The following is a 57,981-nucleotide window of genomic DNA, read 5'->3' on the forward strand; positions in this document are numbered from 1 at the left end:
ATTTCTCTAACAACTGTGGTGAATCTGCTTGTTTCTGAAAATGTAAAATTACTCATATGATAACCCTAGATGATAGCAAAAAGCTAGGAATATCAGATGACTGAAATGAAGAAAGGGACATATGATACTACAGGATATACAAAACCACTGGAAGACTCTCAGGGTATTCTTTTACAGATGGTTAAGTACAGATGGTTAAGTTTTCTCTTAGACAGAAATTTATAATACAGATCACATGGCATTTTTGAATAAATTCAGCACACTTGTTGGATGAACAGTAAGCAAACATACAATAAAAATCAGTAGAGTGGGAATACCCACTCTACTGATTTTTATCCAATTGCTCTGATGTCAGGGTAATTTCCCATAAAAGAGCTGACATTTTGCCAATATTTTACAGTTCTAGAAATGTTTTCTTTTCCTGTCTAAAAGATACTGATAGTAATTTCCTACTGGTGCGTGAAAACACTTAAAAATAAAGGTAACTGTTCAAATGCAACAGGAATCAGACATATGCAAAGCTCTGGGATGCCTAAGTAAGGACGTGTGCTGGGAGGGAAATTTCTGCAGCTGACATGTAGTGATACTGAAACTGCTTTGTAACTACAGTGGATTAGATATCAGACATGGACATAGGCACCTAGCAATGTTTAAAAGCCTCCTTGAGAAAGTTTTCAGTATGTCCTATGTAATATTTGCATGTTTTTAGTCCTGTGGGATATGTAAAATAATGCAAGCCTGATTCCTAGAGACACCAACAATTTGAGTAGAAGTACTGACAAAACAGCATACTAATGTAGAATGATGTATATGTGGGCTGGGGAGGGGGAGTGAAACAGCAAGCCTTTAACTTGCTTCCCTGTAAACATCTTCAAAGAATGCATATTGTTTTAAACAGAAAAAAAATTGAGAAATTTAGGATATGATATACATCTTCCATTACTCTATCTGGTTTTGTATGAAGTCACTGCAATGGTATCTATTTTGACTCATATAGTTTGTCCTGTTAAATCAAAAAAAGAGGGTGAAAAGTGTTTTGAACAAAGAAAAGTAAGCTTGTTTGGCACAACATTTTGGACTTTACAAAGCATATGCGTTATCCACTCTATTCTTGCTGGATTTAAACAAAGTCTAGACAGGAAGGCAAGGGGAAATAAACAGCAACATGATACTGAGTTTTATTTTGGTGCTTGTGATTTCATGGCACCTTACTCACTAAAAAATACCCTACAAAACATCTTAATAATTCACTCTCAGGAAAAGCATGAAGACGCAGCCATCTTTCTCCAAGTTTGAAAACCATGGCAAACCTGCAAAGACATTTAGCACACATAATTCAAAGGAATCTCTCAGGTTTCCCAGTTAAAGTCAGGGTTTGTGAGTTTTACAGGAGACACCAATCTGACTTAGAAAAGCTTATTTAAAATGAGTTTTTTTCTGCACAAGCAAGTCATTACTGCTCTCTAGTCAGCAGTCTTGGTAGGATGTTGCATCCCTCAACAACCAACCAGGTAGTAATACAATGCTACTTAGAGATATGAAAATAAAACAAATGATTGAAGTTGCTTATGAAGTTTTACATTCTCTGATGCTCACTTGTCACTTTGATCACTGAAGGCATTAGGACATTGAACTTCTAGGCAATTACAGCTCTGGAAGGCTTTGCAGAAACCTCCTTCTTAAAAATTTTAACATTAGTTTAGCTACTAGCAGAGTTCTGGGGGTTAATGCCTGAACATCCGCTGCTTTCCCTCCTCTAGCAGCCTGTGCACTGTTGGGGAGAGCAGCAGGGCACAGGCCGCACCAACAGAGAAATCGCATCCAACACCCCCAGTCAGCACCCAGGAGGCCCAAGCCCCCACAGCCTGGACGGCGCTAAAGGGAGCTGCCACTGATGGTCCCTCGCCGGAGGGGAGGGCAGGGCAGGGCAGGGCAGGGCAGGGCGCGGCGCCGCCATACAACCGCCCCACTCCCACACAGCGCCGTTCCCTTCCATAAGATGGCGGCCCCCTCCTCGTCCCCCCGCTCCTCTACCAACATGGAGGGCCGCGCGCTCATTGGCGCTCGCCGCCCGCCGCCGCCGCGCGATTGGCTGAGGCACCGGCTTCCCCCGGCCGTGCTTTGCACAGGCTCGCCCCGAGAGGGGAACTACATTACCCAGGATACCCCGCAACAGGGGCGTCGCCCGGAGCTGTTTCTTCACTTACGCATCTCGGCTCTGTCCCCTCCCAGGCGGGAGGGACGGGGCGTGGTCTCGCGAGAGTCCGCGCGGGCCAGCCGAGGGGGCGCCGGGCGCGCTGCGACCGTTGTCGTGGGCCCATGGCGGCCGCGGAGGCGGCGGCCCCGCCCGACCCCAGCGGGCTCTCCCCGAAGGAGGAAGGGGAGCTGGAGGATGGCGAGATCAGCGACGATGACAACAACGGCTTCGGGCCCTATGGCGGCGGCTCCGAGCATGCCGGCGGCCTCGGTAGCGGCGGTAGTAGCAGCAGCAGTAGCAGGCCGTACTCGAGGCGCCGGCCGCCCCCCGGGCTCCACGGGAGCGGCTCCATGTCCTCCCCCGGGCGGCCCTTCCCGCGCTCGCGGCACCAGCCTCCGCCCGACACGGGACACGTGCACGGCCACGGCGGGTACCGGCCTAAGGACTCGTTCCGCTCCCACCCGCCGGCGCCGCGGATGCCGCCGGGGTCGCACTCCGACACGGGCCCCCGGCTTTCCTTCTGGGAGCGCAGCCACAACGCCCTGGATCGGTTCCGCTTCCGAGGCCGTCCCTACCGGGGCGGTGGGCGCTGGGGCCGGAGCCGAGGCTGCAGCGATCGGCCGGGCAACCCTCCGGGGAGGCCGCCCGGAGGGGGAGGCGGCGCCGGGTTCGGTAGCAGCCAGGGCTGGAGGGAGCCCTCGCCTCGGAAATGTATCCTTGAGACGTGAGCGGGGTGGGGGGCCCGTGCTGCTGCGGTGGGCCTGGGTGTGGCCGTGCCGCGCTACGAGGCCGAAAGCCGTGGGAAGGGACGCGTTTCCCTCCGCGCTGGCAGTGGGATTCCCGCAGCGGTAACGGAGAGGAAGCTCCAGAGCTAATCCTGGGGGTTGGCCGGGGCAGCCGGCCCTGCTTAAGGAGAGGCTGCTGGGAAGTCGGATTACAGCCGTGGCCTGGCTGGCGGCTTGGCCGATCCGTCGGGTGTAGGGAAAAAGGAAAAGCATAGCCTGAAAGGAAGCTTTTGTCGGTTGGATTCCGCTTTTCTAGCCCCAAGTGCGAATATTGTGAAGTGGGGTCAGTCTTTGGTGCGGCAATTTTAATATGTATAATTAGTCTCGCAATTGTAAAGATAGAACCCTAAGCTTGTTAATTTACTGTATTGGGCAATGAAGGATCTACTGTTTTTTTCATTTTCACTTTCATCCCTTCAGAGGCTATTACACATAGGTTTAGCTTTAGTCAGTTTTAGCTAAGCTGGAGTGGATCTGCACACACAAATTGTATGGGCATTCAGATGAAAGCCATACCCACCATTTCTTGTAGGATGTTCTCCACTGATTGCCCTTAAGAGTTTAGGTGATTCATTGCGAGAATTCTGTTATTTTGTGCATTTTGGAGCAGGAATTACAAAAGTGGTGGGAAAAGCTTACCTAATTTTTCTTATCTGCTAGAGGAAGTAAAGTAAAGAACTGATGCTGAGTGTAGCTTGGGGCACCTCGGTTACTTGATGTGACTGCATTGTTGCCTGACTGAAAATTTAGATGAGTGTAAAAAATGGTGAGCAAGAGAGATGGTGGTTAAATCCTATTCTCCAGAATTTTACAGTGTTCTGTTGTCCTTCATGTCAATAGTCAAAGGATGTGTTTTTGCAAGAACCAACTGCATGGGTTGATTTCTTGGGTCTCTTGAATCTTGTTTTAGATACAGGATTATTATTTATGTCATTAATATTTATTTGTTTAAATGTAGATGGAATGTGTAAATTAGCAATAGAGATGATTTTATTTAGTCTCAAATTATGGCATTATTGAAGGCTTCATTGGAGCCCTTCATTGAAGGGTTTTATCTTGAGAGGCAAGTGAAGATGTGATTTGCCCAAGGTTTCACAGTGAGGCAATTCTAATACTGAAAATAGTTTTCAAGTCTCTTTGCAGTGTTGTTCTGAGTACCTGAAGGTTGTTACTTTCTGTATAAGGAGTTTAGCAGGACAAATGTGGAGATTGTCCAAAACAGAACTTGGAATGTTTCTTAATGAGACTGATGCAGTCTCCTTCTCTCTTTTAATTAAAAGAGATTCAGAAACGAATAATTCCATTTTCAAACCAAAAGTAGAAAATGAGGATGAAGTATTCTTATTCTTGGCACTTAAGGTTTACCCATCTGTTGAAACGTTGTAGATGCAGGATGTTCTGTTACTCTTGCTCTTTAATAAGTGACCATTCAGTTGTTTATGGATCATATAGTTAAGGAAGGTCTATGATTTTCCCTCAATATGAGTTACTTTCTGTTTTTTTAAACTTCCTTGCCACCTAATACAGTCAACTTTAGAGAATTAATAAATACTAAGGTACCTCCATGTTGGTAACATTAGTGGAGTACCACTGTAGTTCATTGGCATGTGACTTCAGAGGAGACTTTTCATATCAACTGGTACAAGGAGGCTTGTGGCCTGGAATGGTATCTGAAGTTCCCCCTGGAAAATAAAATGTTTTAAGTGTCTTGAGTCCTGATTTTGACTTCTTAGTAGCTGGTACAGTGCTGTGTTTTGGGTGTAATGTGAGAATAATGTTGATAATACACTGAGAAGTGTGTTAGGCTGAGAAGTGCCTACACTAAGCCATGGACTTCCAGTGTCCTATGCTGTGCCGGTGAGGAGGTGCACAAGAAGCTGGTAGTGTGCAAAACTGAGACCCAAACCTGGCCAGAGTGGTGTTGCATACCACAGAATGTCATGCCTAGTGTATAAACTCTGGGGAGCTAGCTGAGAGCCACTGATTGCTGCCTGGGGCTGGGCTGGGCATTCTCAGTGGGTAGTGAGCAATTGTATTGTGTATCACCCTCCTTCCTTGGGCATTATTCTACTCTTTTTGTTCTCTCCATTTTCATTATTATTACTATTTTACTTGATTTTTGTTATTAAACTGTTCTTTTTTCAGTCCATGTTCCCTCAACCCACATTTCCCTTTTCCAAGTTCTTTCCCCTTGATTTTTGATTTTTGTTATTAAACTGTTCTTTTTTCAGTCCATGTTCCCTCAACCCACATTTCCCTTTTCCAAGTTCTTTCCCCATTCCACCATGGAAGGGAGGGAGGAGTGAGAGTGTGGGGTAATAAGTTGCTGAGCGGGGGTAAACCATGACAGTCTGGTAAGACAGGGATTGTTTACTTGATTTATCCTTGGAACTTGTGCTTTGCACCATGTTTTGTAGGAATATATATCTAAGTGGAATAAGGGACATTCTTTAAGATGGAGCACTTAAAGAATTCCTGTTACTCTTATTGGATGCTAGCTTTTATTAGGCTTTTCTCTTTCAATTCTTGGCAACTTTAATGTTAAGCTGTTATATAGTAATTCTCCAGGAATTCTTGCGTAGAGAATTGTGGAATTTGAGTCTGAAATACAGAACCGTTATGGAACTTCCTGTTTCCATTAAATTCTGAACTCTTCGCAGTGTACATTTTTCTTCCCAGTTTCTTCTTTTTGGTTCTTGGATGAAGTTTCTCTTGAGTTGGTTGAAGCACAGTTGTTTCAATACGTACATGCTTGTCTACCTTACACAGCACTTAATGGAGTCTTGCATTCTATGTGTAGAAGCACTAAAAAAAATTTTCTACATATGTGAACCACAGAATTCCTGGTGGGAGCTTCTAGCAATTGTATTATCCTGAGCACCAAAAAACATCTCAAAACTGTCTTGTTATCCATCTCCAGATGACTTGGGAAGCTATTTAAGTATTCCAATAGCAAATAGCAGTTAGACTTATTAGCTTCAAAATTCCTTGTGACTTAGAAAGTTATGAACATAGCTGGCTCTTTGGAAGTAGATATGTGTTGGAAGGGAATTTAGCAGATATTCTTACTGCATAATTTGGTGTTATACTGCATACAGCTTTTAGCATTTTAAACATATTTATAGACTGTTTTGATTGCTTTTTGGATTTTATATAGTTTATCTTTGCTGGTTTCTGCTTTTTGTGCTGACACTTGAGAAAGCGCTGTAAAGCAAAACATTTCCTGGTATTATGGAAGTAGCTGTTGCAGGATACTTACAGAGATTCTTCATGCTAATGTTAGAACTTAACACAGTGAAACATCCAAGTAGTCAATGCTTGTTGTGAGCATAAGACACAGTTTTCCTTTGGATTCAGTATGTCTGCATTCAGAGGACACCTATTTTAGCCTCTGGTTTTACTCTGTTTATTGTTTTAAGAGATGATGATGTTCAAAAAGCGTTTTGTGTAACTGGGTGTGTGAGTCAGCTGTTATCACAGTGGGGTTGATACTGTGAGTCAAATGAGTAAAACCTGACTTGGTATCCTGAAAAATTTCCCCTTGAGCATGATTATTTTACATGATCATTTTCGAGGCTCAGGTTAAGGAGGAGTTGATAGTGACAAAATAGTGACAACTTTTGTTCTGGGTGGAGGTGCCTAAGAATATTTCCACTGCTTGCCTTGAACATTCATAGGTAAACTTTTCTGAGTAATTAGTAATTCTCAGTTGTCTTCAGCATTTCTGAATATTTTGGTTTCAAGTCTTTGTTACTTTTTTTTATTCCCTTCAGTTGTTCATTGTTTCTTCTGTGCCTTACTTGATTTGCTGAACTGTATTTACTGCAGTGTGTAATTGTGCTATGGCCAGACTTAGTATTGGCTAGATGTGGCATTTATGGAAGTCTAAAATGAGTAAGAAAGAATTTAACCTGTCTTTTTCAGAAATGTCAGATGGCAAGTCAGTACTATGAATTCTGGAAGTTTGACTTTCCATGATAGAGAACCATCTCAGCATTATAGCTGTTTCCAGGAGGGTGGTATGAGTAAGAGATGAGACTTCTCAGCAATTCATGAGCTTCTTGTCATAAGTAGGATATTTGAAATTGTTGGTTTGAGAAAATGTTTGTCAGTATGTAATAATGGCTACAGCTTTTGCATGCTGCTTGTATTTATTCAGGATATTTTTCAAACTAGCCTTAAGGTAAAATATATGAGAATGGTCATAAGTTACATTTGTCTTACTGGGTCTTCAGTGGTAATATTGATACTGTTTTAAGATTATACAAGTTCTTGTCTTGAATTTCTTGACCCGTATTTCAGCTAAAACTTTTGGAAGGTCCCCATCTAGAAAGCAGAACCACTCTTCTAAAAATGAAAGCTCTGTGGAAGAAAGTTTTGAGGATCTGCTCTTGAAGTATAAGCAGATACAATTAGAACTTGAACACATTAATAAAGATGAAAGACTGGCTTTGAGCAACAGGGAAGAAAATGAAAAACAAGATGGTGAAAAAACAGTGGACACTGAGGACCAAAAAACTGTAGAAAATGACAGTATTAAAACGGACTCTGTAAAAGAAGGACCTCCTGAGGAGAAAAATCCGGTTATGGGCTTTCAGGCATTTGAACTGAAACCTCTCAGACAAAAACTGCCTACTCCAGCTGAGAGGAGCAGATTGAAAAAAGGCAAAGAAGGAATGAAACAGTCCTTGCAAAAATCTGAAGCAACCGAATCTGGCCAAGGTAAAGAAATACTTGTCAAGTTATTTTAGCTTGTGAACTTCTGTTTGCTTGCTATTGATGCCTTGTGAGGCTACCTAGAACAGAGGCTAGACAGTATTAAAGGAATAAAGTAGATATTTATTAAAAAGGCCTTCAAAGGATACACTTTAGGCAGTACAAGAGCCTGGCTGTGGCTCCACCTAAGATGGACGCTTGGTCCTGAGTGTTAACAGTTTTATTTTTGGTCCATTTACGAATTGGGGTTAATTACCCAATTACAGGTTCAGGTTTTGAAGTCCCATCCTCCTAGATTGCTCTCCTCCATTTGCTGTTGTTTACACTTTTTGGGCCTGAAGCTGCAACAGTGTTCTTGGCTGGAAAAGGATTGTTTTGTCTAACTGAACTGTGAGGACAACTTGGTAACACTTTATATGAAGTTCACAGTTGCACACTAAGGCAGTACAGAATCTGAAAAATATGAAAGCTAGAAACTTAAGGCATCACTGTTACCTATTGTATTTAATAGGTGTTGGGGAAAACTTTACTGTAATTGAAATGTTAGAAGTTACAAGTTAAAGATTTAATGTACTTAAGTCTTGTGTTTTTTAATTCATTGAATTACATAAACATGTTTGGAAGCATGCTTTTGCTTTGGATTTGTAGTTTAAACAGTGTGTTTTCTTAGACTGATTGTTTGGCAGAAAACATAAGGACAAGACTTGAAGGTTTTAATTGCTGCTCACAGCAGAAATCATTGACTGTCTACTGAAAGTTTTACTTCTGCTTTTGCCTTGTTTCTTTTCTGCAGAAGCAAAATGTGGGGTTTTTTTTTATCTGAAAAGAACATTCAGAGACCCCCTTTTCTGCATTTCACCTTTTTGTGTTAGCTTAAGTGTAAGATGAGGATCATGGAGTATTCTGAGTTGGAAGGCAGGGATCATCAAGTCTGAGTCTTAAAAGTTAATGTCCCACACAGGGATCAAACCCACAACCTTGGTGTTATTAACACCATAAGGTGTTTTCACAAGAATTACTTTGATCATTGTTGGTATTCACGAGTAGTCAAGAAATCATAGGCCAGAAATGGAAAGGATTTGTAGACAAAATGAAGCCCAAGGGTAGAATATGAATGTCTTGTCTAAGATAGTTCTGGGCTGCTGACTAAAAAGGGTAATTGCTGAGATGCATTAGCCAGTTACTGAAAAACAAGTGATCATGTCCACCTGGCCTGTACTAAGAGCACTTGAGCTTACTTCTGTCTGCAGCAAAATAAGGCAGCTGACGTAAGCTTCCTACTCTAAAAGGCTGCATGTCGTTCTAGTAGGTGATTGCTGTGGTTGAGGGTGGTGCTTGAGGCTATCACTTGTCATCTGGTGTTCCCTAATTTGCCAGTGTGTGTAAACTGTCAATTTGAGTGGGAAGAGACAAAGTAGTTAATGGATTGAATAAGAATGCAGGTGAGTAATTGACAGGAATATGGAATATGAAGAAAGATAGGACTAGAGCACTAAAAGTCAGAATGATTTATGTATGACTTCAGAAAGAAGACAGGTCTTGTAAAGAAAACAAAAGAGAAAACTGATAATTATTAGTCAAAGCACCTCATTCTGGGTAATTTCTCCCCCTTGTGTGTTTCCCGTTAATAATATTTTTTTTGTCTTCTTTTAAGAGTCATACAGGTTTTATTGACACATATGAATAAAACTAATTTTGGTAATAAAAGAAAAACTAGTAGTCTGTGGGAAGAGTACATAGCAGGACAGGAGTAAAACAGCTGTTTAAAAAGCAAAATAGTCTCAAAAATCCAATTTCCAAACTTAAAAAGCACTGAAGTTGGTAATACAGTTGATACAATAGTGAAAAATAGATGCTGTAATATGCATATTAAAAGCATTTAATTTTTGCATGATATTCAAATCTATGATATATGAATGATCTGAAAGCAGACAGATTATGTATGAGTGAATGTTTATGACAACGTAAGGCAGGCTTCCACAGAAAAATTCAGCTAATTGTAGTTATTGCAGATTCATGTGTATTGAGTGAATCTATACTACATTAATCTCTTTACTGCCACAATACCTGCTACATGTGTTGGGAAATAGGCAAAATTTGATTTTCACATTTTATGTATTTTTAAATACTGTACTAGGTGTTTCTGCAGGCTTGTAAAAGTTGAGGAAATTGTCTGAAAACTTAGGAAAGTTTCAGTCTCTCATATTAATTCTCTGTGGTTCTCTGAACCTTGTGGTTCAGGTGCTCTGACAGGCTTGACAATATTCTCTACTTTACTTCCCACGTTGTGCATTAGCCTGTTGTGTCATGTTGTCCCCTTCTGGTTTGAAAGAGCATTTGTACTTGTATAGAATGTCCCTTCGTATGCTTGCAGAAAAAAAAACTACTGTACGATCTGTCTTCCTACTTTCATCCTGTGAAGTGGATGGTTAGGAACTTCACATAAGTATACTAACTTTTTAAAATCTTTTCTATAGTTCATATGGGTATTAGATATTACTATTTTTTTTTTGTAAGTGCATTTTTAAAAAATGCATGCTTGTGCAAAGAGGAAGACATTCAGCATTTTTAAAGTTTCTTTTTTGTTGGCGTTTAAGATGTTGGTGTACTTTAAACAGTGCCTTTCTGAATGTAATTTTTATGAAATGCTAGGAGGAGTTAAGGCTGTACAGAATCGGAATTTATTTTTCACCATTTTGAATAGTGGGAAGGAATCTTCCTTTGAAGAAAGAAAATTTAGAGAAGCTTGGAGTTCTTTTGCTATATTACTCTTTCTCTAAAGTTTTTCCTTTGTCTGATGCATATAAGCATGGATGGTTATATAAAAATGCATAATTTTTTCTCAGCCAATTATATTACTGATTATTTGCTATAATAAATTATGTAATACTGCAATATGTACAGCATTATGTATACATGTGTAAAATATAGTATGTTAAGATGTGTTTATATATACATTATGAAAATTGGCTATATTTTGTGACATCTAAGAAATTAATATTTTAGCACTTAAATGTTTATGGAGAAACAGTGCTGTACTATTCATTTCCACTATTCATTCCATGATAACTTTTTTCTGTTTGCCTTTGCTGTGAAATGGAGTAAGTGTGTTCTTACTGCAGCTTTGGACTTTCATATTTAATTCTGCAAAAGAATGACCAGTTACTCAAAATAGCTGCCAGGGAAATATGAGATGCTCAGGACAGCAGCTGATATGAGATGGTGGTATAAAACACATGACAATAAGTCTTCTTTTCCCCTTGTTTGCAAATCTGTTTTTCTCTGTTTCTTGACAAAGTACATGTGAACCTTAAGATTGAGTTACTAAGAAATGACAAGTCTTGCCTTAGGCTTATGGAGTCATGATTTTATCAGACATGCCAAATTTATATGAATGTTTGTTCATGTGATCTTGCATGTACCACTGCTATTGTTTTATACTGTGTATCAGTGATACTGATAAAATATGATTGTATGTAGATTAAAATTCATGTATCATTTTAATGTAGCTCTGTCTCAGGAGAAACAGCTTGTTCAAAAATATGGTATTTTTCTCTTGGAAGGTACAGAAGACAAAGAGCAAACATCAGTGCGAAAGCTTAGCAGTTCAGATGTTGCATCTGAAAAGGTAAGAAAATATTCCTCAATAGATGAGGCATGATTGCATTATCGTACTTGATAGCTTTTTCCAAATGGCAGTCCAGAAGCATTCCAGTAATAGGAACTGTCAATTTTTAATAAATGACACCAGTAAAGTAGGATTTTGAGCTTTCTTTTAGTAAGAATATTGGGGAAAGATTTCAAAAGACCTTGCAAAGAAAAAGTTGTTAAATTATGTTTCTTGACTTTTTGTCTTGTCCTTTCTTCTGTTTTCTTCTCAAGAAGCTGCTTGATGATGAGGAGGAGATGTCTGAATTGCAACTTAGGCTTCTTGCACTTCAGTCTGCTAGTAAAAAATGGCAGCAAAAAGAACAACAGGTGATGAAGGAAAGCAAGGAAAAATTAACAAAAACGAAAAGTGTTACACAGAAAATCAAAACCAGTACAAAAGCACATTCAACAAAAAAACCTAGTACTACAGGTAATAAGTTTGATGTTACTGAAATGGCTGTCAATGGCGTGGCCTAAAAAAAAAGCAAATATGAGCAATGATCCTTTAGTCTTTCTAAACTCTCTCACATTTACTCAAAGCTCTTGAAGAATCTAGGATTAGGTGAAACCAATTAGGTAAGATGGTGTTAATCACAAACTTTTTTATTTAAAGGCAAGCAAGCTTTGAGGAAGCAACAGACAAAGACATCAAAGAAGATGCAGCAGCAAAAGGAACTAGACAGGCGGCAGAAAGAGGAGGACCAGAGGAAACAAGAAGAAGAGGAGGAGAGAAGAAAGAGAGAAGAAGAAATAAGAAAAATTAGGGACCTCTCAAATCAAGAAGAGCAGTACAATCGATTTATGAAGCTTGTTGGAGGGAAGAGGAGATCAAGAAGCCGGGTAAGAAATTTCTTACATGGTGTTCTGGTGTTACATTTAGGATTCATGAATGATTTGTCTTGCTTCATCTGGTTTTGTGTCACCATCCTTTCTGAGTCCCCCTGTTCTCCTCCCTGCTTCCCCCACCCCTAGAATAATCAAAATATAGCAATGAAAGAAAAGCTCAGTGTACTGCAGTGTTTACAGTGCTTTAATCCCATGCTAGAGAAGCATTCCTCTTGGATTTGGAAAATCAGTTTTCTATGAGTTGTACCTTTGCAAGTCAATGATAAAGCATTTTTCTTCTAAAGACATTTTGAACATAGTGATCAAAGAGCAGCCTGTAATTTAACAATAGCCAATTAGTGAAACTTCTTTGGCTTTTTCTTTTAGATTTCAAGGTTTTCTTCTCCACATTTTCAGACTTTTTCTGTGTATACAACTTCAGTGAGTTGCTTCTTTCAAAATGTCAGTGTTGCTTTGTAGTATTTTTTCAATGTAGTATTTAATCTATTTTGTTGAGACACAAGATACGCCAAGACAAAAGATAATTAGTTTTACTTTACATAGTGTCAAATTGATGAGGTAATAGCATTAGTGCAGTAGTCATCATGCTATCCTTGTGGCTGTTCTTGTTCTCTCATATTGAGATTAGCAAAAGGCACTTGAGTAACTAATGCCTGTCTCTAAAACATTGGTACATTACAGAAAAAAATTACTGTTTCTATAGCAATCATTCTTTCAGCCTGGAAGCAATACAGCCACTGGAGCTGCATGCTTCAAGTGCTTGGAGCCACTAATGCTGTGAGAAGAAACAGCATCTAAGGGAATTGAGGCTCCTTGTTTGAGGTCATGTTGTAGAAGAATCATATTTATATTAATACTGAGTGGAAAATGGAGACTAAAAATGTTTGACTGCAAACAGTAGATATTCTAGAAGCTACCAAAATGTCTTCTGAAAGATACAAGTTAAGGAGACTGAGAAGTCATACTTAGGTGTTCTGCATGTTTTCAGTCCTGAGCATTGATTGGCATCCATACAGTGTTAGGAGATCTTTAAACAATCTGATTTATGAGTTGACAGTCTCTGGGTTTGTCTCAGTGTGGCATGTGGCTCCTTCTGGGACAATAAAAAGATTCTTCACCTGAGAGTTGTTTCTGGCAAGGGTAGTTCAAGCATTCTTGGTAGTCATCATGGCAGATTACCAGAAATAATAAAGCATTTAATTCACGTGCAATCTTCAGAAATATATAACTACGTCCATTTACCAGATAAATAATAACCTAAAAGGTATTTAAAAATTGTTTCCATGTATCATAACACCCCCCACCCCATCATCCTGGAAGAGATACAGTTTTAAAACTGACTGTGGATTTGTCTAGTTACTACTTGCAGTGGATTTGGTTAAAAAGTAGTATTCAGTTTCTTCTTCTTGTACATGGTAAGTAAATTGTATTTATAAATCAATTAGAAGAAAAAAATCTAAGGGCCTTCTTTCAGAATTTATTTCTTAGTAGTTTACTCTGAAATAATGATGTAAGACCAGGTAAATAAAATACATTTTTGTGTGTTTAGTCATCAGATACAGACTTGAGATGGTCTTTGGATAAGCAATCTACAGAGAGTGCAGGAGGAATATATCAGTATGACAATTACGATGAAGTTGCTATGGATACAGACAGTGAAACTAACTCACCAGGTAAGAACTTACAGTTCTCTTATATGGTGGTTGGTAAAAATAGGTAAAATGTAGGAAATAAGCCACTGTTCTAGAGAGAAAGTGTTTTGAGCTGTCTGAATTATAGAACTAACATTTTAAGGTGAGCTAATTGTGTTAACGCTGACTCTTTCTATCTCTGCTGTAGTGGGATTTTTAAGATCTTCGGGGTATATTTTTCTCATGGCAGTACTGTAGGTTTATGCTTGTATCTTCCCAATCAGCTGTGCAGGGTGTTGACTGGACAGACAGCAGCTTTGCAAAAAAAGGGCCTGGGGGTCCCATTGGACATTAAGTGACTAATGGGTTGGCAGTATGGCTTTGGGTGACAGGTGAGCCATAGTTTGGGTTGTGGCACTGTGACTGTTGTGGGTCACTGTCTGGAGGGGCCTGTTGATCACTGATGAGATTGCCAGTTTTCTGGTTTCACAGTGGGAGAGAGTGACATTCTACAATGAGCCTAGCAAAACACCTTTTTGACTAAGGAAAACTGTTTCAGGCTTGTTTTTGATAAAGTTCATCAAGACACTGGAGCACTTGGCTTACAGAAGGAGACTGAGAAAGCTGCATTTGTGTTGAGAAGGCTAAGGAAGGATTTTGCTCTTGTCTTCAACTACTTAGTGGGTAGTTGCAGACAAGACAGAGCCAAGCTCGTCTTTCAGATGGCAACAGATGGACAGGTAGCAACACTTGAATTGTAACAAAACAAATTCTGCTTAGATAGAAGATAGTCAAACACTAGCACAGGTTTAAATGTTGTGGAATCTCCATGATCAAATATAGCTGGAACATGACAACCTGACTTTGGGGGCAGCCCTGCTTTGGGCACTTGTGCTGGGTCATACACCTTCCATAAGTCTCTTCCAGCCTACGTGATTTATTGACTTTAGAGTCTGAGGTGCATTTAAGGTAGTTGGGTTTCTGTGTTCCATGTCAACATATGGAGAGTTGAGAAAACTTCATCAAGCATAGTACTTGATTGGATACTTTTTCTCTTGCTTTTCATCTTCCACCCTTTTTTTCTTGCTTCTTTTTTCTCCTTTCTTGTCCGCCTTCCTTATATATAACTTTGTTAAAATAGTACACCTGCTATTTTGTATGTGCAAGTTACACAAATCTCTCTTGATAAAGCATCTCAATTTCATGTTCAATGTTTCAGAATTTATCAGTAGTGCTTTGGGTCTGCTTCTGTCCTAGCTTGTGTTGTGTTATGTTTTTGGTAGCCTGTAATGAGGCTACTGAGATATCTTATTTGAGAAGGTAAATTCTTGCGATTTAAATTCAGTTTGAGGCCTGCATTACCTTAGCAGTACTGGTTGGCTGTACTTACATTTTGTATATAAAACAGGAAAAGAAAATGTAACTACGCTTTTTAAAAAATACACATACATGTGAAAAAAGGCACTGTGCTGTGCCTGGTGTTGCCTTTGAAATTAGTGCATTGTAAAAATGTTTCTGCTCCATTAGATCAGTTGAAGCATAAAGCATGAGTTGTTTAATAAATATCTGTCAGATATCTTACATTCAGTATTTTAATTACAGCTTCTTCCCCAGTTCAACCTCCTTTCTTTGAGTGTCCAATAGGATATTATCCACCTCCAGTACCACCAATTTCCTTGCCGCCACCTCCTCCAATTCCAGTAAGTAACCTTGATAATTCTCATTTTGTATCCAATTTCTAATGCTAAAGCTAGGATTAAATTTAGATTCTGTTTTGGGTACTATACTCTGTTTAATGATTCCCTTGAACTATCTGTTAGACTCGTGGTTGCTTTTTAAAAACTCTTTATTTCAGCTGCCTCTTGGCTGATGCAGTTGTTGGTTAATGGAGGTTTTCCCTATTGAATTGAAATTCACTTCATTGCTAGAGCTGTGCTTTCTCATACAAAAACAAAAAATTGTCTGAAGCACATAAGGAAAAAGAAAGAATTGGAACTATTAGCACAAGGCAACTTTGCCCTTTATCTCTAGGCCACGTAGGTAGGTAGATAGGCTTGATCTCTGACTTGTTACCTAGAGGGGGGAAAAGCCAAGACATACAGCTCATCAGTCATTCCAACTTTGTGCCTTTAGACTGTGCTTCTGTTTTCTCACCTAAGAGTCCACATGAAGTTCAATTAGTACAGAGTTTTTTTCAGTGAATGATTGTTACTCTTCTCAGAAAAGCGATAGAAAGGTACCATTTCTTCTCATGACAGCTTCTGAACTTTTGACTAAGGGAAATTGTAATTGTGTTAGCTAAGACACTTTCATAAAACTGCTTAAAGAGTGCTGGTCAACTATATTTCTCTGGCTAAATGACCTCTGGTTCAGAGTCTCACTTACATTTAGTTTATATTTCTCCACAGCTTCCACTATCTAAATCTAAGTTTATTGCTTCCATTAACCTCTGTGAGAAATAACTTACTGTTCAATCACAGCCTTTGACAGGGATGTAAGTGTAGTTTGAATGTTAATTAAAAGGACACAGTTTAAATTACTTCTAAACCATGGAATAATCTTGGTCTCAACCTCTGCTAGGTAATCACAAAGGGGTAGTAATTTCCACATTTCAAACCTTTGTTTTATTTTCTTTTCTCAGCCTGTACCATCTTTGAGCCATCTTTACATGGAGGGTATTCCTTGTGTTTCTCTTGAGCCACCTCCACCTCTTCCCCCTCTTCCCCCTGAAGAGCCTGAACAGCCACCAAAACCTCCCTTTGCTGATGAGGAAGAGGAGGAGGAGATGCTCTTAAGAGAAGAATTACTCAAGTCACTAGCCAACAAGCGTGCTTTCAGAGCTGAGGTACTCTATTGTTTTTTGAGTGTAAGCCTCTAGATGGCAGTCCTGACCAAAATTTCAATGTGACCTGCTGTAAGTGAGGCTTACTAGGGGTATTACGCTGCATTTCTAGAGACTTAACAATCAACAAGTACTATTCTGGAATTGTAAACTGCACCTTTCTTGTTATTTCTGAAGGAATTATGAAACTTCAAGGTACTGAAAATGGAGTAAGTCAATGAATGGGGGTTTTCTGCCAGAAAATGTTTATTACTTTTGAACTTTTCAGTTAGAAAGTAAGACAAGTAACTTTGTTTCAGCCTCTTAGGAAAAGATGTTGGAGGAGGTTCACTGGTTTTTGTTGTTGTTTTGAGGGTTTCTCTTGGAGTGAGAAGCTAAGCTTGTGGTTTTGGAAAAAATATTAGTTTTGACCTTTCTTAAAGGGTCTTCGTCAGTTGACCTGTGAATAACTGGCCTGCTCTTGTGTGCCTTTTTGATATTACTGCAGAATTGCAACATTTGTCTAGTACATTTCAGTAGTCTGGCTAAATCACATTTTCAAGTCACAAGACATGTATGAACCAGTCACATTTATACTGATGCTTTTAAAAACAGCTAGGTATAGTGTGCATTTTTAAGACCATATTTTGTTCTCTTTTTTAGGAAACATCAAGTAACAGTGGTCCACCTTCCCCTCCTGTTCCAGACACCTTGCAGCCTGTGCCAAGAAGTAATCTGTCTGCTGTCAGTATTAATACTGTGTCTCAGCCACGGGTGCAAAGTACAAAGTTTGTTAGAGTACCGAGGCTTCCGCGAGCAGTGATCACAGTAAGGAAATACTGCTTCCTTCTAATAAGGCTATGAGTTGAAACTGAGCTCAGTTTAAGTGAAGAGCAGACTTTCTAGTGGTACAGCACAGAAGAGTGAAGCTTTAGTTAAGCATTTGAATTATTAGTCACCTTGACAATCCATATGCTCTTCTAGAAAGACTTTGAGGCAAGAATTTATAGCTGAAGAGAGCATCAAGATACGCCATCATACAGTGAACTAGGAGATTGTAAATCTAGTTCAATTATTTTCTTATCCAGACTAGCACAGATGCCACTGCCAAAACAGAGGTAGTCTTGCTTTTCCTTCTGCACCGGGCCAGTTGGTGTCTTCCTTCCTTTAGAGGGGGTCTGGAGCATCAGTCCCATTGCTGAACATACTTCACATGCTAAATTGGTTAGAAAACTAACTTCTGTGGGAAAAAAAATTACTTTTCCTTCTAGGAGGAGTTGAATTTTTTCAGTGAATAGTGTGTACATCAGTTAGCATGTCTGTGAGTGTGGCTGGAAGAGAGTGTTTGTGAGGCGTGTTTATGCACCAACAAAAACTGGAATTTCTCCTGCCTATCTTGTTGTGGTGAAAAATTGATGCAACTGGAGTATGTTCAGCAGTAGTAGATAAAACCCATGTCTTGAGAATTGCCCAGAGTATCAAAAAGAACTGGTTGTGGAAATTTGAGTATTTTTCATTTAAAAAAATGGTGTTTTTTTGATGGGGTTAATGCTTTAAAAGACACTTAGAGTTTTGACAAGGTTCTATTCTGAGATGAAGGGTAATGTATAGCTATAGTTGTCCAGATCTACAGTGGGAGATCAGAAGAGCAGTCCTGGAAATGTGATAAAAGTTACTTTTTTCGAAGCTGTAACTCCAGAGCATTTGAGGTTAATCTCGGTTGTCTGCTTGTTTCTGCATTTTCCGTTGTGCTGGAATTGGCAGTCACCTGATCTTCAGTGAGCTTTTTAAATTTGTGTTGGCAAAAGATGATTAATCATGATTTCATCTATTCATTATGTTCTGTTGGTGTTCTCCAATTAAACTGCCTGAGCAGCTCACTGTAAGACCAACTAAGTACAACTGGGGGACAAGAGACATTGCAACTGTGTAGCAGAAAGATAAGGGCGTTTTGGCTGGTCTGCCACACCAATTCTGATGCAGATTTGATTGGCTGTTACCTCTCAGTTACTTGAAAAAATTCCTTGCAAATGACAGATGATAATTTTAATTGCAATTAAATTAATTAATCAAGTATAGTAGTTAGATGTTAGAGATTTGTATGCTCTGACCATGAACCAATAAATGTGCTGCAGATACTTGAGAGTAGGTTGAAAATGTTGGAGTAACTTTCATGTTACAATATCAAGACTATGTGTAATATTACTGTCTTGTGGAGATGTACAAATACTTATTTTTTTCTTACAATGTGGGATTGGTGTGTGTGGTAACAAAAGGAGTTAACCTTCTTTTTCTTGTAAGTATGTTCTCTGTTATACCTGTGTCTCTAACTTTGTCTTCTTACTGTAAAACTTCTTGCATTCTCACCCCAGCTTCCAAAACACAAGTCTGTTGTCGTTACATTAAATGATTCAGATGACAGTGAGTCTGATGGAGAGCCCTCTAACTCAACTAGCAGTGTGTTTGGAGGACTAGAATCTATGATAAAAGAAGCAAGGAGAAATGTCGAGGTAAATGCTGTCAAAATTTCAAAAATTTTAATTGTTTTTCTTTATATATGGAATTTAAACTTTAGAATTCAGTCAAGAAATACTGAATTGCATCAGAAGGGGGTAACAGTCCCATCTGGAGAACTACACTGTAATTTGGATTGCACAAGCTAATCAAATTTTTTTGTTGAAGATGCCATCTTGAGGATAGAACTTGGAATATATTTTTGGTTTGATTTTTTTCAATTAAAATTCAATGCGTTGTTAGGCAAAAAGACAGTGGCTTAAAAGATCTTACTAGCCTTGAACAGCTATGTTAGTGCTGAAATTCCTCTTATAAATACTATTTGATAGCTGTATTTTAATCTAGCATGACTGGTACTGACTTGAGTCTAATTGTAACAGGCATCAAAAATCAAAGCCCCTCCAAAATCAGAAAAAGAGAATGATCCAATGAGAACTCCAGAGGCTCTGCCAGAAGATAAGAAAATAGAATACAGACTTCTGAAAGAAGAGATTGCCAGGTAATCTTAGTTTAATTGTTAATATAAAATGTGTTTTATTTGTAGCCCTTTGCTAACTAGTCTACTTTTATAACCTGAAGGAAGATCTGAGTCTAAAAACCTTGGCATCACCCTCTGGTTTTTCCCCCCCATGCAGTTTTTTCGTAAGACTACATAGAGGTCTAAAGAAAATCCTGGTATTTGAACTGACTTAGAGTAACTGATTGCAGTTATGGAAAGTACTTTTTCTTTTAACTTAAAATCTTGTCCTACTACTATTTTCAAAAATTTAAAAACTCATGGGAGTACACATGAAAATGATTGTTGAAGCTACTAAACAGCTTTGTTTTTGACATTTGTTTCAGTCGTGAGAAACAGCGCTTAATTAAGTCTGATCCAGTGAAGAACAATTCGTCCCCTGCAAATTCTGATGGTGAAGTTGATGGAATTGGGAGAATAGCAGTAGTGACCAAACAAGTCACAGAAGCAGAAGCAAAGCTGAAGAAAAACAGGTATGCATTTTAGTGTCCTAAGTCCTACCTTTTGCTTAACAGGATGAACAGAAAATATTTTCAAATGTGTAGCATTTAAAGAACGAGGAACGATTTTTCCTGTTGTCTTGAACTATTCAGCCTTTAATTCTATTGCTGTGCAAAAGGAATTGTGTTGTATTGCCAGTGAGGTGTTTGATAACTTTTAAGTATGATTTGTCATACTAAGTGTTTTCAGCTGTATTTATGTTCAGTGACAAGAGTATGATTTGTGCCACCTAATATGGCTTTTCTCTTCTGGTATGCCTCTTCCATGTTCCTCACTTCAATTTCAAATTACAAAGTAATTGGAAGTAGAAGTGCTTTGCATCCTCTTTTCAGCTTCTTTTTCCCCTTGATTATTTCCTGTATGGTCTTGTGAACAAACTGGGTTGTGATCAGTCATCAACTGAAGAACAATCTTCCGTCCTCTCTTTATCCACACCAATCTAAGTGTTTATCTTCTCTTGATGCATAGCTTTTTGTAATTTGTCTACTCTATTGCTGTGCCATAATATTATGGCTTGTAATCTGGAAGTGCGTGCATGTGCCCTAAGATGGAAGTAGGTTGTTACTTAATAGAAAGCAAGAATGTGTGTTTTGGTTGTCATTCTCTTAAAAACAGTCTTAAAGATAGAGCATTTTCTTACCTTCCCCTGTCCTTGTAACTAGAATGTTTTTTCCTGCATTATACTTACATGCTGAACTTGGGATGCTGAAATGTGCTGTATATATTGACAGTATTTACTGTCTTCTGAATGTTAGGACTGTTTGGAGAGGCTTAATTTGTAGTCTTTTTGTGAGTGAGGAGAGCTATGTTTTTAAATAACTGGGGTTTTGGAGGAGCAGCAATTGCTCTAAGTAGTTTACCTTTGGAAAAAATTGTGTACATTCCTTTTTTATTTCAGAATGCTGTTAATAAAGGATGAGTCTGTCTTGAAAAATTTATTGCAACAACAGGCCAAGAAGAGAGAGAACGTTCGAATTGCTGAAAATAAAATTAACAAACTGGCTGAACAGCTACAAGCAACAGAGAAGATCTTGAATGCTAACAAGGCATTTCTCAAGAGGCTTCAGGAACATGTAATTGGCACTCTGAAATGCTTGTTTCCTAGAGTTGGAAATCTTAAAATGGGATGCCTGATTTTTGGTGGCAGTAGACTTTTCTTTGAATGACTTACTAATTCCCACCTAGTTGTTTTATATCTCATTAATTCCATGTAATTATATTTTATTATATGATCATATCTGTAAATTTGCATCTTGCTGTAGTATTTACTTTTTATTTTTATTTTTTTAGATACATAAAGTTCAACAACGAGTTACAGTAAAAAAAGCCCTGGCATTAAAATACGGAGAAGAACTTGCTCGAGCAAAAGCAGTAGCAAGTAAGGAAATTGGGAAACGAAAGCTAGAGCGCGATCATCTTGGTGTAAGTCAGCATGCTTTTAAACCAAACTACTTGGAAAAAATTATGAATTTTGATGAACAAAGTTCAAGTGGAATTTCAGGAAAACATTTCAGAAACAATGTAGGGAATATTCCTATTGGTTTTGTTCATTTTTGAGAATTCAAAAAAAAGGCATTAATGATTTAAGGAAGAAAACTCTTCAAAACCTACATTTCAATGTTAGGGGAGTGGCATTCATAAGTAAGTAATAAGAGGAGCCGTGTGGCTGTGAAAAAAGAAAATTCTGTTGTAGACATCAACAATTGTGTTAAACTATCAAGCTAAGTTGCTGCAGAGTGGATCTGATACTGTTTTGAAAAACAAAATATACAAAAACAAGACTAAAATATTTTTCTAAATTTTAGTCCTCCTATTCCCAACATCACTGTATGTACTTGTTTTATAGCTCAACTTTTAATTTGGGCCAGAACTTCTGTTGAAGCCTTCCCTCCCTGTACATGATAGAGGGTAATTCTTTTCGCAAAACATGCAAATCTGCCACTTGAATTGTGGCAAACCTTTGTTGTTTTTCTGCTGTTTGTTGAAATCTTCAGGAAAGAGTTTAAAATACATTTTTATAAACTCTGAATTAAATATTTTGGCTATGTTTTTCCTTCCCGTCAATAGATCAGTAGATGAGAAAATTGAAATAAAGAGTTTTTTTTTTTCCTTTTTAGCCAAGCAAAATGTTGAAATTGGATTCCTCCCCTGCATCAAGTCCAAAAAAACCTTCAGCAGAATTGATTGCACTAGAGAAAAAACGACTGCAGCAACTAGAATATGAATATGCTCTAAAGATTCAGAAGTTGAAGGAGGCCCGTGCACTTCAAACCAAGGAACAATCAAATACCACACCTCATGTAGAAGAGGAATCTGAATTTGCATTACCTCAGCCATCACTTCATGATCTTACACAGGACAAATTGACTTTGGACAGTGAAGAAAATTATGTTGATGATGAAGTTTTGTCTAATTCAAACAGAGAACGAAGGAGATCTTTCAGAGAATCTAATTCTTTTACAAAGCCAAATCTTAAACACATGGACACTCCAAAACAAGAAACTATAAACAAACTTTCTAAAAAGGCTTCCGAGGAGCCCGAGCTGTTCCTTGGATTGAATATTGATGAACTGAAAAAACTTTATGCTAAAGCTGACAGCTTGAAAGAACTGCTAATGAAAAGTACTGCCTTTATTGTGCCTAAGGAAGATCTCTTGTGTGGTCAGGTAAATGTTTTACAATTAAACATGAAGCTTGTTATTACTAGGTGCTATTGCAGCTGCTGTATATCTGTTTATCTGTTTCCTAGGAAATTTCAGTGGACATGGATTTTTTTACGTCACAAAGTAAACAAGCTGAAGTGAAACCACTTCCGTTTGGACCGTATCGTAGTCCTCTTCTGCTATTTAAATCCTACAGGTATGAAGAATGTAGCAGCTTTTTGACTTATGCTTATGTGTTCTTGTTCATATGGTCTTCAGTGCTCTTCCTTGATACCCAGATGTGTACAGGAAGACAAGTCCTAGTGAGAAACTTGACTATCCCTAAACAATATTGCCTGGTTTAGAAAACATAATTATTTTATTCAGTTTTTTTTTCCTGCAATGCACATGTCCCTTGGTTTTGTGCAATATGCTACTTTTACATTGTATTGTGCATTGTTTGGTACAACTAAACTAAAAACATGGCTAAGCGTTTGAAAACAGGATTTTTATATCTAGTATGAAACAATGTAAATCCAAGAAGCCTTTTTCAGTTATGCAGTCTTTGAACTTGGCTAGGATTTACATAATCTGAGTCAAAATTGGCTCAGTCATCTATTTTTGGATTCCTCCTCAGTGGAAAGAGGCATAATCACAGTGATTCATCTTGACTTGACAGTAATAGCTGCAAGTGTAATCAATTTGGCACATCTGTCTTTTGACTAAAGAGAACTTTGTTCCTACATGTCCAATTGTAGACAACAAAAGTTGAATTTTAACTGGAGAAGTTGTATCCTACCATGTGCTTCAGCTTTTTTATTGCTATGGACTTAAGCAGTAGAAGATGGAGGAAACTATCTTTACAGGAGTATTCATTTTAACTTTTAGGTTATGATGTTAATTCCTGAAGGAGCTAGAAATCCCAAAATTGATGTAGTCAAACTTGAGCTAAAGATTTAAAAGAAGTGTTAGTCTGCTAGACTAAGACTGGTTTTGTTTGTTTGTGTTATAAGGGTGAAATGTTTTCTTTCCTACTGTTTCTTCAAGTTAGTCTTTAACAGTTATCTTCACACTTCTATTTGATGTTGGTCTTAATGCTGATTAGAGCATGAGATTTTCTATAAACTACTGAAATGCACTTTCAGTAGTTTGCTTTCCATACTGGGTTTTTACTCCACTGCTGTTTTCATATTAATGAAGTTCTGCACCTAAAGGAGATGAGAATGCTAGAGGAAAACTTAATTAGGTTGAGAAGTATTCCATTGTTCCCTTCCTCTTGCCCTTGTTTTTGCCTTTTTCTTAGCCTGCAGGTTAATGATGCTTTTGGTTAGTAGCAGGGATTTGGAAATAATGAGATTTAATACTGTGAGTGATTTTAATTACTTTTTTTTTTAGAAAATTGATGTCTTGCCTTGTGTACTTTTTGACCATAATTCGCTGTTTCATTTTAGGTTTAGTCCTTATTTCCGTACCAAGGAGAAGCTGTACCTCAGTTCAATAACATACAGCAATATGATTGAGCCAAAACAGTGTTTCTGCCGCTTTGATTTAACAGGCACGTGTAATGATGATGACTGTCAGTGGTAAGTTCTTCTTTATTTTCATGGCTTAAATGAAACCTCTCTTCTAGATGTCTGACTTTGAGTCTGAAATAAGTACGGTTTTCTTTTCTTTGAAAGATCTGGATATGTGATCCTATGCACAGGTTATAGACAAGGTCATTTTTAATACTCTATTACAGATACTTAGTTGGAAGAAAAACCCCTTTCAACTAAGCCATGAAGAAGGAGGAGGCTCTTGAGATGTGAATTCAGAAAAATAGTATGGCCTGATAGAGAATAGCTAACATTTTTCTAGTAATTCAAATGGATCTGGTTACATACAACTTCAACATAACATCAACTCATAGAACCTCACTTGGTGGTTGAAACTGTTAAGCACCCTTGATTTGAAAAGCGTATACCAAATCAATGATTAAGTGAAAAACCAATAATACTGTAGTGTAATTCTAGTTTCCTGGAAAAGTACTAGCTAAGTTTGTTTCTTTAAAGGCTGGTGTTAAATTGTATTGAAAAATAACTTGTTTACCAATCTTGTGCAGTATATTTAAAAGTGGATATGAACTGGCTCGGAATGTACTCAATATGGAATCCTAACTACTGGTAAAACAGGACTGAACTTTATTCTGGATCAGCTTTTAGCTGCTGTCATCAGACCATTGTTTGACTCTTTAAGATATAAAGTGATATCTAATTCTTATAATTACTTTATTTGAACTGGAAAGTTCTAAATACTGTGCTGTATGCTTAAGTTTAGAAAAAGCCTAGAAAGAAAAGTTTAGAAAAAGCCTAGAAAGAAAAGTTTAGAAAAAGCCTAGAAAGAAAAGTTTAGAAAAGTTAAATGTAGAAATACATTTAACCAACTTCCAAAGCAAACAGTACTTTTTCTGTGGGTATTGTTTTCTTTATGCCTCACCCAAGTGTGTACTAAAACTTTCTTAATATTTTGTTGCTATGATAAATGTATTAATTGCTTATTTATTTGTTTTAGGCAGCACATGAAAGATTGCACTCTTAACCGTAAGCAGCTCTTTCAGGATATTCTGTCTTACAATTTAGAACTGATTGGCTGTTCAGAAAAAAGCACTGATGAGGAAATCAGCACTGCCACAGGTTATTGAGTCTTTTGTTCTCTTTTGTATCTAAAAATTATTTTCTGAAGGGAATGAGTTTCATTAAAAGCTCTAGGTGCAAGGACTTTGATGTGAAGCAATATATAAGATACAGCTATATGAAGTTTCTTCAGCTGTCCATTTCAGCCCTTTGTAGTGGGTAGTTACATTGGTGTCTTACAGAAAGAACAGAATCACTGGTCTGAGGAACATTTCATTCAATAAAAAGTATTGCTGGGATTCAGGGTGTTGGGGAGCAGTGAGCATGGAATCTTTACCTCTCTCCTTCCTCAGTTCTTTCTGTAGCTACTGGACTGACCTGTTTCAGTGGAGCTGATATTTTATAACCATGCCTTTGCCATATAGGCAAGTGGCCAAACAGAACTTGCTTATTTTTCACTTTTTTGTGCTAGTGTGTTAAATTACCACGCCTCTTACAGCAGTCGTATTTCATAAATTTATCATAGATTGTGTTAAATTGCTGTCAAGTTACATAATTGTTTAATCCATATGCTTACCTAAGATGCACATATTCTTGTTTCAGAAAAATATGTTGAAAAACTTTTTGGTATAAACCAAGATCGTATGTCAGTGGATCAGATGGCTGTTCTTCTGGCCAGCAACGTCAACGAGAGTAAAAGTCACAGTAAGCAGCTTGGTAGATTAAATACAATATATATAAATGGGTAAAAACTATATAAGTACCTTGATGATTTTGTAAACCGAGAATATATTTTAATATAATTTATTTCTCTCAGTATTATAAATTCTGATTATGGTAACAGTCTACAGAGTTTAAGGCAATAATACAACAGTTTTGGAGTTCCATTTGTAGAATTTATTTATGCACTTAAACACAATAAATTTCAAGTAAGTAGTATTGAAATTTATGCACTTGTTTCTGTTGAACTCACAGAATCTTTTTATCTAAAATCCTTATTAGGAAAAATATTTTACTCTTGAACACAGAAAAGTGAAAGAATTTTTACTACTTTGTTTACAGCCCCTCCACATACAACTTGGAAAGAGAAAAGGAAATGGAGACCAAAGTACTGGAGGAAACCTCTGTTAGATAGTAGCAGCAGTGAAGAGGAACAGTTTGTTGGACCTATTAAATATGGTAATCTGGATGTGTGGCACCCTTTAAATGAGTACTAGAGGAAAAAACCCACCCGCCTCTTTCTAACACTTGATTTTTAAAGGGTTTTTTGAGAAAATCAGGGCTTTATTTAATAGCTTTCTTTACTTTCTACTTCCTGTATGCAGACTTTATTTTGCATAAATTTTTGGGTGAAGTTTGTGACCTACACTTATAATTCTAATAGGTTTTTTCTTTAATGTGACTGGAAGTTAGTGGAATGTCTAATTACCTGTTCTTAAAAGGAGCATAAGGAACTGTTTCTCTAGAATGTTTCAGCCTTTTTTAAAATCCTTTTTAGGATTTTAAAAAAGTTTTATTTTGCTTCAACAGCCCTGCTTTCTCCTTCCCCCTCCCCCTGAACTATAAATAGTAAAACATCAGTGTTCAATTACCTTACATTTGTACAGAATTTGTCTTTGGTGTGAGGTCAGGAGTAAAAAAATCTGTAGTTAAACAGCATTTTAGACTTTGAAGCTGCTAGAGCATCAGTAACCTGATAGCATTTCACATGTGACTCTTGCAGGTAGGAGCTTTAGGATTTGTTAGCAAATCTCTAAAAAGGATTTTTTGAGACTCATAGTTGAGATGATAAATTTTTCTTTGTCAAATATGTCTAGTTCGTAATGCTGCCTGATGAACTGCCTCAGTTGGTGTCTGTTGATCAGGGCAAACTTCACAGCTAATTCTTTCATTCCTTCACATTTGGAATATAACCAGTTCTCTACAAGCAATACAGTTTGAAGAGTGCTGAGATAATGCTATTTAGTTGTGATCAATGGGAGTACTTGAAATATGTAAATGCCACCTCTTCTGAGAGTTACTGGTCACTACTGTCTTAAAAAGGAAATTTTCTTTTTAAAAAATTTGTCTATTGTTTACAGCCCATCCCACAGAACATAAAAAAAGAGTTCCAGTGCTTGATACTGTGGTGACTCCAGATGATGTCCGGTATTTTACAAGTGAGACTGATGACATTTCCAACTTGGAAGCAAGTGTCCAAGAAAACCCCTGTGATGTACAGCTTTGGATTAAACTTGCATATAAATACTTGAATCAAAATGAAGGGTATGTCTGTTACATATGAGACCTTGCTACATTTGCCCTTGCTGCTATGATCAAGTTTCCTATTTGATACTAAACAACTTTCTTCAACAATGCCACAAATAATGCATTACTTTAAGCAGGTTAAAAAATAGATTATATTTAGTGCAGTATATGAGTAATAAATTACACTGATGGTTTATCTTTGGGTAGGTTCTTTTTCAGAATGGAAGTTGATGGAAAGTAGTGTGGGAGAAGTAATTGTTCATGTTTGAAAAGTGCTCTGTGTAAGATTACAGTAGAATGTTTTACTTCCAGCAGTAAAAGTGGGCCAATAGACTCAAATCATTCTCCCCTAAAGACTGAATGGTTGCAATAATTTTTGAAATTACTTTCATCAGCCATCTTTCTTACAAGGACAGTTTTGATAGTTGGTTTTATCTCTGTAGAAATCATCCACTGGAGCACTTGGTTTCTTATTTTGTGATATTTTTTTAAAATTTCAGTTTCCTGAGTTTCTCTAGCTTCTCTTCCTTAAAATTATGCTGCAGAGTACCAAGTTTCTGTTGGCAATCAGATCACTTGAATAGGAATTCTGTCATGATGGTTTCATCCATTATGATGATTGACTTCAATTTTAATAGTGAGGTACAGCTGAGCAACTGTAGCAGGAAGCAAGGGGAATGGAGAAGAGCAGCTCTACTTTAAAAGCCTTGTTTAAACTGTGGATAGTTGGAAATTAGGAAACAAACCAGTTCAACTGTATCAGTAGGTGCCTGAACAATAGAAGGAGTAGAACTGGGAAGGCCAGTAATCAAAGTATTACTGGCAAGTAGCAGCATGAGAAGAGCATGCCTTCTAAATATAAGTGTAGTTGGGAAGCAATCAAGAAAAGGGAGAAACCCTAGTGGAAGATATGTGCATCCTTTTCTTAAAACAGCTACCTCTCCCATTCCTACTTCTTCAGTACTCTGAAGAAATTTGTCTGCTCTAGTAAGTGAAAGTAGTGGGATTGGGAAATCTTCAGATTTATGCATGATTAACTGTGTTAGGTTTTTTTGAGACTTGTGTATTTCTCTTCATACATGTCCATGCAAAATAATTTCTGAAGATGTTTTCAGAATAAGTGGGACCTCAGAAGCATTCTGTGGTTTTATGGAAGATGTATTTATGAATTAAAGCTTTTCTCTGTGGCTTGCAGTATAGCCAGTTATTTCAGCTAATTTTATATTACTTGGTGGGTATTATCTCATGAATTTTTTTATTTCAAAAAATAAAATTTCAGGTTTTTTAACGTCTTAGAGACAGAACCTGCATGATATGCTGAAATAAAGGCTTATATACAATGACTGTAGAAAGTAAATTAAATATTTGACAAAAATATGACTTACTTTAATCCACCTCTGAGGTATCTACTAAAGTTCTTAGGCCTCTATGATGTAAATGCCTTTATATCCTTGCAGCTTGAGAACTTTGCTTAGAGATCAATCTTACCAATTTTCAGTTAATTTTGACTCTTTTATTTGAATTAGCAATCTTCATAGAATACCTATTTTTGTGCACTATAACAATTGTACCTCCTAACCTCTGAAACTTGAAAACTTGCTGAAGCTTTGATAGTAAAGGATGATGTTTAAGAAAAGATACTGCGTGTGTCTTCCATTCTAATTAAAAACATCCATTTTCATATTTGATACAGTGGAAGTCATAATACCAGCATAGCTGATGTGAGTTCTTTTTTCAATATTTAATTTTTACAGTTCGTCATCTGAGTGTTTAGATTCTACTTTAAATGTTTTGTCTCGAGCCCTGGAGAGCAACAAAGAAAATCCTGAAATTTGGTGTCATTACCTCAGACTTTTCTCAAAAAGAGGAACCAAGGAGGAGATACAGGAAATGTGTGAAACAGCAGTGGAATATGCTCCCTCTTATCAAATTTGGTGGACAGTAAGTAAAAATTCCAAAGTATATATTAAATGTTCCTGTAAGTGTGTGTTTTCTACTCTATAAAGTCAGTGAGCGTGACAGGGAAAGTGTCAAATGAAAAGTACTGTTTTTGAAAACTCAAAAGTTGAAAATGAAGCTGTTCAGGTTCTTGCAGGTTATTTATAGAAATCATCAGTTTTCCTCAGGTAGTAAAAGTTATTTAAAATCAATGTGTTAAATTGATTGCAAAACATGAGTGTTCTTGTACTATTAAAAGTGGTATCTTTAGAGGTTTAATACGAAAATTTGGTGTGATAAGATAGCAAAAGGCATTACTTGAAGTTTGTGATCTGTGTAATTTTTAAACCTTAACCTAGAAGCTTTACTTGCATTTTGATTGTTGTTACTATTATTTCTCTCTAGTTTTTGAATTTGGAGAATTCCTTCGATGGAAAAGACTATGTATGTGGGAGGATGCTGCAGTTCTTAATGCAAGTGACAGGAGGAGGAGAAAACCCAAATCTTGTGTCCTTTCAGTTGCTGGAGACACTCCTCTACAGGGTTCATTTAAGCCTCTTTACAGGAAGACAACAGAATGCTCTTGTTCTGCTGCAGGTAACTTCCAAGTTACCACCCCAGGAGTGTTTTCATAGCTTCACCTTTTTAATTTGTGTGACTGTGGTAGTTTGAACTTTAGTGGAACTGTGCCTTCCTTTTGGAGAATTTCTTCAGCAAGTAGAGGCTTCTGCTTTGAGCCATGATACCATTGTAAAACCTGGATGTAGCTTTGAGGGTTTTGTTGCCTACTTTTTTTGTTTGTGTAGCTAATAGTGTAGACTACTAGGTCTCAAAATAATTCCCAGGGAGATACTTTATTTTTTGGTTTCTTGTAAACCATAGATCAGGTTTTTGCAGTGAAAGGTCTGAGAGTATTGCCTCAGGTATTCAAAATTGCTACAGAAATTATCAAACCAGTAGTTCTTGGGAAAGAACATAGTAGTTATCTAACAGTATTGCCCTACTATAAAATCTGGAGACTGTTAAATTAGATTTTATTGCTTCTGTCAACCCTGAAGTCATTGAGTTATCTCAGGCCAGAACTATGACTGTAGAAGTCATTTAGGTGACTGTTAACTCTTGTGTTGATGATAAAAGTGGTGGCTGAGGGTGAGAAATGGACATCACCCTCTCCCTGAGTGGGAGCTCTGTCCTTTCAGTTGCAGGTTGTTTCATTCCTGCCAGTAGGTGCCACTTGTTGCTTGCTGCAGCCTGTCACTGCCCTCAGAGTTTGAGAACCTCAGGCTTTTGTCTGGCTCCAGTTGGAATGAGAAAGCACAGTGCTGTGCTGGCTTTCCCCAAGTGTACTGAGAAATGTAACTGAATGCATAAAAAGAGGAGGGCTCTGGAGAAAAAAACTGTTTGTGTCAAATCAACATGGAAATCCAAGGAGAATTACACTGGTTGGTTACCCTCACCTTTCTTCAAAGCATCATCACAAAGTCAAACTTTTTTTTTTTTCCAAATGAGTCTGAAGTATGTAGTTCAAAAGAATGACTTGGCAAGAGATTATTTAATTGTATTTCAGAGAGAATAATTTTGGAGTAACTGCTATTTCAGAGTAAATAACAATGTGTATTGGAAAACTTGAAAGCAAATTTTTTCAAGTATTTTGTGGACTTATTTTTCAAGTATTAAGTGAAATGCTTTTGAAACACCAGTTTTCACCAACTTCAGGACATGTGTTCTGCTGAATTTTGCATAAATTTGCAAGTATATTCGTTCTCTTGAAAAATACATTCTTTGATCATACTGTGTTTGTCCAGAAAAATGTTGACACATTGCTAGTCATGAGATTCTGTTATGTTTTAGAAAGAAATTGTGTTTAGACTTTATTTAATTGCATGCCCTAATTATTTTATTTAGTATCTGCTAGATTAACTGGACTATTCTATCTTTGCATATGACTAGTAGAAAAATTTCAAGTAGTATCCTTGTTGTCAGTGAGGTTGCCAAAACATTTTTTATAACATGTCTGGAGATGGTGGACTTTAATAGGTGTAACTTAGTAGTTTTATAACAAAAATTGAATAAATAAGCCAAACAAACAACCCCAAATGCACAAGACCTAGTAGGATATAGCAAGTTGAATCCAGGTTGTAGATGAGTTGTATCTAGAGCTACTGTATTACTTCTTGTGGAACTGGAAGTAATAGGAGAATACAGCAGGAAAATAGAATGAACACATGTTGGGAGATGTGTGTTTTCAAAGTGTCTCTTCACTTTTTGCAATAGCAATCTTCTGTGTTTTTTCTTGAACCTTTTACTACAAACTGTGCATAATTTGAATAACCAGACATTCACATAAGCTGAATATGATTCTGATTTACATAAAGAATTAGTTCCTGTCTGCTCTCTGGAAAAATTTTGAGAATATTAAAACCTACTCTTCCTGTTTTCTTTTCCTGTTCTTAAATCTTAGACTCTTTGACTGAAATGTAATGTATTTCTTTCAACCTTTACAGAATGCTTTAAAATCAGCAAATGAAAAGATGATATCAGACCACCTTACTGCAAGTGACCGTTGCTTGGCTTGGCTGGCTTATATACATCTAATTGAATTTGGTGTTCTCCCAGTCAAGTTCTATGATCCAGCTAATGTCAGTCCTTCAAGGATTGTGCACAAAGAGCCATTTTTAATACCATGGCAGACAGTTGAAGATGTGAAGACTGATCCTGATACACTTTTAGCTATGTTTGAAGGTAAGATTAAGGTGATCAATACTTAATACATTCTTCACATGTTGTAATTCAAGAAGTATTATTCACCTTCAGAATTTCAAGTCAGTGTTGATGACTATGTTAAGCCACTGAATTAATCCAGTGGATATTGCATTTTGATTTAACCAGAATAGCGAGGAAAATCCGTGTTCTTGGGTGCTTAACCAACACTCTTGAGTTTTTCATCTGTGGTTTCAGCTCAGCTTTATCTTGGTAGAATATGATAGTTCAGAGAAAAAGACCAGTCAGTGGCTTGTGATTGTATGACATTGCTAGTTTTCTTGGGCTTATGCAAGCATAAAACCAAATTTCAGCTGTCATTCTTTCTTACTGTTTTCCCCTCTGGTAGGATATGTGTATTGGGAAGTTACTTTCCTGGAATATTAGTGTATTTCCTTAAACAAATGCATTGTTCTGTCTCTTTTATCTTAATTCACAGTTCAGGTAAATTGAATAATTTTTTTTAAAATGGAAAATGAAGATAGAAGAAATTGAATTCTTAGCTTATGGTAGTGCTGCCAGAGGTAGACCTCATAGTAGCAGACAAATACTGTTACATAGTATTTCTAAATGTCAGTATTTAGTGGTTAGCCAGTAGCAGTATGGAGTTTCCACTGAGAAAATATCTATGCTGCTGTTGGTAATGCAGTGTTGAAATACTCAAGGATTAATGGAGTAGCCCAGCTGTGTGAGTGAGGGCAGTCTAGCTGTGGTAATGGGGTTTTCATTGTTGGATGACTTCTTATTATGCTGAGGAGAAAAAGAAGATCCTGCATTAGCTTTTACCTCAATAGCTTTCAGCAGCTGTGCTGAAAATCCTGGAATGTGATTTTAAATCTAGGGATATACTTCTGTCTGTAACATTGCTTTAGTGTTTCATTGGTAGCATGGTTCCTATTTTTAAAAGGAGTAAGAGGTGAAACTGAAAGCTTTGTCTTTGCACTGTGGTGATAAGTAATGAGAGCTTTTCCAAAGATGATCATCTATTTCTAAGAATTTGCAAAAAAAAGCACTCTCAGAAATATCTTTTCACACTTACGTATTTTCCTTATGTTCAAGGAGACATTTTATTATGTTAAGGCTTCACATAACTTTGACACTGTTTCAGGTGTAAAGGCTTTGTTTTTTACTTTTGTTTTGTAGATGCAGTCAAAACATGTACTGATGAAAGCCTTGAGGCTGACAAAAGAATAGCTACCTGCTTTCCTCTCTATAGGAACATGATAGCTTTGCTGAAACTTCTTGAAAGGTAAGTTGTTTCAAGACATTCTTAACTGGAGTATTTGACTCCTTTTTTTTTTTTTTTGTTCAACTTAACCTTTACTTTTCTTTAAGGTGGGAGTCTGCTGCAGAACTTTGTAGGTCTTTATTGGAGCTCTGCCCTAACAACTGTCAGCTCTTGGAGAGTTTGGCCACCTTGTATTTGCAGATGAAGCAGAACGAAAATGCCCAAAATGTGTGGATTGGAGCTTTTGAGAAGAATCCTCAGAATGCAGAAATTTTTTATCGGTTGTGTAAATTTCTTGTTTCACAGGTAATACTCCACTTCAAAACTTACTTGCTGGTCTGCTAGCTCTGCAAAGTTTGGGCTTAGTGTGGTGTTTAAAAATCTTACAAAATTGATTCAACTTAGTGATATTTTTGTAATGTCTAGTACACCTTCCTATAAACAGGAAAAATATAATTAGCAAGACAAGTGACATGATAAAAGATAATCTTAGCAATTACATAAAACCATAGTTTTATAATTGGTGTTGTTCTAATTCAGTGTTAGTAATATCCTTAAGAAAGAAAACAGACAGTAAAAGCACACCCTGTAATATTTTTTCAGCTTCTTTCTATTGCTGACTGCCCCATTTCAACTTCATTTGTGTGAAAACGATGACAATGGAGCATTGCAGAGATAGACACACCACTTGTAGTTTATTTTGTTTATATTAGTCTTATCATATTCAGGTTGATGTTTGCTTATATTAGTCTCACCATATTCAGTTTGATGTTTGATTTTTTTTTTTCATTTAAAAAAAACCTCAAAAACGCAAACAACAAAACAGGAAAGGTCAAGCAGTATTCTTCCACTGTTGCAAGATTTCGTGGCAGCTTTCTTTGAGAATACATGCCAAGAGCATGCTCCCATGGATCTCTTAAGGTATGTTTAGAATAATATTTTAATTTAAGTTTTGGAAATATTGGCATTTTCTTGAATTGCATGATTATCTAGAACTTTTAAATGCTTACTTTTTAGCATGGCATGTTTGCCAAAACTTCAGTGAATTGTGATTTGGCATAAGGTTTACACTTGTTTTTGCATAGACACTAATTTGTAGAGCCATGTATATCTAAAAATTAAACAGTAAAAATGTTGAGTGTCTGGACTTGGGTAATGAAAATCAATCATATATATATACCAAAGTTGGTTTTGGTTTTTCCCCCTAAAGCTAGATGCCTAAAATTACATATTTAAAATAACACTGTTTAGGCACTTGAAAAAGACCTTCATCAAGAGGTCCAGCATGTTATTAATTAGATTATTGTTGAGAAGATACAGGTTTCATATGTAGCCTGATGATTTTCCCCTGGAAATTTAGCACCTAGTTGAAAGACAGAAGTTTTGAAATCTGCAAGTTCTCTATGATGCCTGTGAAGGTCTTCAAAGCAAAAGCTTTCCATGTTAAAGCATATTCAGATGAGCTTTTGAAATGTTTTTATCTCTAAGTTAGGTGTTAGATTTTATTCTTGCTTACATTTGTTTACGTACTTGATGCATTTTATGAAGGAAGAGGAAAGTCTATCACATAAGGCAACATTTAACTTCGTATATAATGAAAGAGTGAATGCCTTCTTTATTAATTACTTCTATATTTCTATGAAATGCTTTCTGAACAGATTTTATCTGGGTAGAATTAAACTGAAATCTAGGAAAAGTGCATTTTTTTAGTATTTTTCATGAACTGGACTTTGTAACTGAGTGTTACACCTACATAGGATTCTTCCATGTAGAAGGCTATTCTTGTTTACTACTACTTTTTTCTCTTGTAGATATCTCTTGAATTTTCCAATGCCAATTGAATTTACATCACCTCTCTATAAAGAACATCTTACAGATGATGTTGTTAACCAGCAAATTCCTTATCTGTGGCAGATCTACTGGTGAGATTTCCCCAGGAATTTCTGAGAAAGAGCTATTGTATCTGAGTAAAATTGCATTTTCAAAAGCAGAGTATTCATTACTTGCCTGAGGGTGTATCACTTTGGATTCTCTGAATAAATGATTGGCCAGTCCTTAGAGAACATACTGGCCTGCTGCACAATGGAGATAATTTTATGAAACTGAGTTGCATGTCAGCTTAAATTTTCCACTTGAGAAATCTTTCAGAAATTCTGACCTATAGGAATGGTAATAGGTGTGTTCATCTCAAAACGTTTTTTTGTTTGTTTTACTTTTGGTTTAGATTGCTGCTCCTAGTAGTGTTTTTCTTTTTTTTCTTTCTCTTGGCTTTCAGTTGTCTCCCTTTTATTTTACAATAGTTTTACTTTATTTAGGTTTCCATTCTGTTTAGTCCTCATCTGCCCAGCTTCTTGACTCATTGTTTTAGCTGTTCATGGAGAAGCTCCAGAGCAAAGTAATGCAGGAGGGTGACTTATTCCTCCACAAGAGGTTGTAAAGGAACATGTCTTTGTCACGTATACACAATCTTTTTAATCTTTTTTCTCTCTCTCTTCTTTTTTTTTTTTTTTTTTTTTTTTTTTTTTTTTTTTTCCTATTTTTTTCTATTTCTTCCATCATTCCTTTTGATAGCAGCAGTATACAGGATTGCCAGAGACCACATTATTAGCTGTCTGTAACTTACACCAGTTACTTAACTGTGGTTACTGAGGTGCTGGCTTACACTGTTTAAAAAGTTTACCATTTCATGGTCTGGGTTTGTCAGTCTTCACAACTAGCTATTTGGCTCTATTTGGCTTTTCAGATAAGTAAAAGGGCAAGGATGATATTGCTTCACATAATGAGTGAAAATCCACAGTACTTTGTCAACACTATTGCTTATTGTTTTTAATTGGTGGACAACTTACAGGTAAAATGTATAGTTTTCAAGAAAATTTGATCAAAACCTTATTTAAAGATTATCTTTGTGGGATTTTTTTTTGCATTGTCTATTACTGTCAACTTAAATGCTTCTTAATTTTTGATTTTTAGCAAAATATCTCTTGACAAGCTCAGTTTTGGGTTTGCCACTCATATAATAGAAGCATTGTTACTGAGACATTTTAGGTCACTATTTAGTCATAAGGTATGCTGACTTAAGCTCAGATTCTCCTGTATTTTAGCACCCTCTTCTAGGAGGGAGTACCTAAATTACTTTCAGAGCTAATAATTGAGTGTTTCTCATTTTGAGTTTTACTGCAGTAGGTATCTAGGTACCTGGGCCTGTGTTACCTATATTACCTTTCTTCAGGTATGGACAACCAAAAACATAAAAGTTCACTTTTACCAAGTAAAAATAGATTGAAATCTGCAAAGCCTAAAGGTCTTGTAACAATGTTTTACTTCGAAAGACCATTTGTGTGTGCACGCATGTTTGCACACTAGTGCATACACACACTATTTTGGAAAGAGTAGCAAATAGGTGATTTAGTTAATAATTCCTGGGGAAAGCAGGAGTGGAATCACCCACAGATTCTGTAGCTTTAGTCAGGAGGGCTTGGTAGCAAGGTCAGCCTTATCTTACACTTTATATATTTCTGTGTACTCCTTTATGAGGTTGTTAGATTTTCCCCCTCATTACTTACTGCAAGCCTTAATTTTTTTTTCATTCTCATGTTACACTTTGAAATGTGGAGTTTTTATGTGTCTTGATCTAAAAATGTGTCTGCTCCTGTCTTTGATTAGGTCTTGTGTGTTGGTCTAACTCTGTTTCTTTGAGAAACTGTTGAAGAGAATTAAGGGGGGGTTTTTTGACCTTTCTTGTCAGTTTTTTTTTCCCTCTGTCACAATCAGTATGTTTCTACCCCAGATCCCGGTAATATTTGTTTCAAAATACTAACTTTGTTGCCAGAGACTGATACTATTTCTCAAGTGGCTTTAATTGGACTTCAAAATGTATTGTTCTGGAGCTCTTGAAATGGACACTCAAGACTTGTCTCTGTATTCTGTAGCAATTAGAGCATTCCTATTAGTATTAGTAAAGGATACTTTACAGGAGTAGAAGACAGTTTGTAATACTTATTTTTAAGGGTTGTATTTCAAACTTCATGGTATTACTTGTTACCTGCTTTTGAGACTTACCCATTCTAATAAATTGACTGATAAATTAGTCCATGATACATTTAAGCTGAAAACACTGGTGTTTTTTTGTTGCATCTGAGAATGGGAAATTCTTAATTGTGTCATTATTACACACAACAGTTTTTATCTTTTATTATAAACAGTTTGTGCCAGTCTCTTCATGCAAGTGTTGGTGAAGCACTGGATGCTTATGAAGCAGCTCTGGGGGCAGTGATGCAGCAGGAAACTGTTCAGAACATTTGGTTGGAGTAAGTTCTTAAGGGAAGAAAGTTAATTAATCTCAACTATTAAATGAACACTACCAGAGCCATCTTTTTTCTTTTTTTTTTCTTCCAGTTACCTTGTTTTTCTCAATAGCAAAGTTGTTGAATCCAGCAACAAAGTTCAAGAATTCAAGCTTTTTACTGATCTAGTGAACAGATGTCTGGTGACAGTCCCCACACAATATCCAATTCCATTTAGTACTGCTGATTATTGGACCAATTATGAGTTTCATAATAAGGTAAAAATGTGTCTGTGGGCAGTTTTAGTTAAACAAAGTGGCTGATGACCTGTTAGCAGGTACCTGTAATCTATTTGTTCAAGTCCAGCACCAGTATATGAACGCTGAGAGCTAGAAAAAGAATGAGGTGTCTGAGTGTGGTGGTGTTTTGAGCAGAAGAGTATCTAGCAGTGACCTTTTCAAATAAAGGTTCTGTAATGCAAAGAGAAACTTTATGACATGGTAATGAAAAATGATCTTTTTCTAGAGAAAAGAGAAAATTGGTGAGGGAAGGAAGATATGGTTACACAAGAGGGGTCTGCGGATGGAAGGAGTTTTGATCACAGAAGTTATAATGGTTGAGAAATAGAAGAAATTAGGTAGGAGGAAAAAGTTGAGCACTTATACAGACAGAATAAAGCTTACAGCAATCTTGGATCCCTTTTTGCTAGCAAGCAGTACATTTATCTTTATGTATTAAATGCAGGCTAGAAGGACTAAAATAGGTGGTGCTACCAACTTGACACTAAATTAATATTATTCAAATTGATTTATGTGTTCTTGAGTATCTTTACAAGGTTTGAAGGTGGCAACTCATTTTAGTCATAGTGTTCATAGTTTGTCATACCATTATTCTTAGCAGAATAAGACTATAAAGTGGATTAATATTTGTAATTCAAATTCTACAGGTAATTCTTTTTTATTTGAGCTGCATTCCAAAATCTCAGCATTCCAAAACCTTGGAACGGTTTTGTTCTACCATGCCTACTAATCCTGGACTTGCACTGAGGTATGTAAAAATACTTTCAATTAAGGCAGGTGATTAACACAACTATTGGTTTTTGTGCAAGATATGCATGATTTGCTTTCTACTACAGAAGTAAAGCTATTCCTCTATGACTGCATGTTGCTTGAGGCATATTGTGCCTTCTGACGTCACCTCAATCTCAGATTTGACAATGTTCTGTTCTATCTACAGACAGCTTATAATTATACAGAAATTAACTCTGCATTGTACATGATGACTTCAAATGGTCAAAATTTCAAGTGGGTAGAGAAACATCAGATATATATTAAAATCTTGTTGTTACTTGATGATCTATTACAAGTATAGTTCCAGAACAGATAAAAATGGATATACCAGTCTATAACAGTGCTAGCTTAAGGCTTAATTTGACATTTATTTAGCAATGATAAATCATAATTTAAAGGAAAACTGATGGGAAACAACCAGTTAATGTAAGCATTGCACAGGCTCTTGAACAGTGTTTCAAAATGTGCTCTGCCAGGATGAGAGTCCATATTTTACTGTGTTCAGGTGCACTGAACACATGAATATTTTAGTAATATTGAGAAGTCCCAAAACACTGTTCATCATCAACAGTGACCCCAAAGAACTCAAAGCAAGGCTCACATGTGGTTGTGGGCATGGGGAGAGTGTGACACACCTGCCTTTGGCACATGAAGTTGAATGGCTTCATTTTAAATCAAGTTGCGATTCTGTCTAGATGGAACTTGCAGCTCCCTTAGACAGTGTTGATACTGCATGAAATGGGTGAGCAGAACTGACTGAATATTATCCCTAGCCCCATTACTATAAAACTAATTTGTCTCTTTTCAAATGTGTAGTTACCTTGTGCATGCTAAAAGTGAATCCACTTGTAATATGCCAAGATCATGTTTTCTCTCTGACTTCACACTTTTTAGTTATTCTCTGAAAGTGTATCTTAACTTGTTTTGTTCTGAGGAAAATATCAAATTTGTATATGGTGGCTTGGGCTTTTTCCTGCTTGCAACTCTTGACTCAGATTAGGTGTAATGTATTTTGTGTAATGTGTTTCTATCTTTGGATAGCTTTTCTATTCCAAGTGATTAGAGCACTGGTCCTTTCTCATGAATGCCTTTTACAGACTGCTTCTGCAATACTGGGAGGAGAGCAATGTTCAGATTCTGAAACTACAAGCCAAGATGTTTACATATAATATCCCAACTTGCCTGGCCATCTGGAAAATGTAATGCAACAGTCATACATCTGTTTTCATAGCTATTGCTTTTGTTTGTAAGGTTTACTTCACAAAGGTAAATCTGAAATGTCCTTCTAATTGGGCTTGTACTCGAAGCTTCTCTTTCATAAGCTTATTTTGAGAGTAACTTCGTTACAGCAGACAGAGGTACTGTCACTTCTTTAAAATGAGAATTGAAATTTCCCTCTTGGGGAAACTTAACTGAATAGATATGCTGCAGATAAATATGAATTATGTATTTAAAAGTTGCCTTTTAAAATTCAACTATTGACTTCTGTCTCCCCCTCTCTACCCCTCCCCTTTATATATCACAATAGCAGTATTCTCCATTATCCAGTGATGCTGAACTGATCTTTTTCTTCAGTGTTTGTTCATAATGGGGAACCACTGAAATGTCTTGCTCATGTAAGGTTGTTTTTAAAAAAATGGCTATTTTTATATTTTCACAATAGATTAATCTCATTGGAAGTTAGTTTCTTCTCAAGGAATTAGTAATTTGCTTCCACAGTCAGTATTCTGCCATTAATGGCATTTAAAATAATTCAAGAATAAATGTTTTTATATATTTCTTTTCCTCAGAGCCATTGCTGCCGAATGCTTTCTAATGGGACAAAGAGAAGTAAGTCAACACAGTGTACTAAAATGAGTAATTATGAAATGCTGTAAAACTTCTCATTCCTTGGCCTTATCCAAAACAATGATAATCTTGTAAATCCAGGATTTCTAGTTAGTTGAAATAGTCTTGTTTATAGACACCAAAACATGTGCCTCAGGTGTGAGAAATGTTTTTGACACTTGAGGTAGAATGGATTATATAATGAGTGCATGCTCTTTTGCTCTTTCTGTGTATCTTTCCCATACTGGGAAGGCTGTATTCTTCTCCTTTTTTTATTTTTTTGCTTTTTTTTTTTTTTTGCTTTTTACCTGGAGGAGATTGTTGTATTTTAAGTTCTAGCAGAGGAAGCAAGACTCATGCTGGAAAATGATAGTGACTATCTTTACAAGTGGACAAGAGAGCTGAAGAGAACTTTTTGCAAGGGCATGTCATACTAGGGTGAGAGGGAATAGCTTCAAACTGAGAGGTAGATTGGATAGATTAGAAAAACCAGCTTTATTTTGAAGTGGTGAGACACAAACAGGTTGCCCAGAGAAGTTGCAGACTGCTTCCAGGGATGAGGTTTCTAGGCCTGACTGGGTGGGGTTTTGAGCAACCTGGTCTAGTTCAGTCGAAGATGTCTCTACCCATGGCAGGGGGTTTATTATCTAGATGATCTGTAAGATCCCTTCCAACCCGAACCATTCTCTGATTCTGTGAAGTAGTTGGAAGGGTGGGGTCTGCCAAACTAATGTGTGAAAAAAGTTTCCATAATTCCTGACCACACACAAGAGTCCAGTTCCTTTTTTCCAAAATAATAGGTTTACTTACTAGTACTTAGAGTAGGGAAATATCACTCTGTGTAGAAACACAAAAGAGGTTTTTTGGCACAGCAACCGCATCACTTTTCAAATAGAATTATCTTCCTGGTACTGTAGCTGCCACCTTCAAAATACTCTTCCATCTGTGAAAAGATGCTGTGTATTTGAGGATGGGGGCTGTCATGAGGCCCTTGATTTATGGTTCATCTCTTGCTTGTGGTATTTGAGCTACTTCGCTGCTGTATTTGGTTTTGTGTCATCTTAATAGTGACTTACTCTTAGCATCCTTCTTTTTTGTCAGTGATCTTCTGAATCAATATTAAAGCTTTAACTGATCCATAAAGGGTAGCATGGCTGTTGTTAGACTCACATATGAAATGTTTTCTTTCCTTTTCTATGGTCTCCTAGAATGTTTAAGAACAACATCCCCTAAGCAGAATTACTTTGTTTGTTAGATCAAATAGCTCAAAGTCAGGAGATATCAAAGGGTGGATTGCCTATTAAACCTTAATTCTGTCTCTGTGTTGATGGTTTGGTGTAATCTGTAATTAATCACAGATCCCTGCTTCAGTCATTGTATTAGATGGACTACATCTTATAACACTGCCTGTAGTAAGGCTGGTGACTGAAAAGAGCTCTGATTTGTTTGGTTAGAAAAATATATGTCAAATGCATAAAAGGAGGGCCCTTAAAGAAAATGAACCAATTAAAATGAAGGCATATGTGAAACATTGTAGCTGGATTACACCCAGAAGAAATCTTGTGGTTTTCTTCTGCAACCACCTCACTAATTATACTGTATATGGTAAAATCACTTAAGTAGTCACACACAGTGCAGTTGGGTTTTTGTGGGGGTCTTTGGTCTGGGATGTAGTGAGCACTTAAAATTGTTTACACAAATCAGTGATTGTTCCAGATAACTGGATTTTCTAGTAAGCAAGTAGGATATTGTTTTAAAATTGAATTGTGATTCAGATTCTGGATTTCCTGTTCCTGGAGAACCTGTCATTTATTTCCTTCAGAGGTCATGTAAAGGTTTGTTAAAAGAATATGAAAATGGGTACAAGTATTTAAAATGCCAACAAATACCTCCCCTAGTGACTCTGATTGAAGTTGGGACTTAAGATACCAGTAGTTGAAGGACACTTGAGTAAGTACTAGTATTAAATATTTTGGTCCTCTATTTTGAACCGTAAAATGGTAAAACCATTTTTTTTTTGAGAGTTGCAAAGACTCATACTGATTGTTGAAGCATAGATAGGTAGATGCTGAAGGACAAAAGCCCATGAAACAGTCATTTTCATTGCAGGATTGTGATGATATGCAATAAACAAGACTTGAGACTACATATTGAGTGGTGAAAGAAATACTCAGTAAGCTGCTTCATTCCCTGAATGTATTCCATCCTGTGCAATGAATGAAGCAAGAATCTTGTGAAGAAAAATAGCAGGTCCTCATGTAACTAATCATATTCATACAAGGGTCAGAATTAAGGTCAGACATAAACTTGCCTTTGCTTTTAGTACCAGTTCAATGCTTCACTTCAAAACTATTAAAAAAATTATTGCAGGAGATTTTTGTGCTTCAAATAATTCATTTTGAGTGCATGAAATTGTGCTGACTTTTAATACTTGCCTTTGTTTTACAGGTCCATCATTTATATCAGAGAGCCCTTCAGAAGTTACCTCTATGTGCAACACTGTGGAAAGATGTAATGTTTTCTCCTTATGATTAAGTTTGAGGTTTCATATAAATTCTCTGCATATCCCATATCCATAGATGTGGTGATGCTCAGGCTCTGGCTAAATCTTATATCTGCTTCCCCATCTCTTTCAGCAACTCTTGTTTGAAGCATCAGGAGGAGGTAAAACTGATAACCTGAGAAAACTAGTTTCCAAGTGCCAAGAGGTTGGAGTCAGCCTAGATGAGCTTTTAAATTTAAACACTTACAGAACAGAAAACAAGAATCTCTGAACGCTGGGTATGGTCAGCCATAAGTCCTATAAAATGCCAAAATCAGTTGAATGATTCTTCAGGCTGATCCATGCCCTAGGATCTATGTAAGGCAGATGAGTATTGCTGAGCATATCAAGTCTCCAGTCTGCTTTCCTTGAACCTGGAAACAATTAACATGACCTTCCTCTGGAAACATGAACTCCCTGTCTGGCCTTGCTTCTGGGCCCTGCCAGATTCTCATAACATCATCTACGTAAGTATAGTTAATCAAAATGACAGACTTTATTTTTTTATGGTTTTTTTTTTTTTTTTTTTTATTTACTGTTTTCTTTGTTTTGCTGTTCCTGATTCACTTGACACTCTCGCTGATGCCTGAGAGATCTGTGTTTGGGATTAATTTACTGGGCTGTGTTTACAGTAAAAAACAACTAGTCCATTTTGGGTTTTTTTCCTTTTTTAAACCTTTTTTGAGACTTTTTCATTACAGGATTTAAAACAAAAGCAGCCGCTCTTAAGGAAAGTGTAACTGCCGTGGCCACAAGTATGCTTCTTGCACTTGAAGGCTCTAAGAGGGTTGCTTACTGCCCTTTTCTGCATTGGACTCATGGCAGAGACTATTAAACTTGAAGATTAAAGAAACTTTTGCAAATGCCAGTGCATCAGAACCTAAGAGTGGTCAATTATGTGCAATTTTTTGTAAAGAAATTTTAATTTATAATAAAGTTTAACAGTTTAAAGAAAAAGAATATTTATCTGTTTTGTTTTGGTACTACCTTACACTATTACAGGTGTTTTTACAGAGATTTTCAATACAAGCTGACCTTGAAAAAGAAAAAAATCTTTTGTCTTTTGTTATTTTGATCAAGAGATAAGCAAATATGGTTGAGCTGCCTATTGTGGATATAGAATAACTGTCCCCTTGGAGGTTTTTCATCCCCTTGCCTCAGGTACACAGTTGTTTGTCCCATAACAGCTATTCCTATCAACAATACCACTTCAGTAAAGGAAAATCCATTTTATATTGTCTTTTTTGCCCTTAATGAAAGGAGGCCCACTTCCTGAGGTTGATACATGTACACTGTAGAGAGAAATGAAATACGTGTCAAGTCATATCAAAAGGTGGCTGTAGTACCTGTTGCATAGGTGTTTCATTAAGATGCCAGTAAATGAGTGGTCTTCATGGTAGAGAATGGGGCAAAGTAGTTAGACATATCATTTCCAGTAGCTTTCAAACCCCTTACTTTATCTGAGCTGAACATGAAGCAGCTCTCTTAAAGGAGGAAAAAGTGGGAAATACTAGTTTTCATCCAGGGGAATGAAGAGTGTTTTTGCACCTTAAGTCCTCTTAAACAACTCATACTTAATTTTATAATTCATGCTTAAGTATAAAACTTCAAGTACTCAGTTTATGGCCAAGTTTTCTTGCAGACTATACAATCAGTATTCAAAAACTGACTCAAACCTGTTCTTTACTGAAGTAGGGTGGTGTCCTGATTTTTTTCACACTTATGTAGTGTGGCACACTCCACACAAGTGCAGTATTCAATCGTTCTACTGAAAACCCCCTTAAGTTTGATGAATGCTATTTTACATAGATTAGCCAAATATTTTTTCATAGTTTGTCTTTAAAATTTTCCAGATAAGTGGTTGATATTTTTCTGCAGCAGTGTTTTTTTAGTGGGATACCATTTTACCTATTCCACTGTTAAAAATGGAAAAGCTGTCAAGGGCTGGAGCACTTGCAATGCTGCCCTGTGTGATCCTTACCTTAGTCTCATATTGCACTTAGGGCTGTTACTTTGTGACCTTTCTTCCTTTGCTATATAGCGACTTCATAGCAGAAGACCTTTATAAAGGAGACATTAAACTTTACATTTTCATCAGGGATTAATCATGTGTACTCTGCCTTAATGGCTTCTCAACATACTTGGAGGTAGGGAAGGGGAAACCAAAAGCCCACAATGTTCTGATTTCCACTGGCCTTGATCCATATTGTTCTGATTAAAGTACTCATGGTTGATGCATGTGGCCTTTGACCCAATCCCAGTCTTACTTGATGTATATATAAAAGTGACTGATTAGAAACTGAAATACTGAAATGAAAGAGTATGAAGATGCTGTATGGTCTTCAGAGCAGCACCAACATTCATTTTTTTTTACCAAGAAAGAAGAAAAATGCACTGCTGGGTAATGTAGAAGTTCCAGGAAAGAGTTAGTGCTTCCACAGATCTGCACTTAGCATGGAATTGTCTCCAGGCTGATAGTCTAGTTAAGAGGGTTTTCTGTTCCAGAAACTAGGGGATTTCTAGTGGTCATTTCTAAAACTTAATTAATTATTTACCAAGGGTATTAATTTAATCTACATACTAGTCTTTCAATTTAGTGATCTTTCCTAAGAACTTTGGTTCTACAAGCAACTTTTGCTTACAGGCAATGGTGGTGAAGAATTGTGAATAAAGGATAGTTCTAGTTAATCAAGCAAACTACTAGTTGCTCAAGAGGAAAAATAAGGGGAAAGCACAGTAACTTGTTCCATAAAAAGTTATGCTGCTACTTGTTCTGTGCTCAGAATGGCTACTTTATGAAGGGTGGTTTGATTACTTGGTATTTAGTTTAAGTCTCTGTGGAAATAGAGTGTAGATCTTTAACAGCACTGGACCAAACTACTCCCACTACAGTATTTTTCATTTCCTGGCTCTTGCAAAGGCACATTAGTATGAGCAAAACATTTAGATGCATTTATTAGGAAGAATAAATGGAAATTAGTGCTTCTTTTGTTTATCTTCATGCAGGTCTACATTGAATCTACTCATTTGGTGTTGGTTATTTTAGTGCTTGCTAGTTCCCACGGGACAGCTGGTGCCCTTACTGTGGCAAGGGCCATTACCCCCTCCATACTCCATTAGGTAAAACATGGCCAGCAAGCCCAGGCAGGTGATCCTTCTCATCTGCACTGGCCAAGTCATTCCTGCAGCCATGCATCCTAGTCTGGCTTCCTGGTTCAAAAGAGGTATGGAGTTACTGAAGAGAGCTACTGAGTGGCCACACAGATGAACATCCCACATATATGGAAAGGTTGCAAGAGGTGGGACTTTTCAGCCTGAAGAAACCTCAGGAAGAGCTTCTCGACATGTACAAAAGGAGGATGTAAAGAGCCAAGCTCTTAAGCTCTTCTTAGTGGTGCCCAGTGGCAGAGCTAGAACCATTTGGCATAAACTGAAATGTGGGAGGTTTTGGGTAAATGTCAGGAGACACTTCTAACTGTGAAAGTGACTGAGCACTGGTGCAGGTGGCCAGAGAGATAGTGGAAACATTAAAAAGCTGCCTGGATGTGGTTCTGGACAATGGGCTCTAGATGTCCCTACTTGAGTAGGGGTTTGGAGCAGGTGACTTCCAGAGAGCCCTTCCAGCTGCACTGATTTTGTGGTGCTGTCACGTTCCTGGTGTCCATTAACCTGTGTGCTTTCACCACCTTTGTCTTATCAACCTCACCTTCCACCCTGGTTATCTCCATGCTCCTTTAGTCAAGGGCAGAAAGCCCAGGGCCAGGCCAGCGGTGTTGGTCCTTTCTGACCTTTCTGGCTGAGGCAGAGCTTTGAGTGTGTGATCTTTTGCATTGTCTAACTTTGTAAATACTTCTTGACTTACTATATACAGGAGCTGAAGAAGTAGCTATGGACTTCATAGTGTCTTTAATGTTTTTATTGAGGTGTTCTCCCACTGCACCTTTTGTTTTGTATAGTCAGTGCACTGATTGCAGTTACTGATAGAGACTTCATGCCTGGCTTTATTCCGGATGAAAGTTATATTTTAGGGTTTTTAAAAATTTTTTTTATGTAGGTTTTTGTTAAGATGATTACCAGAAATTGAAGAATGGATGGTTTAAATTGAGACAGCTAAGGGAGTTGTGTTGATCTTGTGCAGCAGGTGAGACCTTGCCTCATCTCTGAGAGGGGAAGGTGAAGGACAGGCTTGCTTTCAAAATCCTTCAGGCATATTCCTTGTGCACCTGTGCTGCTACTGCTGTGCTCCGTAACTACAACTCAAAGGGGTAGCTAGTTTTGCAAAGTGGCAATATCCCTCCAAACATTAGACATTCACATAATCTTCAGCCATGTGAAAAGTCCCTGTGAAAACCTCCACATCCTGCAGCTTCCCTGAAGAGCCCAATACAGCCCAGACTCCCATACATTCACTGGTCTGTGCTGCTGTTCTGCATGTATGCTATGTCCAACTGGATGCTTGGATCCATTTTCACAATATACCCAAGGTCAAGATTGTGTTGATCAGGAAAGATAGGATGTTTTTCCTTGGCTCCCTTTCTCTTGGATTTTGCTATAAATGTTCTGTGAGATGAGTTTTTTTTCTGTGAGGCTCCAGGTTGATCTTGAGGTTGATCTGCAAAGTCAAGTTCAACCTTTGCCCTCATACCAGCATGCCCACTAAACTGTATCACCCTGCCAGGTCCACTCATTTTTTTGAATACTTCCAGGGATGGTGACTCCACCACTTCCCTCAGGAGCTTGAATCTCTCATTATGCTGGTCAGACCTTGACTAAGCCCTATCCTCCTCACAGCCTCACAGGTAATTTCAGTTCACATCCCATTAAATGTCATTCAGAATTACAGGGCAGTGAGCTGCATCTTACCTGGGGAGTCTAGACTGTGTCCTTACATGACCTGCCATTTCACCTGAGACTGGGAAACATCCTAGCAGTTTAAGGAGCAGTCAAAAAGGAGGTGAGAGCAGAAAAGGTTTGTTTTCCAGAACAGAGCAGGAGTGTCAGCTTATCCTTATCTGTAAGGTAGCTTTAGGTTTGCAAGGAGCCCAAGATCAAAATTTAGCTTAAAAGAGGATATAAACGTTAACTGCTGCTTTTTTATTGCATGCAACTATTTGTTATTGTCCTACCAGAGTAGCAGATAATAAAGCAGAGTATGGCCTGTAACTGAAACTCAAACCTTGTAAAGCTGTTAGCAATGAATTACCAATGTGTCTGTTTGTTCTCTGTTAATGGGAGCATAAAATGCCACCATAAAGTTTGCACTGCTGCACCTGGGGTACTGGCAGCAGTGACTGTATGATGGCTCTGTAAAATGTTGACAAAGATTAAATGGGAAGAAGCCTTTCAGTGCAGTCAGGAAGGCTTGATCTAGCAGAAAATAACAGAAAATACAGTGATGCTGTTATATAAGTGACTTGCTTCAGAGTGAGCTGGGGAAAACTCTATCTGTGGAAAAGGTAATGATTTAAGTGATTTCTCAGTGCTGCCACAGCATGTGATGGTTACAGGTGATCTGTGAGGAACTTCTCTGTGAGATATAATCCTTATTGATTTCTATTTCTGTTTATTTTCATGACTCTCAATCTGGCTTCCATTTGTGACCCTTGGAGTTAGGTTTTCTGATCAGTTTGAGAAAACTGTGTGGCTGAGGAAAAGTGGTTGAGGAACTTTTAAGAATGGAAGTGCCATCAGGGTGATGTGATGGCACTCTCTTGTGCCATCACATCACCCTGATGTTGTGATGGCACAAGATGACGTTTTCTCTTGTGATGTTTTCTCTTGTATTCACCAGGGTTAATACAACATGAGTAGGAAGACAGAAGAACTGCTTCTACTAGCTTCCAGTAGGAAGTTTTAGTTGTGATTTTATGTGATGTGGAAATAGCCCATATATTTTCAGCACCTATCTGTAATCACATTAGCTCTTACCTTTCCCTCCTGAGGCTTTCTTTGCCCTCTGTGTTGAGGTTTAACCCCAGTCAGCAACCAAGTACCACACAGCCACTTGGTAATACTGCTCCCTTTTCCATTGGGTTGGGGAGAAAAATGGGAAAGAAGGTAAAATCCATGGGTTGAGATAAGAAATGTTTAATAATAGCTTTTAGTATTTTCCTTCCTTTCTTAAAAGATTCTGCTGTTTGGTGCCTCACATGATGACATCATCGATATATTGCAGGTGTTCCAGAGCTTAGAAGGTGATCCCAGCTGCTTGTTTTCCCTATCCTCTAATTGCAGAGGAATTCTAATTTCCCTATCCTTCTAATTTTAACTCCTAGCCCTCTTCCCCAGCATCCCAGCAGCCAGGTGATCACCTGCTCACCTGGGTGATGGCTGAAATCTCTTTGCACATCCCACAGCTCTCTCAGGGATAGGGACTGAGTGGTTCCCTCTTGTTCCATCTTTTCCTCCTGCTCTTGTGATGGCCCTGCTTTGTTCTCCTTTGCTAAACAAACTCTCTTGTGTCCATTTCTCCTGGTGAGAAGGGGTGACTGATACCAGCAGGGTTGGTGCTCTGGGTCAGCTGCAGGGCCTGGGGCCAGGCTTGGAGCAGCTGCAGTGCCTGTCACTGCCATCAAATCCAGGGAGATCCTCTTTTCCCTTGAGGATCCTGAATCAGTGTTGAACTGGGCTCATAGGCCAGGGCCCAGCACGCTGCAGTGATTTGTGTCTCTCTGGAACTGCCAGGCTGGTGGCATCCTTTTTCCAAGTGTTTTCCTAGTTTTTCTGGATCCTGCACTTGTTCAGGGGGAAGTTCCAAAGTGCTGGAATACCCACTGTCCTGGGCACTTGCCCACACTATCCCACGAACCCATCCACTCAGAGCTGTCCAGTCTCAGGGCAGATCTCTGGGTGGTTTTCTTACGTAGGTGTTCAACAAGACCTGGAGCACAGTCAGAAGACATAGCAATAAAACTGTGCTGGTTTGAACATCCCAAGGATATTTGACACTTGCAAGAGCTTTAGTAAATAGCCTGGAGGAGAAGAGGAAGACAGGTGGAGATGTTTCTCCCATGGATTGGCTCTCTGAGGAGAAAAGGTAACAGATATCATTATGAATAGTTTCCAGTAGACGGCTCACAAAGTACAAAGATGACAGCAGTGCTGAGTACAAGTAACGGATTTGTTTCATAACCAGCAATTCTGTCCTATCATACACCAGCATTGAAGTACAACGTGATGCAACTCAGATAACAAGCACAACAGCTCTGAGAGCAAGTAAATCAACACTGTGATCAGTGACTTAATAATGAATGTTTATAACCAGTTTGTTCTAACATGATATAATCGTATTTGTTGTTATCTCAACCCTTCATTGCCCCATGTTGGGCACCAAAAACAAAAGGACTGTTGTGGTTTAACACCAGCCAGCAGCTCAGTACCACACAACTGCTCACTCACACCCCCTCCCTCCCTGGTGTGAAGAGGAGGAGAGTCAGGAAGAAGGTAAAATGCATGCGTTGGTGCAAGAACAGTTGAAGTTTAGGAACATATTAATAATTAGAATAAAATATAAGATGCTAACAATTACAATGACAGTTATAATGAAAAGGGAGAAAACAAAAATAACCCACTTGTTCCAAAACCTCCCACCCACACTCCCAGTGATATATAGTGCAGTTACTCATCACCCACTGATTGATGCCTAGCCCATCCTTGAGCAGGGATCCCCTAATCCTGACCAGTTACAGTTTTATTGTTCAGCATGATACCATAGGGTCTGGAATATCCATTTGGCCAGTTTGGGTCAGCTGTCCTGGCTGACCATGAGAAGCTGAAAAGTATTTGATTTATTATAGGCATTACATGGCAACAGCCAAAAAAAACCCCAGTGTTACCAACATTATTCTCATACTATGTCCAAAACACACCACCATACCAGCTACTAGGAAGAAAATTAACTCTACCCCAGCTAAAATCAGAACTTTGAAACATTCTGTGATCTTCCTTTGTCTTCTAGAAGAGACCTTAAGGCACCTTTCTCTCCCAGGATAGATTGGATAGATTTCAGTAGGGAGATTAACATCATGAATTGCACTGTTCAAAACTGTATCGTCAAGAGAAGTCAAACTTTGAAAACCCTTGTTGGGACAGCAGGAAAGAGTGGCAGTACATTCTTTGCATCACCTGACATAGACCAAAGACTGAAGAGTGCTTTCAAAAGGACAGTGGTTCCAAACTCTGCAATTACAAGTATGATGCCATCATTTCTAAACTGATTGAGAGAGCATCAACTAAGAATCTCTCTACTCAGAGGACAAACTCCATGGTTAAAAACAGTATTATCACAAAAGTCGTAAGATAGCTGAGGCAATGTGTAAAGACTGCCATGCAGTGTGTGCAGAGGGTTTGATGGTGGATGCAGAAGATGGTGCATAGCTAGACCAAGTCCTGTAGTAGATGCCTACTATGGTGCTGTGTTGTCAGAAGCCAAATGCAGGGGACTTGGATAAAGCCAAAGACTGAATTATGGGTAACAATCTTGTTCAGACTGCAAAGAACTTGGTTTTAGAGTGCATCTGTTTGCTTCAGCTGAGAAATGCTGAGGAGGACTGGCATGTGGTGCTTGTGCACCAGCCCAGTGGAGTAGTTTTGACTCTGTTAGTAGGAACTCCTGCTCCTTCCATATGTTTTCTGGCTGTAAAGCCTCAGCATAATCTGGTGGGTTGTCTGGAGATTACTGTGGAGAGAGAAAGATGCCACACCATATATAATGTAAGAGGCTTTATAATTACATGGTAGGAAAATGACCAGTGGAATTCATCTGGGAGGCAAAAAGTAAGTGTTTTTTGTCTGAAATCAGCACATGAGAGGGTCAGGGTCTGTAAAGTGCCAATAAAAATAAAGCATGTGCTTTTATCACTTGTTCAGCATAATCCTTCCAGAGTTCTATATTGAGTTATTTTTGAAGGCCTTGTGCCAGGGCTTTATCAGATGAACTGAGATCAAAGGTTAGGCTTGATTATTTTTTTTGTGTCTTTCTGCCCAATTCTACTAAGCAGTCCAGAGGCTTTATGTAATGAAAAGCTTTTGTGGAAATGGAGCAATAAAAACTGTTTCAGCCTGGCCTTCTCAGCTAGCACTTAGAGGGACACAGGACATGCAGGTACAATGCCAGGATTTGCTCACTCTGTGTACTGAACACTGATTTTTGATGTAGTGGAACTCCTAAGCTGTAATATGTAGAAATGGCTGCACAATCATCCATAGAAACCTAGAGTCAAGAAGCCTTGATCCAGCCACAAAGCACCCACTGATGAGGCTGGCTACTGGGCCTCATCCAGCACTGGGTTTTGTGTTTCCTAGATTGCAGGCAACTGGACAATGGAGTGGACTGGAAAGTCTCTAAGCAAAGTAAAGAAATACACCTAGTTTCCTTGGATATACTGCATCCAGTTCTGCTGGACACACTGATAGAATACCCTGGGCTCCACCCCTGGGAACCACTGGATTTGTGCCAGAAACTCCAGAAAGATTGGTTGTATTAACGTGACTGGGCAAGGTACAGACTTAAGCTGAGGCAATAGTTCAGCCTGCTGTTAGTGGGCTCCATGGCATGGTTGGGCCCATAGAGCATCTGTCCCAGTTTTGTTTGGTGAATTAATATGTGGATCAAACACTGTTCCTGAAACAGTTTATGGACAATACCATTCTATTTTTGGGGGAAGAGGGATTGGAGTGAGTGTGTGTTGCTACACCTGGGTGATGCTTTGAGGGCAGACAATATCCCCAAACAGTTTAATTCACAGTACAGAAGTAGCAACTATCTCTGTCTAGAGGTAGGTGGCAAGTTGTGTGCTGGGACTCTGGAGCCAGAGGAGGTCACAGAACCAAGCACACTGACTGAAGGCTCCTGGCTTTTTGCTGGATGGAACTGGGGCCCTGGAAGTCTTGAGTGCCCCTGTCAACCTTCCCAGGACTATAGGGTTTAAAAACAAGTATATAAAGAGTTATACAGGGTGAAAGAAGGGATACTTTCTTAATAAAATGATTATTTTTCCATAAAGCCTATAGAAATTGTGGTGGTGGTGGTGATGGCAATAAGATTCCAACTTGACTGAGGAGTCAAATGTGGAGGTACTTTCTAAGACATTTCTGCTTTTGAGGACTGGTCTTACATCCTTACTGTGTTTTGCCCACCTGCACACTTGTTGGGGTGCAAGTATTTAGGTTGTGCACACGGGGGCAAAGTCAGCTGCAGTACTGACCATCTCTTTGACTTCTTCAGCACACTTTCTAATGTCCCACCTGCTGTATGATTTTGGAATCATGAACTGTAAGACATCAATAGATTCAGGACATCCCTGTCCTACCTTCAGCCTTCCAAATACTCTGGATTTAAAGCTTACCTTTTTAGATAGCTGAAGAAAACAGGAATATGGGCCTTTCACAAATAATACACAGATGTGAATAACAGTGTCAATACGCTTAGTTTTCTTGATTTCCTGACCATTCTTCTGTATGGACATGGGAGTCCTTTGCACATGATTTCTTAGCCACTGCTTTCCCAGATCTGCTTGGCTGGGGTCTGTTTTTTTTGCCTTTGACTTTCCTGATGTAGTTTTCCTCGTGCTGCTGATGAGATCCTTTGCTCTTATAACACTGGAGTCCTTTGATCAGTTTATCAATGGATCTATTCTCTGATTGTTTCCTTTCTGCATGCAAAAGATTTTGCTGTGACTTGCAACCACCTTGCTGATCAAGGATGCTGTTTCAGACTGGAAAACCATTGAAGCTGAAGGGCTCCCATTGCCAGCCTTTTGTCCATCTCCACCACCACCAAGGCTGAAGAGGCTGGAAAAGTGCCTTCTGCCAGAATTCCTCAAATTTGCACAGGGAATTTTCTCAAACTGTCCTATAGAATATTAATCCAAATATTTCCGGGTGGGACGTGCCTGGCCTCGTCTGGCCCTTGCTGCTGGACCAAAGGCAGCAGCTGTGGTGTTTTACCTCAGAGATACCTTTGGTCTGCTGGATGCTGCAGCTGGGCACTTGGAACAAATCCAGGCATAGTAGGAACTCAGTTTACCTCTGGTGGAAAAGGTTCAGGAGACGGTGAAGAGAGAAAGGAGAGCATTCTATCGTAGAGTTTTAATCCAGAGTTTTATTCCAGGATGGTAGAGCTCAGAATCTTGTAACAGCTCCCAACAGAATCCAGACCGCACGGTCCCGTCTCCTTTTAAGCCCGGGGACAGGGGGAGGGGAAGGGACAGGTGAGGCACCAACCAGGTGGGAGGAGGGGAAGGCTCAAGGGACAAAGACACTTGGACAGGCCAATGAGCCCAGACCTGAGGGGCATCTTTTGAACTTCTGCCAACCACACCACGACCCTGCTGGAATGTTAAGATTGATGGACAGCTCTTAGCAGGAGGGCAAAGGGGGAGGGAAAAGGAGAGGTTGGCACACCTGGAGGGTTGGGATAGGTGAAACAGGGAATGGCATCACGCTGCAACACTGTCCCTCTGAGCCTTTCCGAAAAGGGAGGACTCTCTGACCAGAAACTGTGGAGGAGTGTTTCCCAGTGGCAGCGAGGCACTGGCACTTGGGCACATGGTGGCACTAAGTGCCTGGCAAAAAAAGACTGATGTTCTCCATCCACCCTGACTGCCCACGACCTCAGAGCTACTGATGCAAGAGGCGAAAGGCTGAGTATTGCAGAGCAACACAAAGTGAGAAATCTAAGCTTCCAGTAGGATGTCTGGGAATACTCTCTTAGCAAGTGTCTTCCTCTGTCTGTCATCTGTCCTGTGAATTCTGCTTCTGGTCATATTACACCCTCAAATCCCTTGGGGAAGCTTTTCCTGGAGTGTTTTCTCATGTCTCCCTTGCAAATAAAGCCAGGGCACATTTCTGCTACCTTAACAAAAGATCGATGACATTTATTGAAAATCTCACTCGCATTTTAAAAATACATTATTTTTAGAAGGTGATGGCTTACTTTTTAGTCTGGATCCTTCTTCTGAATCTTTTAATGGCTGGTTAACATCACATTGGCAGCCTAAACTTCTGAGCCATAAAAAGTGAAACTTTAAAATTTTTTCCTTATGACAGAGGTATTTGGGGTAGCAAATCTGAATGACACAAAAGGAGAAATTTGCCAGGGAGCTCTAAGGGGGAAATAGAGCTGAACAATCTTTTTCTAATTATTGTAATAAGAGTGCCATTATCAGAAATGCTCTGTGCTCTATTGGGAAAGAGAGCTATGCTAATAAGAAACAAAGATATTTGATCCTTCATAGATCAAAGCACTTTTAAGGTGCTGCTGTCATTATGAAAGGCTCTTGGTGTAAGAATGGTACTTAGTGGACAATAGCTCTATTATTTGTCATTTAAAAAAAATAATAAAAATCAGACCTAATGTTTTATTTATGAGGGCCCAGATTTGAAGAGAAGTGCTTCACTCTACCATAAAGCAACAGCTTTTAGGACTATGCTGTAATTCACTGCCTACAAATGTGAGAAATTCCACTGTGCAAATAGGAATATTTGGTATGGGAATAAACACTTGCTGAAATCCACTGAAGTGAAGAAATCCCTTGGAAAGCTTCTGAATTCTATGCTGCAAAGGTCTGTGGGCTTTTTTTTACCCAATTTTCTTCTTTCTCTTTATGCTCACTTGTGTTCAGGATATATCTCTGAGAGCTTTCAACTAGGCTTTCGCTTTTTGTGTTTTTGCAGTGCTTAGAGCAGTCAGATTCTGGTCTGAAACCAAAGCTCCAAAGGGCTCTCCTAACACATAGAATAATAAAAGAAGAGAGAAACTGATACTGAGAACTGATACTGAGTTCATCTATGGCTCACGAAATGGATTTCTCACTGTTAAATCCTCTGGGGGTTGGGGGGAAATTGCTTAAAGACCTGGAAAGTCCTACATACACCCATAGTCAACATACACCCACAGTCTCATACAAAGAATAGTGTCAAGAGAATGGGAAAGAGAGATATTTTTTTTAAGGGAAAGCCAATCAATTTTTGCAGGTAGAAAAGCAGTATTCAGGGATAGAAACAAAATTATAAATACTGATATTTTACTTTGACCTGTATTTAATTTCTGTCCAAACTGGTATTACCTATTCCTATTTAAGTGGAGTGAATAGAAGTGTAAAGCTATTTGAATTTTGAATAGTCTATCAGTTCACCAAACCTCACACTTGATGAACCCAATAAAACACAATTATTTATTGTTTTGTTTGCTTTGTACTGTTTCTGTAACACCAATAAAAGGTGTAGTACAATCCTCCCCTGTGTCCAGCACACGGGGCCATACACATTCTGCCCACTGTCATTTCGGTTTCTCTTTGCTGCTTTTTTGAATGGGAAATTTGATGATTATGAGATTTTCTTAAGTGCTTTTGCTCCAGCATCTTCAAAGCTCTTTTCTTGTGTTTTTTTCCCATAAAAGAAACTCAATCTCTATACAACCTCTCTATGTTTGCTCTCCTAGAGATGGGCAAACTTATGTTAAATGCTTTGCTTGTACTTTTAAGCCCAGAGCAATGAGGGCTCATGACTTTCAGTTGCAAAGTAGCTTGTTTTGTTTCAGGAAGCCACGTAGGCTGCTTTCAGTTCCAGAGGTGGCATTTCCTGAGGCAGATATTTTGGCACCAGTCTCTGCACAGACAGAAAGCTCTTACTGGAGAGCTTGGGCTGCAGAGCTGGGCCACTTTCTCTGAAGAAAACTCCAAAAGAATATTTTTCTGATATGAAGTCTCTATTTTTCTAAGGTAATTGCACAAGCTTTCTGACCCATGGTGATCCTCTAGAGTTTCCAGTCTGCTCTGACTTCACCTCCTGCCAAGTGAAAGTGTATTTTTCTCTGGCAGAGCACATTGACTCCTTGACTTTGTGGCAATGAACACATGCCAAACCCTGCTGTCACTGTTCCTAGCTTCCATCCTGTGTGCTTTATTGCCTTATTTCAGCTCAGCAAGAATGTCACTGTCCCCTAGAGACATATTCTTCAATATCTTAGGACTTGGTGTCTTTAGCTCTCCAAGTCCTCCAGAACAGGATGGAGAAGGTCTCCTGGGTGGCCAAGTTGAGCAGGACTGTGTATCCAGGAGAGTACAGGCTTTTCCATAATATGTCCTGTTGTCCAAACCTACCAAAAAACACAGAAAAAACACAAACTACAGCAAAACCCCTCTACCAAAAAACCCATGGGAAATTCCAACAATTTGAGCAATTTGGAGGATTATCTGCACACTGGGATGAATATATATCAAATAAAGCAAATTTCCTCATACTTTGCATTCACAGTAAGGCATTCTGTTATGTCAGGAAACTGTTTTCCCACTTCATGCATTAAAATGTTATGCTGCAATTCACTCCATGGGTTTAGGGGAACATTGTTGGATTCACTCTGGATGGTGCACAGAAGAAGCAACAAAATTCTCAGGAGGTTGAATAACAAGAATTTGCTTGAAAACTTTAGAACATTAAGGCAGACTAAGGTACTTGTCACATTTTAAAACCAGATCCAGACAAAGTAATGAATTTCACAAAATTTAGCTTCGAAAACTTAAGTGTAGCCACCTTTAACTTACCCAGACATAACAAGGCACTTACTGAGGCACTGACTACAAGTTTTTAGTCTGGCTTACAATATATTTTGAGAAGAAGTTGGGAGAAGAAAGGGAGAAAAAGAGAAAGTAGA

The 57,981-nt window shown here is 38.2% G+C and overlaps 1 protein-coding gene across 4 annotated transcripts; it reads left to right on the top strand.

The window, feature by feature from the left end:
- The first annotated feature begins 2,228 nt into the window (after window positions 1–2,228).
- On the top strand, window positions 2,229–44,288 carry ZFC3H1 (zinc finger C3H1-type containing). Of its 4 annotated transcripts, none has more exons than XM_071423424.1 (35): window positions 2,229–2,908; window positions 7,285–7,704; window positions 11,262–11,326; window positions 11,581–11,779; window positions 11,963–12,189; window positions 13,745–13,868; window positions 15,429–15,526; window positions 16,468–16,671; window positions 17,311–17,475; window positions 19,020–19,157; window positions 19,542–19,660; window positions 20,005–20,151; window positions 21,078–21,252; window positions 21,470–21,601; window positions 22,297–22,845; window positions 22,929–23,038; window positions 24,273–24,404; window positions 25,372–25,493; window positions 26,037–26,138; window positions 26,496–26,612; window positions 27,515–27,698; window positions 29,435–29,621; window positions 30,024–30,215; window positions 32,123–32,360; window positions 33,522–33,627; window positions 33,714–33,912; window positions 34,433–34,527; window positions 35,418–35,528; window positions 37,809–37,913; window positions 38,002–38,167; window positions 38,836–38,936; window positions 40,057–40,158; window positions 40,750–40,789; window positions 43,235–43,297; window positions 43,423–44,288. In XM_071423424.1, the coding sequence occupies exons 1-35, from the start codon at window positions 2,320–2,322 to the stop codon at window positions 43,558–43,560; spliced, it is 5,961 nt and encodes a 1,986-aa protein (XP_071279525.1). In that variant the 5' UTR covers window positions 2,229–2,319; the 3' UTR covers window positions 43,561–44,288. The 4 variants fall into 4 exon arrangements, with proteins under 4 accessions (XP_071279525.1, XP_071279526.1, XP_071279527.1 ...); XM_071423425.1 differs by having other exon boundaries at window positions 11,584–11,779; XM_071423426.1 differs by having other exon boundaries at window positions 11,268–11,326.
- The last annotated feature ends 13,693 nt before the right edge of the window (window positions 44,289–57,981 follow it).

Source organism: Agelaius tricolor, unplaced genomic scaffold (genome assembly GCF_023055355.1).
Source record: "Agelaius tricolor isolate 1412-34295 unplaced genomic scaffold, bAgeTri1.0.p SCAF_3, whole genome shotgun sequence".
Taxonomy (NCBI): domain Eukaryota; kingdom Metazoa; phylum Chordata; class Aves; order Passeriformes; family Icteridae; genus Agelaius; species Agelaius tricolor.

Excerpts from the sequence above, each read along its gene's own strand:
- ZFC3H1 (XM_071423424.1), top strand. The coding sequence starts at position 2,320 with ATGGCGGCCGCGGAGGCGGCGGCCCCGCCCGACCCCAGCGGGCTCTCC. Across the intron at positions 13,869-15,428 it reads CAGTGAAACTAACTCACCAG|CTTCTTCCCCAGTTCAACCT; the intron begins GTAAGAACTTAC and ends TTTTAATTACAG. Across the intron at positions 24,405-25,371 it reads AATGATGATGACTGTCAGTG|GCAGCACATGAAAGATTGCA; the intron begins GTAAGTTCTTCT and ends TATTTGTTTTAG.